At 33.4% G+C, this 72,089-nt stretch overlaps 4 protein-coding genes, 2 long non-coding RNA genes and 1 other non-coding gene across 19 annotated transcripts; 5 read left to right on the top strand and 2 right to left on the bottom strand.

Moving 5' to 3' along the window:
• Positions 1-2,975: 2,975 nt before the first annotated feature.
• Positions 2,976-8,865, top strand: LOC123896935. Of its 6 annotated transcripts, none has more exons than XR_006804696.1 (11): positions 2,976-3,292; positions 3,627-3,729; positions 4,158-4,247; positions 4,348-4,527; positions 6,210-6,266; positions 6,385-6,480; positions 6,576-6,644; positions 7,459-7,501; positions 8,088-8,174; positions 8,317-8,423; positions 8,518-8,865. It is a non-coding gene; the product is annotated as an uncharacterized LOC123896935 (long non-coding RNA). The 6 variants fall into 6 exon arrangements; XR_006804694.1 differs by having other exon boundaries at positions 3,013-3,292; positions 4,342-4,527; XR_006804699.1 differs by lacking the exon at positions 8,088-8,174 and having other exon boundaries at positions 3,013-3,292; positions 4,342-4,527.
• Positions 8,866-20,747: 11,882 nt separating this feature from the next.
• LOC123896934 lies at positions 20,748-24,956 on the top strand. Of its 2 annotated transcripts, XR_006804693.1 has the most exons (6): positions 20,748-21,069; positions 21,337-21,547; positions 22,182-22,273; positions 23,980-24,034; positions 24,430-24,513; positions 24,590-24,956. It is a non-coding gene; the product is annotated as an uncharacterized LOC123896934 (long non-coding RNA). The 2 variants fall into 2 exon arrangements; XR_006804692.1 differs by having other exon boundaries at positions 20,748-21,547.
• A 9,180-nt stretch (positions 24,957-34,136) lies between these two features.
• LOC123896932 (transcription factor TGA3-like) lies at positions 34,137-36,982 on the top strand. 6 transcript variants are annotated; one of them, XM_045947366.1, is made up of 9 exons: positions 34,137-34,278; positions 34,750-34,928; positions 35,028-35,102; positions 35,235-35,294; positions 35,408-35,485; positions 35,602-35,671; positions 35,760-36,034; positions 36,139-36,366; positions 36,584-36,982. In XM_045947366.1, the coding sequence occupies exons 2-9, from the start codon at positions 34,803-34,805 to the stop codon at positions 36,755-36,757; spliced, it is 1,086 nt and encodes a 361-aa protein (XP_045803322.1). In that variant the 5' UTR covers positions 34,137-34,278; positions 34,750-34,802; the 3' UTR covers positions 36,758-36,982. The 6 variants fall into 6 exon arrangements, with proteins under 6 accessions (XP_045803322.1, XP_045803326.1, XP_045803321.1 ...); XM_045947370.1 differs by having other exon boundaries at positions 34,141-34,278; positions 35,608-35,671; positions 35,763-36,034; XM_045947365.1 differs by having other exon boundaries at positions 34,161-34,317.
• Positions 36,983-38,054: 1,072 nt separating this feature from the next.
• Positions 38,055-42,123, top strand: LOC123896931 (protein tumorous imaginal discs, mitochondrial). Of its 2 annotated transcripts, none has more exons than XM_045947363.1 (5): positions 38,055-38,500; positions 38,876-38,950; positions 40,442-40,581; positions 41,351-41,488; positions 41,757-42,123. In XM_045947363.1, the coding sequence occupies exons 1-5, from the start codon at positions 38,242-38,244 to the stop codon at positions 41,961-41,963; spliced, it is 819 nt and encodes a 272-aa protein (XP_045803319.1). In that variant the 5' UTR covers positions 38,055-38,241; the 3' UTR covers positions 41,964-42,123. The 2 variants fall into 2 exon arrangements, with proteins under 2 accessions (XP_045803319.1, XP_045803320.1); XM_045947364.1 differs by lacking the exon at positions 41,757-42,123 and adding an exon at positions 41,597-41,740 and having other exon boundaries at positions 38,088-38,500.
• A 261-nt stretch (positions 42,124-42,384) lies between these two features.
• Positions 42,385-45,188, bottom strand: LOC123896930 (phosphopantothenate--cysteine ligase 2-like). Its single transcript, XM_045947362.1, has 10 exons — positions 45,040-45,188; positions 44,619-44,757; positions 44,408-44,531; positions 44,270-44,314; positions 44,113-44,198; positions 43,752-43,804; positions 43,558-43,617; positions 43,283-43,384; positions 42,870-42,989; positions 42,385-42,776 (listed from the first exon to the last, which is right to left on the bottom strand). The coding sequence occupies exons 2-10, from the start codon at positions 44,755-44,757 to the stop codon at positions 42,537-42,539; spliced, it is 969 nt and encodes a 322-aa protein (XP_045803318.1). The 5' UTR covers positions 45,040-45,188; the 3' UTR covers positions 42,385-42,536.
• Positions 45,189-46,468: 1,280 nt separating this feature from the next.
• On the bottom strand, positions 46,469-46,540 carry TRNAW-CCA. The gene has a single exon. It is a non-coding gene; the product is annotated as a tRNA-Trp (tRNA).
• LOC123896929 (RHOMBOID-like protein 8) lies at positions 46,523-50,030 on the top strand. The gene is made up of 6 exons (XM_045947361.1): positions 46,523-46,995; positions 47,534-47,697; positions 47,992-48,155; positions 48,250-48,521; positions 48,669-48,795; positions 49,495-50,030. Exons 1-6 carry the CDS (start codon positions 46,712-46,714, stop codon positions 49,612-49,614), a joined length of 1,131 nt encoding a protein of 376 aa, XP_045803317.1. The 5' UTR covers positions 46,523-46,711; the 3' UTR covers positions 49,615-50,030.
• The last annotated feature ends 22,059 nt before the right edge of the window (positions 50,031-72,089 follow it).

Below are 72,089 nucleotides of genomic sequence, written 5' to 3'. Positions count from 1 at the left end.
AGTAAATATTTTCTCAAAGAAATATTTTTGGGACTGAAGATTTTGTTGAAGATTTATTTTTCCAGCAAATCTTGCGAGCTGTCATTGAAGATTTAATCAAGATATTCTGAAGATCTAACTTGAAGATCAAGATTATTCAAGGCTATAAATACAAAGGCCTAGAACATTGTTTTATTCATGTAATCTAAACCGAGTCTACAAAGCGTGAGTTTTAGGGTTTAGAGTGTTTTAATTGTGAGCCTTTCTTATATCACGTTGATGCAAGCTTAGGACTAAGGTTTGTGTTGTAAGCTGTGTACTAACTCCGAAGCTTTTAAGCAAGGAGGTTAGGTAGGTTTGTAATCGATACCTTAAGCTTTTAAGCACGGGTATAGTTCGATTGTTTCTTGAAGGGTGACTTCGCCATCGTTATTGTCTGTAAATTATCACAGGTTGTGTGGTAGTGAAAGGGAGTGAGACAGGGTCTCATATCTAGGAGTTCCTAGGTAGAGTATAGCACGGGTAGTCGCTAGGTGATAAGTCGTAAACGGGTCGTTTGCTGAGGGCTTAGAACTAGGGCTATTATAGTGGATTCCTCCTGGATTGGTATCCCCCAGAGTAGGTGTGTTTACACTGAACTGGGTTAACAAACCTACTGTGTTCTTTATCATTCTGCACTTTATTATTTTGTTAGTCTGCTGCTTTATATACTTAAGACAACTGTTATAGCTTCTGTCACAGCACTTGTCCACAGCGTGCCAGGAATTTCAGATTTCTATGGCAGAATATTGACTAAAATATCTATTGATTTTCATGCATCTTTACGAGAAATTTGTAAAACAAATGGTCACTCATATAAGAATATAATATCATCTATTGTATATTCAGTTTCACCATTTTATTATTTATCCATTTTGTATTTCATATTCTTCATATATGTTAATCCATAATTTTTATGGTTAGATATCTATTATATTGATCGGCCAAATTATATCTTGAAAATTGATATAACATCTTTTACTATTAAAAGGAAGCTTGAATTGCTCTTAGGCCTTCTTTATGATAATGTGGCACCTCTAAGAGAATTTCTTACAAAAGAATATATCAATAATGAAAAATGAAAAAATTTAATTAAAAGTGACCAACTAATATTATAAGACCTACAAATTTATATTTTGGTTATGGTTTAGAGAGAGACATAAATGATACCATGACCATCAAATTCTCATGATTGTTGGAATTCTAAAATAAAATTCTCACAAGAAGATATATCAACAAACAATTATGTATTCTTATATTATTTGTCTCAGCTTTCTACTAAAAAATTCTCTGATAAACAAAAAAAAATCTTCCTTAGAAAAAAAAAATAATAATATGTAATTTTACTAAAGTTATTGTATAACTATGAATATAATTTTATATTTGATACCAAACTTTTTAGAAAAGAGAATTGATAAATACGAGAACAATAACATGTCTATTATTAGTCCATAGAAGAAAAAATAATTGAAATCAGTCATGAGATTTATTTTATGCCTAATTGCAAATAATTATAAACACCAATTAATAGTGTGACTTTTGATTATCTGCAAAAGAAACGGCACACTAAAATGAAAAGAATAAAACTCCATGTGTTATTGTGATTTTTGCATAAAGAGTTCTAATTTCTTATGCTATAAATTAACCTTTGCATAGTTAATTTGTAAAAATATAATGCAATGATAACTAAACACTCGTTACAATTAAATCTTATGACTGTTGGAATGCTTCTCAATGTAACCATGGTCCTTATATAAACTAATATCTATTCACTTATATCACATACTTTTTGTTTAGTCATGCTCTCTCATTTTTTGGATTTAAATTATTTTGTATGTTTTCTATGTATAAATATTTTAGCAAATTATGTCTATATATATATATATATATATATATATATATATTATCAACAAGTAAGTCAATCACTATATATATTTATTTTTTTAAGTATATACATATGAATGTTATTCTATTTTCAATATCCATTTTTCACCTTTTTAAGGACTGAAGTTTAAAGATTGCTTTATGGAAAAAATATGGTCATTACAGTGTGATGATTGTGGAGCACGTCAATTTGATCGGAAGTTTTCCTTCTATTTAAACCATAGATTTGGTATGTTTTGTAAAAAAAAAATCTATGTCTCAACTACATTAGAAATAATTTGAATGTATATGACCTATGCAAAAGTTTAGAAGTTAAAGGTTATAATTTATTTTACGACATCTCTATAAGCGAACTTTAAATTGCTCTTATTTCTCATATTTTCTTATTCTTTTTTGACCAATAATACATTGAAGAGGAGTTAAATTAGCTATTTTAATATCTATCATTTAACTATATGATATTATTATATTTATAACAATTATTATTTTTCATTTATAAAAATATTTTAATTATATATTTAATCGAACCCGTGCAACGCACAGGTTTACCCCTAGTACTATTAACATGAATATTGTGAGTTTGTTCATAGATTCATTATTTCGTTTTTAGCGCTTTGAATTTGTATTACATCATTTTGAATAAATAAATGATAAATGAATATCGATTTTTAGTAAAAAAAAAATATAAATAAATACAACCTGCTGAAAGGAAGAAAAAAAGACTCATTTTTTATTTATTTCTCTTTCGACATTATGGGTCTGTTTGTTTAAGCTTTAAAAAAATGTTTATTTTTTTCGAAAAAAATCTAGAATTTTTTTAGAGAGTTTAAAAAAATCTAAAGCTATTTTTCGTTTATTTACAATCATAAAAATCTATTTTTTTAGAAAATGATTTTCAAGAAAGTTATTGAAAATAGCTTTTCATTTTGAAGTGAAAAATAAAATTTTTACAAACATGATTTTTGAAAAAATCTGAAACAAATAGAAGTAAAATAAAAATGAATTTTTTTTTTGAAAAAAATAGATTTTTTTCTTGGAAAATCTTAAACACCTATATGACGCGTACAACAAACGCATGTTATTCAATTCTTGAATGATTTGGTATGTAATTCACTATCACCATCGCTACTGCAATCTTTCATTATCCATCTTTTTAAATTTGAATTCTATTTCATTCTAATTCATAATCGATTCATTCAACCCAATTTGTTTTCTGTTTGCGACACTCTTTCGTTCTCCGTCATTCATCATAACGCTACGCTAGAAAACCTCACAACACAACACGTTCGTGTAACTCGCTCACTCGACTCGCCCCGTAATTCGTTCTCTTCGTTTTCCATTTTTTCATCATGCCGAAGGCTAAAGCTGATTCCAAACCCGCTGATAACAGGTAAATCGTTTCTATCCTTTTTTTTTTTTCTTTTCTTCTGATTTTGATTTTTAGGTTTTAGATGAACAATTTTCATCAACAATTTGTAATGAATCGTTCGATCTTGTTTTTAATTCGATTTTCATGTATGATTACTTGAACCCTAGAAATTATAACTCGTTATTTTAGGGTTTCAAGATTCTGCTGCCCTTGCATGATTGTATTTGAAATGGAAAAGAATTTGAAGATTCTTGACTAAATCTTCAATTTCTCTGCAACTGTAATTGCAAAATTTTTAGATTCTTGACTAAATCTTCACGTTATAATGATACTTTTGTGGTGAATTGCTTCACAGTTGCTTTCACTACTTGGGTTCTTGGGTTAATTTTGATGATGTGGAAGCTATTAAAGAAAAAGTTCCTTACAATGTTTTCAAAGTTGAGTCCTTTCCATGGCAGGTAAATTTTCTCTGCCCTCTTTGGAATTCCTTGATTGTTTTTCATTTGAAATTATTACACACTTCTGAGACTGTTTGGGAGAGCTGGTAAAAACAACTTATGATATGTGCATAAGTTGTTTTAAGCTTACTTCCTTAAGCTCATTCTTATGAAAACAATTTGACTTTATTTTATCTTTTGTTACAAAAGTGGCTTATACCTAAGAATTTGTACAATAAGCATGTAATTAAGTTGTTTATCCAAACAAGGCCATAAATGATTCTGAAATGCTAAAGATCCTTCTCTACCCTTGTTCCCAAGTCAAATTTTAGATGGTAATTTTAGTATTTTAAATTAAATCTTATGTTCTTGTAGCACAGTCCAGAAATAGAGAATAACTATATATTTGTGTTGTGATTCTAGATTAACATTTGCATCACTTTTTTCAGCTCATGAAGTATATGAAGATCATCATAACAGAAGGTTGCTGATAATTGTTCTGCTCTTAGGAATAGTAGTATTTTGCTACTACCACCAAGGTAAGGATATAATTAATTAACTTTCACCGTAGAATGATAAAATTGAATAATAATTAACTTTTAATATTTTATTTATCTCACACCGTTTTGGCAGGAACAGTGACCAATATTAAAAGAATGATATGCAAACTGAGGATATATTTATCAGCAGTTGAAGAAGATCATTATGCAAATGGTTCTGATTTATTAATATTCGGTTATCTCACAATTAAAGTAGCAAAAAAATAACTTCTCAGAAGAAAATAAGTTCGGAGAGGGTGGATTTGGTGCTGTGTACAAGGTAACATTTCAAAATTCATCTGCTTGTGAAATGTTTCGTACAAATAGGAACTTTGAAATGTAAATTGAAGTATGAATTGGATAGTAATGATGCAATCTTCCAGTATGAATTTCATTTTTTTTTAGATGCAAAATTGAATATGTCCCTTAATTGAGTTTATGTCCCACGATATCCCTAAAATTGATAGCTTGAATGCAATTTCAATGTGAATACTTCATAACTTTACATGTAATTGGGGAAGAAGACCTTTTGTGCCTTAGATGCAAAATAAAGTATATGTCCCTATTAAGTTTATGTCCTACGATGTCCCTAAAATTGATAGTCTGAATGCAATTTCAATCTGAATGCTTCATAACTTCACATGTAAGTGGAGAAGACCCTTGGTGCCTTGGTGACAAAATTGAATATATGTCCCTTAATTGAGTTTATGTCCCACGATGTCCCTAAAATTGATAGTCTGAATGCAATTTCAATGTGAATGCTTCATAACTTCACATGTAATTAGAGAAGAGGACCCTTGGTGCCTTAGATGCAAAATTGAATATATGTCCCTTAATTGAGTTTATGTCCCACGATGTCCCTAAAATTGATAGTGTGAATGCAATTTCAATGTGAATGCTTCATAACTTCACATGTAATTGGAGAAGAAGACCCTTGATGTCTTAGATGCAAAATTAAATATATGTCCCTATTCAGTTTATGTCCCAAGATGTCTCTAAAATTGATAGTCTGAATGCAATTTCAATGTGAATGCTTCATAACTTTACATGTAATTGGGGAAGAAGACCTTGGGTGCCTTAAATGCAAAATTGAGTATATGTCTCTATTAAGTTTATGTCCCATGATGTCCCTAAAATTAATAGTCTGAATGCAATTTCAATGTGAATGCTTCATAAATTCACATGTAAGTGGAGAAGACCCTTGGTGCCTTAGATGCAAAATTGAATATATGTCCCTTAATTGAGTTTATGTCCCCCGATGTCCCTAAAATTGATAGTCTGAATGCAATTTCAATGTGAATGCTTCATAACTTCACATGTAAGTGGAGAAGACCCTTGGTGCCTTGGTTACAAAATTGAATATATGTCCCTTAATTGAGTTTATGTCCCACGATGTCCCTAAAATTGATAGTCTGAATGCAATTTCAATGTGAATGTTTCATAACTTCACATGTAATTGGAGAAGAAGACCCTTGGTGCCTTAGATGCAAAATTGAATATATGTCCCTTAATTGAGTTTATGTCCCACGATGTCCCTAAAATTGATAGTCTGAATGCAATTTCAATGTGAATGCTTCATAACTTCACATGTAATTGGAGGAAGAAGACCCTTGGTGCCTTAGATGCAAAATTGAATATATGTCCCTTAATTGAGTTTATGTCCCACAATGTCCCTAAAATTCATAGTCTGGATGCAATTTCAATGTGAATGCTTCATAACTTCACATGTAATTGGAGAAGAAGACCCTTGGTCCCTTAGATGCAAAATTGAATATATGTCCCTAATTGAGTTTAAGTCCCATGATGTCCCTAAATTGATAGTCCGAATGCAACTTCAATGTGAATGGTTCGTAACTTCTTATATAACTGGAGAAGACCCTTAGCTGCTTAAATGCAAAATTGATAGTCTTGGTTTTTTTTTCTCTGTATGTGTCAATGAATGTGTGACTTTGTTCGTTTTAGGTTGAAAATTTTGGGTCTTTCAGGACAAGGGTGTACCTTCCAACTAGTGATATTTATGTAAGTCATCCTTTTCATATTGTGATGCTTAACTGAGCTGAACCTTTCCTATGAACTAGGACATGTGGTTGATTGATTGATATGTTCACTGTTATCATCAAATCTTTTTTGGCTACAGGTCGTGATTATGAAATTAGGCTTACCGAATCGGCAGATTGGTTTGAATGCACTTTCTAGATCATTGTCACAGAGAAGTATGGCAAAAACGATACAGGTCTGGTTACTCAAATATCAGTTTTTTGGTTGCCAATATGTAGTGTTTATTCTAAATTTTAAGTGTCCGGTGTTTTGCTTCTGAATGTTTCTCAGGTCATTGGAAAGGCTCGCGTGCCAATTATTAAATTCGTTAAAGAAGAGTGCTCTTTCCTTTGATATAAGGTTTTAACGACATTCTCCTCTTTGATTTTTGATTTCTAGTTTTTTGTTTCACACTTTTCCTTGACTGTAATTTGCTTATTGCGTATGCCACTTAATGATGTTAATGTCATCATAATGTTTTAGCTTACTGGTAATTTATTTATATAACTGTATATGATATTAGATGTTGTTTGAAGTATTTAACTTGAACCTCTTTGCATATGTTGAATTTTTAATATTTTCTATATTTGCGCAAACTACTAGTTGAAACTACTAAAAAATCATGATGGCTTTTAATTTATTGTCTGTGTATTGTGGAGTGGGGTTATTTTGCAATACCATATGCTATATCTTTCATGGGAATTTTTTTTGACATGATATATAATATGCACCATATGAAGTCGTTTTTGTGCTTGTTCATTAATTTTTCTTCTGTGTACATACAAATTCTGCTTCACTCACTGTTTTTTGTATTTCCACTGGGAGGTCATTTGTTGTTTTTCTTCCATCATGCATTTATTTTTCTTATCAAGTAGGTAAATTGTTACAGAGCATAGACTTATAATGCAATACAACCATACTATTAATTTCACACTATTAAATTTTAACATTAGTCACTACGTATTAAGGCAAGTTGCAATTTCATTATGCTTCTTATACTATCACTAGATATGCATGGTCGTCACATGTCTCGATGTCTGATTGTGGTGTTCTTGCTCAAATTTATGTGCATAAAAACCAGTTTAACCTATTTCAGTGTTATGTTTTCTTTTCTTTTTCAAAAACTCAATATCACTAATCCATCGCGGAATTATATGCTTCTTTTCTTCTTCAGTTTTGATATAGACAATGGACCTAAAGCTGCCTAGTATATTCAGGTTTGCTTTTGTTATTTCCACTACTTAGTCTCAAGATTCATTTTTCTATAATTTGATCAATTTATAAATTCTAATACATACTATTAATTTATAAAGTTTTGTTTAAATTCTCCTGTAAATAAATAATGGAAGAAAATGATTCTATGAAATTCTTAGATATGTGGTTGGCGTTATACCGTGAACTGTGTTATATTGATCAAGGTGCTAAGAAGTTGATATTTCTTTAATTTAAGGGAACCTATTAAGAAACCTAAAAGAGAAAGTTTTATGTTGAAAAAATAACTATTTAGAATTTTTAGAAGTTGACTTCACAATTTCCAATGCAACAACTTGGAAGCATATAATGTGATGCCCCTAGTGTGGGCAACACATTCCTTTTAGAAGTTGCACATTTTTCAAATTATTCACAATACCTTTGAAAAGAGAAGCCCTCAAAATACAAACATTTTTAAAACTCTACCTGCACTGAGAAATATGTCTTTTTCCCATTTTCTAGAAGGAATAAAAATTATATTCTCGTGGGGATTCAATGTTGGACTTAACATTATGTATATTCTTCTTCTCGGTTGAACCAATGAATTTGCAGGAAGCAGTGGCTAAGTGGCCTCAACTGCGGCCGTGGTGTTTGATTTTGAAAGTATTTTTACAACAAAGAATTTATTTTTTTAATGAGGTATGAGTTTTTCTTAGGAATCTTGTATCTCTTGCACTTATCTCGGTTCTTGATTTTCTAATGGAAGATTCTTGTAAGTATGCTCTCCTAACTATATATTTGTGTGGTGATTCTAGATTAACATTTGCATCACTTTTTTCAGCTCATAAAGTATATGAAGATCATCATAACAGAAGGTTGCTGATAATTGTTCTGCTTAGACTACTGCACTTCTCTTAGGAATAGTAGTATTTTGCTACTACCACCAAGGTAAGGATATAATTAATTAACTTTCACCGTAGAATGATAAAATTGAATAATAATTAACTTTTAATATTTTATTTATCTCACACTGTTTTGGCAGGAACAGTGACCAATATTAAAAGAATGATATACAAACTTAGGATATATTTATCAGCAGGTGAAGAAGATCATTATGCAAATGGTTCTGATTTATTAATATTCGGTTATCTCACAATTAAAGTAGCAAAAAATAACTTCTCAGAAGAAAATAAGTTAGGAGAGGGTGGATTTGGTGCTGTGTACAAGGTAACATTTCGAAATTCATCTGCTTGTGAAATGTTTCGTGCAAATAGGAACTTTGAAATGTAAATTGAAGTATGAATTGGATAATAATGATGCAATCTTCCAGTATGAATTTCATTTTTTTTAGATGCAAAATTGAATATGTCCCTTAATTGAGTTTATGTCCCACAATGTCCCTAAAATTAATAGTCTGAATGCAATTTCAATGTGAATGCTTCGTAACTTCACATGAAAGTGGAGAAGTCCCTCGGTGCCTTGGTTACAAAATTGAATATATGTCCCACGATGTCCCTAAAATTGATAGTCTGAATGTCATTTCAATGCGAATGCTTCATAACTTCACATGTAATTAGAGAAGAAGACCATTGGTGCCTTAGATGCAAAATTGAATATATGACCCTTAATTGAGTTTATGTCCCACAATGTCCCTAAAATTGATAGACTGAATGTAATTTCAATGTGAATGTTTCATAACTTCACATGTAATTAGAGAAGAAGACCATTGGTGCCTTAGATGAAAAATTGAATATATGTCTCTTAATTGAGTTTATGTCCCACGATGTCCCTAAAATTAATAGTCTGAAGGCAATTTCAATGTGAATGCTTCGTAACTTCACATGTAAGTGGAGAAGACCCTTGGTGCCTTGGTTACAAAATTGAATATATGTCCCTTAATAGAGTTGATGTCCCACGATGTCCTTAAAATTGATAGTCTGAATGCAATTTCAATGTGAATGTTTCATAACTTCACATGTAATTAGAGAAGAGACCATTGGTGCCTTAGATGCAAAATTGAATATATGTCTCTTAATTGAGTTTATGTCCCACGATGTCCCTAAAATTATTAGTCTGAATGCAATTTCAATGTGAATGCTACGTAACTTCACATGTAAGTGGAGAAGACCCTCGGTGCCTTGGTTACAAAATTGAATATATGTCCCTTAATTGAGTTTATGTCCCACGATGTCCCTAAAATTGATAGTCTGAATGCAATTTCAATGTGAATGCTTCATAACTTCACATTTAATTGGAGTAGATGACCCTTGGTGCCTTAGATGCAAAATTGAATATATGTCCCTATTGAGTTTATGTCCCACGGTGTCCCTAAAATTGATAGTCTAAATGCAATTTCAATGTGAATGCTTCGTAACTTTACATGTAATTGGGGAAGAAGACCTTTGGTGTCTTAGATGCAAAATTGAATATATGTCCCTATTGAGTTTATGTCCCATGATGTCCCTAAAATTAATAGTCTGAATGCAATTTCAATGTGAATGCTTCGTAACTTCACATGTAAGTGGAGAAGACCCTCGGTGCCTTGGTTACAAAATTGAATATATGTCCCTTAATTGAGTTTATGTCCCACGATGTCCCTAAAATTGATAGTCTGAATGCAATTTCAATGTGAATGCTTCATAACTTCGCATGTAATTGGAGAAGAAGACCCTTGGTGCCTTAGATGCAAAATTGAATATATGTCCCTATTGTGTTTATGTCCCACGGTGTCCCTAAAATTGATAGTCTAAATGCAATTTCAATGTGAATGCTTCGTAACTTTACATGTAATTGGGGAAGAAGACCTTTGGTGTCTTAGATGCAAAATTGAATATATGTCCCTATTGAGTTTATGTCCCATGATGTCCCTAAAATTAATAGTCTGAATGCAATTTCAATGTGAATGCTTCGTAACTTCACATGTAAGTGGAGAAGACCCTCGGTGCCTTGGTTACAAAATTGAATATATGTCCCTTAATTGAGTTTATGTCCCACGTTGTCCCTAAAATTGATAGTCTGAATGCAATTTCAATGTGAATGCTTCATAACTTCACATTTAATTGGAGTAGATGACCCTTGGTGCCTTAGATGCAAAATTGAATATATGTCCCTATTGAGTTTATGTTCCGCGATGTCCCTAAAATTGATAGTCTGAATGCAATTTCAATGTGAATGCTTCCTAACTTTACATGTAATTGGGGAAGAACACCTTTGGTGCCTTAGATGCAAAATTGATTATATGGCCCTATTTAGTTTATGTCCCACGATGTCCCTAAAATTAATAATCTGAATGCAATTTCAATGTGATTACTTCATAACTTCACATGTAAGTGGAGATGACCCTTGGTGCCTTGGTTACAAAATTGAATATATGTCCCTTAATAGAGTTGATGTCCCACGATGTCCCTAAAATTGATAGTCTGAATGCAATTTCAATGTGAATGCTTCGTAACTTCACATGTAAGTGGAGAAGACCCTTGGTGCCTTTGATGAAAAATTAAATATATGTCCCTTAATTGAGTTTATGTCCCACGATGTCCCTAAAATTGATGGTCTGAATGCAATTTCAATGTGAATGCTTCACAACTTCACATTTAATTGGAGTAGTTGACCCTTGGTGCCTTAGATGCAAAATTGAATATATGTCCCTATTGAGTTTATGTTCCACGATGTCCCTAAAATTGATAGTCTTAATTCAATTTCAATGTGAATGCTTCATAACTTTACATGTAATTGGGGAAGAAGATCTTTGAAGAAGATCTTTGGTGCCTTAGATGCAAAATTGAGTATATGGCCCTATTAAGTTTATGTCTAATTGAAGAAGAAGACCCTTGGTGCCTTAGATGCAAAATTGAATATATGCCCCTTAATTGAGTTTCTGTCCCACGATGTCCCTAAAATTGATAGTCTGAATGCAATTTCAATTTGAATGCTTCATAACATCTAATTTAATTGGAGTTGATGACCCTTGGTGCCTTAGATGCAAAATTGAATATGTCCTTATTGAGTCTATGTCCCACGATGTCCCTAAAATTGATAATCTGTATGCAATTTCAATGTGAATGCTTCATAACTTTACATGTAATTGGGGAAGAAGACCTTTGGTACCTTAGATGCAAAATTAAGTATATGGCCTATTAAGTTTATGTCCCACGATGTCCCAAAAAATAATAGTCTGAATGCAATTTCAATGTGAATGCTTCATAACTTCACTTGTAAGTGTAGAAGACCCTTGGTGCCTTAGGTGAAGAAGATCATTATGCAAATGGTTCTGATTTGTTAATATTCGGTTATCTCACAATTAAAGTAGCAAAAAATAACTTCTCAGAAGAAAATAAGTTAGGAGAGGGTGGATTTGGTGCTGTATACAAGGTAACATATCGAAATTCATCTGCTTGTGAAATGTTTCGTGCAAATAGGAACTTTGAAATGTAAATTGAAGTATGAATTGGATAGTAATGATGCAATCTTCCAGTATGAATTTCATTTTTTTTTAGATGAAAAATTGAATATGTCCCTTAATTGAGTTTATGTCCCACAATGTCCCTAAAATTAATAGTCTGAATGCAATTTCAATGTGAATGCTTCGTAACTTCACATGTAAGTGGAGAAGACCCTCGGTGCCTTGGTTACAAAATTGAATATATTTCCCTTAATTGAGTTTATGCCCCACGATGTCCCTAAAATTGATAGTCTGAATGCAATTTCAATGTGAATGCTTCATAACTTCACATGTAATTGGAGATGAAGATCATCGGTGCCTTAGATGCAAAATTGAATATATGTCCCTTAATTGAGTTTATGTCTCACAATGTCCCTAAAATTGATTGTCTGAATGCAATTTCAATGTGAATGCTTCATAACTTTACATGTAAGTGGAGAAGACCCTAGACGCCTTAGATGCAAAATTGAATATATGTCCCTTAATTGAGTTTATGTCCCATGATGTCCCTAAAATTGATAGTCTGATTGTAATTTCAATTTGAATGCTTCATAACTTCACATGTAAGTGGAGAGGACCCTTGGTGCCTTAGATGCAAAATTGAATATATGTCCGTTAATTGAGTTTATGTCCCACGATGTCCCTAAAATTAATAGTCTGAATGCAATTTCAATGTGAATGCTTCGTAAATTCACATGTAAGTGGAGAAGACCCTCGGTGCCTTGGTTACAAAATTGAATATGTCCAACGATGTCCCTAAAATTGATTGTCTTAATGCAATTTCAATGTTAATGCTTCAAACTTCACATGTAATTGAAGAAGAAGACCCTTGGTGCCTTAGATGCAAAATTGAATATATGTCCTTATTGAGTTTATGTCCCACGATGTCCCTAAAATTGATAGTCTGAATTCAATTTCAATTTGAATGCTTCGTAACTTTACATGTAATTGGGGAAGAAGACCTTTGGTGTCTTAGATGCAAAATTGAGTATATGTCCCTATTAAATTTATATCCCATGATGTCGCTAAAATTGATAGTCTGAATACAATTTTAATGTGAATGCTTCATAACTTTACATGTAAGTGGAGAAGACCCTTGATGCCTTGGTTACAAAATTGAATATATGTCCCTTAATTGAGTTTATGTCCCACGATGTCCCTAAAATTGATAGTCTGAATGCAATTTCAATGTGAATGCTTCGTAACTTCACATGTAAGTGGAGAAGACCCTCGGTGCCTTGGTTACAAAATTGAATATATGTCCCTTAATTGAGTTTATGTCCCACGATGTCCCTAAAATTGATAGTCTGAATGCAATTTCAATGTGAATGCTTCATAACATCGCATGTAATTGGAGAAGAAGACCCTTGGTGCCTTAGATGCAAAATTGAATATATGTTCCTATTGAGTTTATGTCCCACGGTGTCCCCAAAATTGATAGTCTAAATGCAATTTCAATGTGAATGCTTCGTAACTTTACATGTAATTGGGGAAGAAGACCTTTGGTGTCTTAGATGCAAAATTGAGTCTATTTCCTATTAAGTTTATGTCCCACGATGTCCCATTGGTGAAGAAGACCCTTGGTGCCTTAGATGCAAATTTGAGTCTATTTCCTATTAAGTTTATGTCCCACGATGTCCCTAAAATTAATAGTCTGAATGCAATATCAATGTGAATGTTTCATAACTTCACATGTAAGTGGAGAAGACCCTTGGTGCCTTTGATGAAAAATTAAATATATGTCCCTTAATTGAGTTTATGTCCCACGATGTCCCTAAAATTGATGGTCTGAATGCAATTTCAATGTGAATGCTTCACAACTTCACATTTAATTGGAGTAGTTGACCCTTGGTGCCTTAGATGCAAAATTGAATATATGTCCCTATTGAGTTTATGTTCCACGATGTCCCTAAAATTGATAGTCTTAATTCAATTTCAATGTGAATGCTTCATAACTTTACATGTAATTGGGGAAGAAGATCTTTGAAGAAGATCTTTAGTGCCTTAGATGCAAAATTGAGTATATGGCCCTATTAAGTTTATGTCTAATTGAAGAAGAAGACCCTTGGTGCCTTAGATGCAAAATTGAATATATGCCCCTTAATTGAGTTTCTGTCCCACGATGTCCCTAAAATTGATAGTCTGAATGCAATTTCAATTTGAATGCTTCATAACATCTAATTTAATTGGAGTTGATGACCCTTGGTGCCTTAGATGCAAAATTGAATATGTCCTTATTGAGTCTATGTCCCACGATGTTCCTAAAATTGATAATCTGTATGCAATTTCAATGTGAATGCTTCATAACTTTACATGTAATTGGGGAAGAAGACCTTTGGTACCTTAGATGCAAAATTAAGTATATGGCCTATTAAGTTTATGTCCCACGATGTCCCAAAAAATAATAGTCTGAATGCAATTTCAATGTGAATGCTTCATAACTTCACTTGTAAGTGTAGAAGACCCTTGGTGCCTTAGGTGAAGAAGATCATTATGCAAATGGTTCTGATTTGTTAATATTCGGTTATCTCACAATTAAAGTAGCAAAAAATAACTTCTCAGAAGAAAATAAGTTAGGAGAGGGTGGATTTGGTGCTGTATACAAGGTAACATTTCGAAATTCATCTGCTTGTGAAATGTTTCGTGCAAATAGGAACTTTGAAATGTAAATTGAAGTATGAATTGGATAGTAATGATGCAATCTTCCAGTATGAATTTCATTTTTTTTTAGATGAAAAATTGAATATGTCCCTTAATTGAGTTTATGTCCCACAATGTCCCTAAAATTAATAGTCTGAATGCAATTTCAATGTGAATGCTTCGTAACTTCACATGTAAGTGGAGAAGACCCTCGGTGCCTTGGTTACAAAATTGAATATATTTCCCTTAATTGAGTTTATGCCCCACGATGTCCCTAAAATTGATAGTCTGAATGCAATTTCAATGTGAATGCTTCATAACTTCACATGTAATTAGAGATGAAGATCATCGGTGCCTTAGATGCAAAATTGAATATATGTCCCTTAATTGAGTTTATGTCTCACAATGTCCCTAAAATTGATAGTCTGAATGCAATTTCAATGTGAATGCTTCATAACTTCACATGTAATTAGAGAAGAAAATAGTCTGAATGCAATTTCAATGTGAATGCTTCGTAACTTAACATGTAAGTGGAGAAGACCCTCGGTGCCTTGGTTACAAAATTGAATATATGTCCCTTAATTGAGTTTATGTCCAACGATGTCCCTAAAATTGATTGTCTTAATGCAATTTCAATGTTAATGCTTCAAACTTCACATGTAATTGAAGAAGAAGACCCTTGGTGCCTTAGATGCAAAATTGAATATATGTCCCTATTGAGTTTGTCCCACGATGTCCCTAAAATTGATAGTCTGAATTCAATTTCAATTTGAATGCTTCGTAACTTTTCATGTAATTGGGGAAGAAGACCTTTGGTGTCTTAGATGCAAAATTGAGTATATGTCCCTATTAAATTTATATCCCATGATGTCGCTAAAATTGATAGTCTGAATACAATTTTAATGTGAATGCTTCATAACTTTACATGTAAGTGGAGAAGACCCTTGATGCCTTGGTTACAAAATTGAATATATGTCCCTTAATTGAGTTTATGTCCCACGATGTCCCTAAAATTGATAGTCTGAATGCAATTTCAATGTGAATGCTTCGTAACTTCACATGTAAGTGGAGAAGACCCTCGGTGCCTTGGTTACAAAATTGAATATATGTCCCTTAATTGAGTTTATGTCCCACGATGTCCCTAAAATTGATAGTCTGAATGCAATTTCAATGTGAATGCTTCATAACTTCGCATGTAATTGGAGAAGAAGACCCTTGGTGCCTTAGATGCAATATTGAATATATGTTCCTATTGAGTTTATGTCCCACGGTGTCCCCAAAATTGATAGTCTAAATGCAATTTCAATGTGAATGCTTCGTAACTTTACATGTAATTGGGGAAGAAGACCTTTGGTGTCTTAGATGCAAAATTGAGTCTATTTCCTATTAAGTTTATGTCCCACGATGTCCCATTGGGGAAGAAGACCCTTGGTGCCTTAGATGCAAAATTGAGTCTATTTCCTATTAAGTTTATATCCCACGATGTCCCTAAAATTAATAGTCTGAATGCAATATCAATGTGAATGTTTCATAACTTCACATGTAAGTGGAGAAGACCCTTGGTGCCTTTGATGAAAAATTAAATATATGTCCCTTAATTGAGTTTATGTCCCACGATGTCCCTAAAATTGATGGTCTGAATGCAATTTCAATGTGAATGCTTCACAACTTCACATTTAATTGGAGTAGTTGACCCTTGGTGCCTTAGATGCAAAATTGAATATATGTCCCTATTGTGTTTATGTTCCACGATGTCCCTAAAATTGATAGTCTTAATTCAATTTCAATGTGAATGCTTCATAACTTTACATGTAATTGGGGAAGAAGATCTTTGGTGCCTTAGATGCAAAATTGAGTATATGGCCCTATTAAGTTTATGTCTAATTGAAGAAGAAGACCCTTGGTGCCTTAGATGCAAAATTGAATATATGCCCCTTAATTGAGTTTCTATCCCACGATGTCCCTAAAATTGATAGTCTGAATGCAATTTCAATTTGAATGCTTCATAACATCTAATTTAATTGGAGTTGATGACCCTTGGTGCCTTAGATGCAAAATTGAATATGTCCTTATTGAGTCTATGTCCCACGATGTCCCTAAAATTGATAATCTGTATGCAATTTCAATGTGAATGCTTCATAACTTTACATGTAATTGGGGAAGAAGACCTTTGGTACCTTAGATGCAAAATTAAGTATATGGCCTATTAAGTTTATGTCCCACGATGTCCCAAAAAATAATAGTCTGAATGCAATTTCAATGTGAATGCTTCATAACTTCACTTGTAAGTGTAGAAGACCCTTGGTGCCTTAGGTGAAGAAGATCATTATGCAAATGGTTCTGATTTGTTAATATTCGGTTATCTCACAATTAAAGTAGCAAAAAATAACTTCTCAGAAGAAAATAAGTTAGGAGAGGGTGGATTTGGTGCTGTATACAAGGTAACATTTCGAAATTCATCTGCTTGTGAAATGTTTTGTGCAAATAGGAACTTTGAAATGTAAATTGAAGTATGAATTGGATAGTAATGATGCAATCTTCCAGTATGAATTTCATTTTTTTTTAGATGAAAAATTGAATATGTCCCTTAATTGAGTTTATGTCCCACAATGTCCCTAAAATTAATAGTCTGAATGCAATTTCAATGTGAATGCTTCGTAACTTCACATGTAAGTGGAGAAGACCCTCGGTGCCTTGGTTACAAAATTGAATATATTTCCCATAATTGAGTTTATGCCCCACGATGTCCCTAAAATTGATAGTCTGAATGCAATTTCAATGTGAATGCTTCATAACTTCACATGTAATTAGAGATGAAGATCATCGGTGCCTTAGATGCAAAATTGAATATATGTCCCTTAATTGAGTTTATGTCTCACAATGTCCCTAAAATTGATAGTCTGAATGCAATTTCAATGTGAATGCTTCATAACTTCACATGTAATTAGAGAAGAAAATAGTCTGAATGCAATTTCAATGTGAATGCTTCGTAACTTAACATGTAAGTGGAGAAGACCCTCGGTGCCTTGGTTACAAAATTGAATATATGTCCCTTAATTGAGTTTATGTCCCACGATGTCCCTAAAATTGATAGTCTGAATGCAATTTCAATGTGAATGCTTCATAACTTCACATGTAATTGGAGAAGACCCTTGGTGCCTTAGATGCAAAATTGAATATATGTCCCTATTAAGTTTATGTCCCACGATGTCCCAAAAATTAATAGTCTGAATGCAATTTCAATGTGAATGGTTCATAACTTCACATGTAAGTGGAGAAGACCCTTGGTGCCTTAGATGCAAGATTAAATATATGTCCCTTAATTGAGTTTATGTCCCACGATGTCCCTAAAATTGATAGTCTGAATGCAATTTCAATGTGAATGTTTCATAACTTTACATGTAAGTGGAGAAAACCCTTGGTGCCTTAGATGCAAAATTGAATATATGTCCCTTAATTGAGTTTATGTCCCACGATGTCCCTAAAATTAATAGTCTGAATGCAATTTCGATGTAAATGCTTCGTAACTTCACATGTAAGTGGAGAAGACCCTCGTTGCCTTGGTTACAAAATTGAATATATGTCCCTTAATTGAGTTTATGTACCACGATGTCCCTAAAATTGATAGTCTTAATGCAATTTCAATGTTAATGCTTCATAACTTCACATATAATTGGAGAAGAAGACCTTTGGTGCCTTAGATGCAAAATTGAATATATGTCCCTATTGAGTTTATGTCCCACAATGTCCCTAAAATTGATAGTCTGAATGCAATTTCAATTTGAATGCTTCGTAACTTTACATGTAATTGGGGAAGAAGACCTTTGGTGTCTTAGATGCAAAATTGACTATATGTCCCTATTAAGTTTATGTCCCACGATGTCCCTAAAATTAATAATCTAAATGCATTTTCAATGTGAATGCTTCATAACTTCACATGTAAGTGGAGAAGACCCTTGGTGCCTTGGTTACAAAATTGAATATATGTCCCTTAATAGAGTTGATGTCCCACGATGTCCTTTTTTTTTTTTTTTGATGTCCTTAAAATTGATAGTCTGAGTGCAATTTCAATATGAATGCTTCATAACTTCACATGTAATTGGAGAAGAAGACCCTTGGTGCCTTAGATGCAAAATTGAATATATGTCCCTTAATTGAGTTTATGTCCCACGATGTCCCTAAAATTGATAGTTAGAATGCAATTTCAATGTGAATGTTTCATAACTTCACATGTAATTGGAGAAGACCCTTGGTGCCTTAGATGCAAAATTGAATATATGTCCCTAGTAAGTTTATGTCCCACGATGTCCCAAAAATTAATAGTCTGAATGCAATTTCAATGTGAATGCTTCATAACTTCTTAGTAAGTGGAGAAGACCCTTGGCGCCGTAGATGCAAAATTGAATATATTTCCCTTAATTGAGTTTATGTCCCACGATTTCCCTAAAATTAATAGTCTGAATGCAATTTCAATGTGAATGCTTCGTAACTTCACATGTAAGTGGAGAAGACCCTCGGTGCCTTGATTACAAAATTGAATATATGTCCCTTAAATGTGTTTATGTCCCACGATGTCCCTAAAATTGATACTCTGAATGCAATTTCAATGTGAATGCGTCATAACTTCATATGTAATTGGAGAAGAAGACCCTTGGTGCCTTAGATGCAAAATTGAATATATGTCCCCATTGAGTCTATGTCCCACGATGTCCCTAAAATTGATAGTCTGAATGCAATTTCAATGTGAATGCTTCATAACTTTACATGTAATTGGGGAAGAAGACCTTTGGTGCCTTAGATGCATAATTGAGTATATGTCCCTATTAAGTTTATGTCCCACGATGTCCCTAAAATTAATAGTCTGAATGCAATATCAATGTGAATGTTTCATAACTTCACATGTAATTGGAGAAGACCCTTGGTGCCTTGGATGAAAAATTAAATATATGTCCCTTAATTGAGTTTATGTTCCACGATGTCCCTAAAATTGATAGTCTGAATGCAATTTCAATGTGAATGCTTCATAACATCACATTTAATTGGAGTTGATGACTCTTGGTGCCTTAGATGCAAAATTGAATATATGTCCTATTGAATCTATGTCCCACGATGTCCCTAAAAGTGATAGTCTGAATGCAATTTCAATGTGAATGCTTCATATCTTTACATGTAATTGGGGACGAAGACCTTTGGTGCCTTAGATGCAAAATTGAGTATATGGCCCTATTAAGTTTATGTCCCACGATGTCCCAAAAATTAATAATCTGAATACAATTTCAATGTAAATGCTTCATAACTTCACTTGTAAGTGGAGAAGACCCTTGGTGCATTAGGTGAATAAGATCTTTATGCAAATAGTTCTGATTTATTAATATTCGGTTATCTCACAATTAAAGTTGCAAAAAATAACTTCTCAAAAGAAAATAAGTTAGGAGAGGGTGGATTTGGTGTTGTGTACAAGGTAACATTTCGAAATTCATCTGCTTGTGAAATGTTTCGTGCAAATAGGAATTTGAAATGTAAATTGAAGTATGAATTGGATAATAATGATGCAATCTTTCAGTATGAATTTCATTTTTTTTTTTTAGATGCAAAATTGAATATGTCCCTTAATTGAGTTTATGTCCCACAATGTCCCTAAAATTAATAGTCTGAATGCAATTTCAATGTGAATGCTTCGTAACTTCACATGTAAGTGGAGAAGACCCTCGGTGCCTTGGTTACAAAATTGAATATATGTCCCTTAATTGAGTTTATATCCCACGATGTCCCTAAAATTGATAGTCTGAATGCAATTTCAATTGAATGCAATTTCAATGTGAATGCTTCATAACTTCACATGTAATTAGAGAAGAAAACCATTGGTGCCTTAGATGCAAAATTGAATATATGTCCCTTAATTGAGTTTATGTCCCACGATGTCCCTAAAATTAATAGTCTGAATGCAATTTCAATGTGAATGCTTTGTAACTTTACATGTAATTGGGGAAGAAGACCTTTGGTGTCTTAGATGCAAAATTGAGTATATGTCCCTATTAAGTTTATTTCCCGCGATGTCCCTAAAATTAATAATCTGAATGCAATTTCAATGTGAATGCTTCATAACTTCACATGTAAGTGGAGAAGACCCTTGATGCCTTGGTTACAAAATTTAATATATGTCCCTTAATAGAGTTTATGTCCCACGATGTCCTTAGTCTGAATGCAATTTCAATGTGAATGCTTCATAACTTCACATGTAATTGGAGAAGAAGACCCTTGGTGCCTTAGATGCAAAATTGAAGAAGAAGTTTAATGGTGATTGGTGAAATGGTACTGGTTTCATAAGTAGTTAAATCATCTCAATATTCTTTTTGAAGATAAGCCATTTTTTAAATATGTTTGAAACACTTGCTTCTTCACTTCTAATGTTGTGATAGAATTTGTAACTGATGCTGTTAATGTTTAAGGCATGAACCACCTATGATGGCTTGTGTTTGAGGTCTAAGCTTAAATAGGATCTAAGCTTAAAAGGTAATTGTTCTAACTCGGTTTCATGCTCTGTTTGGTTTTATTAATGTCATACACTTTTGCATGAATTTTTCATACACCAACTGGTTTGAGTCGGTGTTTGATGTTAGATCTTGACTCACATTACTAGATTCGCGAGATCTCGCTTCTCAACTCCATTGGCTATACCTAATATATATAGGTTCATGTCTATATTAACTAACATAAATGACTGTTGTTTATTGGTGTGGTGGCTATTGTCATTATTATTGTTAGTATTATGGTTTTCAGGGTACCCTCACAGATGGAAAAGAGGTTGCCATCAAACGAAACTCAAAGATGTCTGATCAAGGATTGGATGAGTTTAAAAATGAAGTTTTTATGATTGCAAAACTTCAGCATCGTAATCTTGTGAAGCTTCTTGGTTGTTGTATTAAAGGAGAGGAAAAAACGTTGATCTATCAATACATGCACAACAGGAGCTTGGACTACTTCATCTTTGGTTTGTCTCTTTGATGTTTAACTTAACATTCTTTACATTATATAATTAACTGCTAAAGTCTTTTGATTAAGTAAGTGGCAATCTAAACATGTAAGTAAAATTAATCAGATGAAACTAGAAGCAAGCTCTTAGGATGGTCTCAACTCTCAACATTCCTACATTATTGCTGGGATTGCTAGATTTATTTACTTTTATTCTGCTTGTTTTTATCTAGCGTTTTCAATATTTGTTTGGCCAACAGTTCAGTTGCGTTAAAGACATTTTGCGAAGATGAAGTTGATGAGAATAGAAAGCGAGATTTTTATTTAGGGGAAAAAGACTGAACTTAGTTAATATTGTGTGCAGTGCAGTTCAGTTCTTAATGGTTCGGTTTAGTTATTTGCAGTTCAGTTCCCGTTAATGTACTATGTTTAAAATATAGGTTCGGTTAGTGAACTCTTAAATTGGTTCAGTTAATTTTGGTTCGGTTCAGTTCGCCAGTTATTTTGAACACTCCTAATTGTGTGGATTAATGATTAGAAGTTAAGACATCCAAAGACCCATTTGTAATATTTAATCAGTGTATCAGATTATGTAGATGTACCTTATTACATATGATAAACAAGAGAATTGAGACACATCCAACTTGAATCAGGGAAAATGAAAACTTGGTGAAGGGACATGTGCAGAGATGTACTGATTGGACAGAACCTGCAGGCTGCAGCTACAAAGTCAACAATAATGCTGGTATGTATTTCTTCTCTTTCTTTCTGGTATGTATTTCAATGTGCATAGTAACAATATGGCTCTAGATTACGTGAGTTAGTAATGAATAGGAGGAGTCTAGGACGTGAAATGAAAATTAATGGGAAAACAAAATTATCGAAAATTATTGGACTGCTTGGAATCGTTGTGGGAGGTTTGAAGCTACAAATTGTAGCTTTGCAATTTTATGTTAAATTGCCATTGGAATGTGAATAAATGACCAATCGCGCTCCCAAACACTCACTTAGCCTTATAACCCCAACTATGACATTGTTCCATGATTTTTGTAAGGGATAGGATGTCTTGATGACCCTAAAGTAAACTGCATTAAGAGCTTTTGCAATTATAAATATGCACAAAGTAATAAATAAAATTTTAAATATGCATGGTGACCCAATATATTTGAGATGTGGTTTGCATCATGCATAATGAGGTTTGTGTGACTTGATTTTCTATTTGAAAGTTGTAGATTAGTATCATAGCCAACATTTCATGAGTTAATTAAGGTCTGATGTGTGAATGACCAACATGTTATTGAGACTACATGCTTTGTTTGTGTGTATCAAAGATTTGATGTGCCCTATGTGCATAATTGGTGTATGCCTCCATAAGTATGATTATCAATGGTTGTTTTATGAAATGTTTAGGAAAGGTTTTGTTATAATATGCTTTGAAAGTTTGAATACTTGCATAAAAATTGATCAACTACATAAGAATTAGAAGTAGGGCAAGTGATCCAGTAAAAAAATTGGAGGCATGTAAGATTTTCAGATTTTAGAAGTAGGTTATAAGGATTATCACTTCTGATTTTAATTGATTTATGTTCTGGTAAGTCTAAATAGGTCATTTGAAAAATGACAAGTGATTTATTTAAGAAAACCACAGATGATGCAAGATGGCTTAAAAATTTAAGACTTCAACCATCATATTTTTTCTCTTCCTATATACAAATATTCTGCATAAGTGTGCAGATATCATGCTTAAATATGAGTTTTATGAATCTTGGTACACGACAGATCGATTGGAAATTGTGTGACAATACTACTACTTAAAATGTAGACTAAGAGCTATTGAAATATCAAACTTTTAAATTTGAGTTAGAATAAGTTAATTTTTTGGTTATACGATCTGTAAATATTAGAATAAGTTGTACACACAATCTGATGTAGTTATTGTAAAAAATTGATTAGGCTGAAAACTAATTTATTAAGGGACCAAAGTGAGGTATACAACTCATATTACCCCTTGAAATAAAAAAAGAAAGTTTAAGAGGATTAGGAGGCCTAAGTTAAGATTTTGATCAAATTAGAATGATATATTAATTGCAATCTTTTTTCCCCTCATAGTCCTAAGTCGTGTATATAGTTTATAGATCAAGTAAAAAGTAAAAACAAAAAATAAATACAAACATAATGGAATTATGAGAAACTAGGTATATGGGATGCTCAATGAAGTATTTTGGTGTTATGGTTCTTCCTACTTGATAACTAGCTTTTTAGGGAGGGTTTCCCAAGTGCTTGGATACTTATCAGTTGAGTGGAAAGAATACCAGTTTATAGAGTTTCATGCTTTGTACATTGGATACTGGTTTATTAGAGTTTCAGAAAGAACTTTACCATAGAGATCTTCTCCAGCATGTATATGTTACGGTCTATCGGTTGATATGATTTTGTTTTAATGTTGTGTAGGAGGAATTGCCGAATGATCTCGCAAGAGTGGATATGCTGTTTCAGGATGCAGTGGGTATGCTCTACCTTTTTTTATTGAATCCCCCAAGTATAATTCTAAGAAGTTCTTAGATTGTCACTATTGGAGAAGAAAAGGAAAATGTCATAATGTCATTTCTTTCAATTAATGTTTTATACTTTTATTTTTACATTCATCTTGGTAGGAAATAACGTAAGGGTGTATTAATCAGTTGTACTTTTACTTCATGCGTTGAGTATGATGGATTAGGAATTAGACAGCTTCTAAAATGGTGTTCTCTGGAAAATATATTTGGATGGGAAGAAATTGACTAGTAGAACTTTATCCTTGTTTGTCTTTTTTTTCTTTCTGCGACTTTTTATTTTCTTATGATTATGTTGCTTCGGTATAAATTGTCAACAAACGTACGTTTCCATCTTTTTATAATGCAGATCAATTAGTGAAGAAGAGATTTCCTTTCTCATATTGTCTGGGAAATATATAGCCATTGCTTTAGTTGATCACAATAAATTGAGGTAGAGATTTCTTCTAATTCCTTCTGTACTTTAGTTATGAGCAATTCTATCTATCACTGAAAAGGTTCTGTTGCAGTCATGCTTGGCAAGATTTTCATGTCCCTGGCGTCTTGAGCAGTAATTCTGACTACACAGGTGATATATTTGCTTTAACTTATTTGCATATGCTTCATATGCATTCCTATGTTGCAATTATGCTGTATAAGTATATCAAGCATTCTTTTGATTTATTTAGTTAACTTATGCAGTGTGCATGTACTGAATGACTTTATATAATGAGTTTAGAGAAATATATCAATAAACTATTATATTTCTTCTTTGACTCACCAAAAAAAAAGAAGAGTGTTTCTTCTTTGAGTGTCTTGATTAAGTCGACTTGGATTATTCTGATTCCGGTGTAACTTTTAAATACCAAGAACCTAAGACCGGAAAGGGTATACATCAATTAGTATTATTCATTCCAACATTTTGAAATTTATCCATTGATGAAGTCAATTACTGAGTATGAATATTCTTTTGACATGTCCAGGTATCATCTTTTCCCTCTTTCCACTAACTGTCTGATATCTTGTATTATTTTAAAAAGACTTGAGCGTTAATGTTTTACCCTTTTGTTATTAAAATCACTTTAGAAAGACCAATATTTGATGAGAATTTCCGATATGTTCTTGTGTGACTGAACACACACAAGACAACATTTATATACAAAAAAAAAATAAATACAATTTTCAGAAAGAGAATAAGCTAGCTCAATTTTCCTAAAGAAACAATGAATCCAATGATGCATGAAACTTGAAAGTGGGAAAATAGTTGAGATATTCAATTTCTAACAACCCCCCTTGTTGAAGTTATGGGGCTTTAGATGAAGAGAGGAGTGCAAGAATAAAAACAAAAATAAGGCTATAATTGATGATTTGATGATATTTTTAGTCTTTCTCCTCTCTTTATCTAAAACCTAAAACTTCAACATGGTATCAGAGTCTATCGTGGATCTGTTTGGCTACCCACATATGTCTTGTTATGTAAGCATCACTATCCAGATATTCAACCTTGAACCTGAGAGGGCTGGTCTGATAAGAGTATCACATTAGATAGTGATATCAAATTTAACATTGGTTCTAAGTGGGGTGCAACCCGCACCCTATGAGCAAAGCTTTTGGGATTTGAGTTATTGCCCCTCAAGCTAGATCAAAGAGATCAAAAGCATCCGAGTTTCACCTCATATAATAAACTCTTCGTCCCCAATGAGCTTTAAGCAAACTTCCCGTTGATCACTTGAGTTAATATTGGTTGTGTAAATTTTCCCACGCAATTTTCTCATGAATCAAATAACAATCAATCTCTAAGTGTTTGGTTCATTCCCATTATTGTAGTTTAGAATACATGTAATATAGATAGATAGATAGATGAAGATGCATATAGCAACTTTCTTCACCCCCTAGAGAACCCCCGAGAAATTTTAAACTACTTGTCATCCGCTACTTAAGTATCGGACAAACCTGCTACAGACAAATAGAAAAAAAAAAAAAGAATTACATCACGTTAATATTTCAACAAGAATATGAATTTGAATCCGTTACCAAGGAAGGCTGTTAATGTGGGAACTCGCTTGTCGACGCAAACGAAGGTAAAATTGGAAACTAACAGGGCGATAAGCCTCTATTTTTTAGGGATAAACCGAGGTTTAAGAGTCGGTACTTTAAGTTGGTTTGTTCTGTTTAACTCCCTTAAAAATTAGGGCTAGGAAGAGGACGAGGTAGGTTGCACCACAAGCATTTTAAAAACAACTTTTTTCTTTTTTTTTTTCCTCTAAGAGATAAAAAATGGAGGAAATAGTTAAATTTCACGGATGACCCTAATCGAACTTTTTTTCTCTTTTAATTTTTTAGACAAAAAAGAAAAGAAAGGGTTGAGCTAAACTTCACTTGTGTTGCTTCCTTTCCCAAACCAATTTAATTTGAGACTTGTTTAATGTTGTTGGATTTTTGTTTTATTTTGAGACTTAAGTTGGAAAATGACATTGACATTGCTATGGGATATGGCGAATTGTAATAGTTTACGGATAGCAATTTAGCTCCATATTGACTTATTAACCATTACTATTTACTACATCATTTGAGTTTGGTAATCTTTTTTTTTTGGGAGACAAAGGGGCTAAAGCCCCCAAAAAAAAAAGAAACTACAACGCTACTAGTCGGGGGAAGGAAATACCCCTATTATCATCGTCCAGCACTTGCATCAAGTTAGTAGGCGGTTGGTTGTAGATCAAGGTTCCATGATTATGAACACACCCCATATTAGCGAGCATATCTGCACATCTGTTTGCCTCTCGGTAGATATATGACAAATTTTAACACTCCAATCTAAGCTCAAGAGACTACGAATTTTCTTAATGATACTCCAACCAAAGACATTTCCATGACCATGCTTATTAATGATGCTTACTATAATTTCTGAGTCCATTTGCACTTTCAACTTGTCAAACCCCATGCTTCTCGCCATAGATAAACCTTCCAACAATCCTCAAAGTTCAGCTACATACACAGTTGTTGATCCTAAAGATTTAGAAAAACCTCGAATCCAATGACCATCTTCACCATGAAATAACGCTCCACAACCGGCACTTGTATTATGACTCTTAAAAGCGCCATCCGTATTAAGACAAATCCAACCATGCTCCGGAAAAATAATATTGTAAATCGTGTAATAAATCTATTTGCAATTTTTTTTTAAAAAATGTTATTTGGCGGACCATCCCACCAACTCGTTAGTAAACGGAGTAGACTTAATTTTTGAGTTCAGACCTCTAAGTTGGCCACCCCATTTTTAGACGGATTTAAATGGAGTGGGCCTAAACAGGGCAGACCACGGCTTTGCCACTAAGATAGAAAAACAAACTTTTTTTAAACAGAAATATACATTTTTTTTTCTGTTGATAAGTTCGAAAGTATACTTCTCAAGTAATTTTGAGAGGGAGCGAGAAAAGAAGTCCCGTATTAAAATTCTAATACTTTTTTTTTGACGTTTATTAAAATTCTAATACTTGAATATTGAATAAGAGTAAAAAACAGCATTTCACACACATGAAAATCAACCTTTCGCCAATGGTCATATTTTTTAATAGTTGTGCTTATTCATTTATAATCATATTACAATCATGAAACTATACATCTTAATAAAATCCACAAAGATATACAAATGGAAACCACTTATGTTCATGAAAAATGCAACCCAATGCAGCCTAGAGGGAGCCTAGCTAGCGCCTAAAGTCCGAGCAAGCTTAGCATAGTGCTTGGATGCAATGGCTGATTCCAGCAGTGCCCAAACGAAAGGGTGGAGCCTAGCCTAGTGCCCCTATGATGATGTCTAGTGCCTTGCACAACTCTTTCACTCGTTAATTCATATAGTTGATCTCGGGTCCTTCAATATGTCTCAAATGATTTCATTGTTTTGAAAATCATTTACAAAAGACTAGAAAGTTGTGGTACAAAATATTTATCTCGTATACTCATCGTGATTTTTGAAAATCGTTGTGGAGGACTACAAAAATTAATTCACTTAAGATAATTGAGACTCATTTAAAGGACCAGTTCAATCAACAAATACTTTTTCACATATATCAATAAAAAATTTACCAAGAAACTCAAATATCTACCATTTCTGTGTTTATGTCACACTAAGTTGATGTTTCTTTTTTTTACATCAAAACCTTAATGTGATGTTTAGTAGGTGACAACAAACCAAGTTGTTTATTCCTTGGCAAAGGCAACTTTATTCACAAATCACAGCTAGTCGTTGTATTATTTTATGAATAATGCTAGCAACACACTCTTTAACAAACACACTCCAACACACTCTTTTTTATTGGTTGAAATTCACATGGGTCCCATAAAAAAATGTGGACCCATATAACTTTTATGGGACCCATATAAATTTTAACCAATAGAAGAGAGTGTGTTAGAGTGTGTTTATTATTGGAGTGTGTTGCTAGCACTCCTCAAAATATCAAATTTCATCTTATATTGGAGATACACACACCATGGTACGGTAAGTGTGGAGAGTAAGAAAAGTTCTGAAAAATGACCTTAACTTATTTTATGTTATCCATCCACAAATCTGAATTAGATCTTTCAATTTGCACAATCACTTATATTATTCAATACAAAAGATTCGGTTGTCACTATAACCTAGTTTTGTAAAATACTTGGTACCATAACATGGATTTTGTCATATATATGCAGGCTCTTAATGATCAATTATTGGGTTAAAAAATAGTGTATTCCTGCGATATTAATTAGCAATTTTGGTTTACTTTTATTCCCTTATAATACTTTTTTTATTATCCTTTGAAATGTTAAAATTCCGTTCTTTTAGATCCTTATTGAAATTCAGGTTTAATATTCTATCCTTTTATCCTCTATAATGTTAGCAAATTTAGATTTATTTCTTTCACTTAACATGTCACGTAATCATTTATGCGAAATATTCAATGATGAACTAAAAAGATAGAATATTGACATTATAGATATATAATAATAAAAAATTACAAAAAAATAAACAAAACTTCGCTAAGGTCTTTCCGCTCTGTCGATCGATGGTAGTATAAGAGATTTGATCTGTAACCCCGATATTTTTTACATAAGGGGTTCTTGCTTTCTGGCCATAGTTAGCATGTATCTCCCAGAGTATGAAGTAAACATTATTTAACCTTTAATTATTTAAGCCCTTATTTATAGTTTTAGCTCCATCATGAAGAAATTATTGTGTTCCTAAATAAATTAATCATGCAACCCTGTCCCACAAAGTCTGGTCGCCTTCTCACGAACTCATATAGTGGAGGAATTCTTTTCATTTTTTAACCAAAAATAGCTTAGCGTGTGACTATAACTTGGAGGACTATAATATATACATATACACAAATTTGAAACAAGATGATGATAAAATTAAGGCTTTACAACATGCATGCAGTATCACTTTGGAAGAAGTTGCTACTTTCCCTTTTCAAATCTTTTGCTATCTCTTAAAGAGTTTTTGATGCAAATCCTTCCTTTTCTCGTGTCATCCGTTTAGGCATAATGCATGGATTCTTATATACTGCATATGTACCACTATGATTTGTCTAAGTTTATAGATACAACATCTCACTCTTTCTCTCACTCACTCACACCACATACATACACGTTAGGAAGCAAAGACTCGATTATGTCTTCACAAAAAACCATTATGTTGATAATTTTAAACCATATCATATGTTACGTTATTTAAAATATGACATGTTACTATTTTTAATTTAAAAATCAGAGAAAAGAATTAAAATTTGAGAATTTTAAAATGGAGACCAATTCTATGTGAACGGGTAGTGATAAAAATGGACAAAACTACAATTAAAATGTTATAGGGACTAACACATAAATTTTTATATGCTTTAAAGACTAAGTTACATTGTTGGGTTATACAATTATATTTATACTCATGAAGTTCTTGGTCAATAACACTCACTTAGTAATTAATTTAAAGACCTAATACATCAGTACAATTTTTGAATGTACCGTGAAATTTTTCAAATAATTAATATATGCTAATATGTGCAAATGTGCTATATTGACACGTTGAACAGTGTTCATTGTACGTAAATGCATGAATTAAGAGATGAATTTAAAATTTTTCAAAAATATATTATCTCAATTAGAAATTACCATCTTATAATTACATGGCAAAGTGGCATATCCGTACTCCACTCAAGTTGAGATAACTCAGCTAAAGCTACCCAACTTTTTCTTTAAGGATAATGAAGTATTTTTTTTTTTTTTTTTTACGGTTTTAAGGATAATGAAGCCTGGCTCCTTTAAAAAATTGTTATTGTGGTAACTAAGCATGCAGGACTTTTTGTAGCAAGATTAAAAGATATATATACCTAGTCAAAAAATGTAAATATTCCACATGAACTACACTTGATAATATAATTTATTGGTTAAAGTTGAAAACTTAATGTAACCTCTATTCTTAGATGATGGAAAAAACGGGGAAAAAAAGTAAGAAATTAAATTAAAGAAGATAACTACCTATAGCTACTTTATTCAAAAATATCATTTTATCTTTTCTTTATAAAAGCAATATGAGTGAGTATACGTGGATGTGTCGTTTTATGAAGTGTATATACCTTTCCCTATGAGGTTGGAAGAGACATATTGATGGAATCTATGAGTTTATAATATGTTGGCATGAACATGATCAACTAGACCATACTATATATGACTTCATTTTTGTAAAAGTTGAGATGCCAGGTATTTGTATGATCACTAAAGTGAAACAATTGAGTAATTTTGGTAAATAAAACTTTTCTTTTCAGCAACAAACAAGATAAGGTTAACCAATTTACTTTCATCACGTTCTTTGATCATACATCTTGATAGAATTCTTAACTATGTAGCATTATGTAGCATTGTAAAGTGATGTAAATAGTCCTCGCATAATGGATATGTAAGATCGTCGGTCCAACTATTTGAAAGTCTGGTTTAAAAAGTTTTAAATGATCAAATATCTAAAATATTATATTCATTTGTAAAGTGATGTAAATTGCATAATGAATATGTAAGGTCGGTTCCAACTATTTGCGGGTATGATTTGAAAAATTTTAAATGAAGTAACATATAAAATATTCATGTTCTGATAAAAAACAATAAAACATTTTTTTAACTATTTTAAAAAAAAATCTCCATTTTAAGACAAAAACAAAAAGTCCATTTTTTTTCTGTAAATTTGTCAATTAATCTTTATATTGTATATTTTTTGCTGTTTGATTGATTTTCCATCTTCTTGTGGTGTTCGTGTGCTTTTCTACTTTTGCGGTATTTGTTTGGTTCAGATTAACAGAACAACTTTGATCAACTATTGATTCAATCAATGACAAAGTCATCAACGATGAAGATCCGAAGACAAGTATTTCGGTTACTTTTATTCTGTCACATTATTTGTAGGCTTGAGTATATCGTTTTATGCTATTAACTTGAATGTTGTGAGTTTGTTTGCAGATTCATCATTTTTTTTTTAGCGATATTGTGTATCTATCAATTTGAATAAATGAATATTTGTTTTAGTAAAAACAATTATTATGTTAATTTTCTCCAGTAAAAAAAAGTATTATTATGCTGATTTTCTATTTTTTTTTAAAAAGTATTCAACTTCATAGAGTATATAACAACAAAAAATTCAAAAAAAGTTAGATGTAAAATTTACAAACTCAAAATCATACAACGAATAAGGTGTGTGGGTCAAGGACAAAGACAGCCAAAACTAATAGTCCAAATAAATTAACTTTCTAAGTCTTATAATTTTTTGATTTTGACATTTCAAATTTTAATTGTCCGATTTTAATCTCCTAAATTTTATAATTGCTCAATTTTGCATCAAGTTTACCTTTTTTTCTTAGTCATCTGTTGACTTTTAACTAAAAATTGCTTATGTAGAATTTTAAAATTAAAAAAATTGTTAAAATAAATAAAAATGTTCATAAAGTAAAAATAATCTTTTTTTGAAAAAGTGTTTTAAAAATAAATGAATGAAAATTTGTTTTTTTAAATATTTTATAAAAATAAAAATTTTTAAAAATATTTCCTCAAAATATACTACATTTTTTATAACAAAATTATTTCATAAACTACATAATTTTTTTAATTTTATAAACTCTTTTTGAAAAAACAATTTTTTATTTTTAAATTATTTTTATTTATTTTAAAAATATTTTTGATTTTAAAATGGCACATAAATAATTTTTATTCAAAAAAGTCAATGGGGAAATGCAAAAGAGGATAAATTTGGGAGGCCGAAATCGAGGAAGTGTGAAACTTAGGAGGTTAAAATCGAAAATTAAAACTTAAAGTATCAAAATCAAGCAATTGTCAAAGTTACAAGGACAAAACTCCATTTAAGCCTAATAATAATATATCTAACAATCTAAGCGTAAGCAAAACCAATCAAGTTAAAACAACAAGAAAAGGGAAACAAAAACGCACACAAAAATTGTTCATCCAGTTCAACTCAAAATTAAGAGCTATCTAGACGAGAAAGCAGATCTTCGGCCCACAGTCCACTATTGATGAGTTCTTATAAGAGATACAAAAAAACGTTATGAGAAATAAGAAATTAACTTCAAGAGTTCTCACAAAAACAAATATTTATTCCTACTCATTTTACTTAATCTTTCAATCACAAAGATGAACAATAAACCTCCCTATCCAAAATATTTGTGATGTGTTTTCCAATATTAAATATCACCTAAAAAAGGACACGATATTTGTGTGTGAGAATCCTAAATTTTTCCCCTTTCTGTCTCTAAGTTTTCTCATTAGAATAAAGCTCTCCCTACAAAAATGGCTGAAAAAACTTGAATATGACACATATAAAATTGTTTGCATTAACACCCAAATTTTTTTATTATTAAACAAAAAAGACTTTTGTTGCATTAACACAAATATAAAGTTGTTTGTACAAAAAAAAATCTTTAAAAGTGTAACGCTAAATTAAAAAAACAAAACAAAATTGACCAGCATTTTATAATTTAAATACTAAATTATTATCTTGCAAATTAATTTAAAACACTAAATTGTCACACTCATTACTTTTAAAGAGCAAAATATATTCTAAAATAATGAAAACTTACCATACACGTAAGTCCCCGGGGCAAGACAAAGAATGAATCACAATCACCTCAAGTAAATATGAACATGTGATCGATGTGGCCATGTACTTTTTTCTATGTAACCTTTTCATTTTGTATTTTTTTTATTCCTCCAATTCTAAGCGAAAATGAGTTTTGATAATTTGAAGTTTAGCTGAAAAATAAATAGAAAAAGATCAAACATGTTTCGTGAGCTTATCTCAGTTGCATGACATTGTGTTATATATACAAAAGTTGAAATTCCCGAGCAATGTATCCTAAACATAATTCATCAAGCGGCTAATGCTACGGTGGACCACCTTCACAAGTGATTCACCGTGGACAAGTAATCTACCGAATATGAATTTTACGAAATTCATTGTTAGATTGAAAATTTATATCGTATAGATCATCCATAAATTTTTTAAATTTTTTTGAAAATCATTTGATATGTTATTGAGACCCATCAAGATTTACGTTATTTAATAAACCGTTAATCTTGATGTGTCTCAATAACATATCAAATGATTTTCAATTTTTCTAAATTTTTCTATGGATGATCTATATGATGTAAACTTTCAATCCAACGGTGGATTTTATAAAATTCGTATTCGTTATAATGTTATTCATGTCTGGTCCACCATGGATCACTCGATAAAGTGGTCCATATTAGAATTTACCTTACTCAAGCGGTTGAATTCAATAATTTGATTACCTTTTCATTTTCTTAATGCATATAATTTATTATTTTAAATTAAAATAAAAAGCTTTCGCACTCACTGTTTCTTAAGAAGTGGGAACATAACAAAGTTAGCAAGTTGTCTCTTCAAATATATATTTTTATAAACCAAAGAAGAAGAAGAAAGGAAAAAGTTGTATCACTGATTAGTTATATCTAATGTCACTATTATATATTTCACTTGTCATCTTTAGTCCCAATGTTGCTTTTATAATTTGTTTGCATGCGATAAAATAATAATGACACATTAATTCAAGCCCAACTAAGTTAGCTAGTGTGTTTGTCAACTATATATATATATATATATATATATATATTCAATTCTCAGCATCAATCAGAAGGGTCTTTCATGAACTAACCAAAATTTCAGGTTACAAATTCTTTCAAAGTTAGCTAGCTATCTTTATAGGTTGGTTTTCTATTCTTCAATCTCTAGTATAGTACTATATAATTATAGTCTAATGATTCTGTTATACGTAAAATTTTACTTAGATAGTGTTAATAAACTACTGTCAACATGTTCTAATTTTATTTATTTTTTAATTATTTATTCATTATAGTTATGATTAGTGTTACTTTGTTTGCTGGAGAATCTGGCAAGGTTTATTTTTCTCTTTATTTGTTTTAGGGAGAGGGGGGGTGTTGGTTTTTTGGATGGGGGTGTATTTATAAGTTTTTGAGTATTGGAATGAATCATAGCAATTAGCAAATGACTGAAATTACTGAATTAGGAGACAGCTGTTTTGAGAGTTTTAGAATTTTTTATAGTGATTAGTTTAATTAACATGTTACCATAAGATGGTATCAAATTAATGTTTTATGTTTTGAATATTATGATTAGGTAGAAAAATCCACTTTTATCAATTGGATTTAGTGAGAGATTAAAGAAAATTAATGGATATATACGAGCCACTCCAGCAAGTTAGCATGTGGGGTGACAGCTTTAAAGTTGAAGGTGGTTTGAATTCAATTGCTTCACCAATGTTACTGGTCAACACTACTACTAGCATGGAGAACAAGGTGAGTAACAATATTAATAAAATTGATTAATATGTTGTTTAGTTTAATTTGTATGTTTATATAGTTTAGCCTCATTTTATATGAATGTGTATTTTGCAGTCTGAATATATTCCTCATGAACCAAGTGAGCCTTCTGAAGTCAATCAAGAGACTACAAATAAAGATGTTAGTAAGGTAATGAAATTTCATCATGACATAAGAAATTGTGACATTTTGAGTTTTGTCCAAGATATTGTGACAAAGATGTAACATAAAACATGAATGATTTTGAGTTGTTTTTATTTGTCTCTGACATTATATGTGTAGGTGCTACGACGCCTCGCTCAAAATCGAGAGGCTGCTCGGAAAAGTCGATTGCGCAAAAAGGTAATATAAATTTGGTAACCACTAGCAAGTATTAGTCATTTTATCTGTTCTAACTAACTAGCATTTACCTAATACATACATGAATATAAAACCTATACTTTAATGTTATGTAGGCTTATGTTCAACAATTAGAAACAAGTAGATTGAAGCTTATGCAATTGGAGCTAGAGATTGGAAGAGCAAGAAAACAGGTAAACCAAACCTAAAATTTAATTTATCATCTTTACTTTTACTTCTGATTTATATTGTATTATGTTATGCCGCTTAATTTGTCGCTTTTAAGCATATACTAAAATTTCAACTCTAGTTGCAGGGTATGTGCACTGGCAATGCATTAGATACCACTTTTATGGGATCACCAGAAACAATAAATCCAGGTTTGTGATTCTTGATGTCAATTTCAAGCTTCCCTAATATTTTTTATTCTTGTTACATTTTTGTGAGTGATCTTTGTGTTATGTAAAGTAGGGATTGTTGCGTTTGAAATTGAATATGGAAATTGGGTTGACGAGAATCATAGGCGAAACGAAGAGCTCAGAAACGTATTTCAAGCTAACGCGTCCGAAGTGCAGCTCGGTCAAGTTGTTCAGAATGTATTGAGCCATTACACGGATCTTTTCAGATTGAAAGCTGAAGCTGCAAAATCCGATGTCCTCTATTTAATCTCTGGTGTGTGGAAACCGTCCGTAGAGCGCCTTTTCTTATGGATCGGAGGAGCCCGCCCCTCACAGCTTCTAAATGTACACATCTTATCCTAATAGCGACTTAGATTAGAAAAGTTGATAATGTGGAAACCTCAATGAATCACTAACCATTATTCGCCTTTTTTTCTTTCGCTATACAGCTCATTGTGCCGCAACTTGACCCTTTGACCGAACAACAACTTGCCAGCATTAAAAAACTTCACCTATCATCTCAGCAAGCCGAAGATGCTCTTTCACAAGGACTAGAGAAACTTCAGCAGAGTTTGGTTCAAGACATGGCAGTTGATCCTTTCAGTGCAACAAATCATGGATTTCAAATGGCTATTGCTATAACAAAATTTGAGGCACTAGAAAGTTTTGTAAGTCAGGTAATTTAACACCAGGAAATTTGATTTAACTAGGAATAGCCAAATGATTATCGCAAATGTTTAAATATATTTTTAGTCCCTACAAATTTACTATTTTCACTAAAATTTCTATCTACCCTTTTTGATACTAGATTTATGAAAATGCAAATGTAACCGTATGCAAAGTTGTAACAAAGTTAATATTATAACTAAAATAAAACGATATGTTTGTCCACAGGCAGATCACCTTAGGCGGGAAACTCTGATATACATGTCACGAATCCTGTCTACACACCAAGCTGCTAGGGGTTTGATTGCTCTTGGGGAATACTTTCATCGTCTTCGTACTCTTGGATCTCGTTGGACTTCTCGTCCATGTGACTCCGTGATATCGCCTAGGATTACTCCTTAGAGGAAGAGGTTCAACAACATAATCTGCTATGTGGTTTACAGAACAGTTGTTGGAATTTTGGTTGAATATATATGATATGTGTATAAACAAAACTTAATGCTGTGTACGTAGCAACTAGCAATAGGTTAAATTATGTGATTTGATGCTATTTAGTTTAGAGTATGGTTGTACATATTATATATTGAATGGAAAAGGAGTTCATCTATGTTTTAGTATCTTTTGAAACACAAAAATGCTAAGGATCCATTATTTAGCATTTTAACTTCAAAACTTGAATTTTATTGTGATTGAAGAGGGACATAAATCATCTCAATTCAATGGGACTGGTCGTGTATACACTGATACACAAATGATCAATTTTAAGTTCTCACCACCACAATGTTGTTTCATGGCCATCATCATTCAAAAGATGGTTTGTTATATTATATCCATTTGTCGCTTTCTCTCTTGCAACACCACCGTGCAACAACTCTATTGTGTTTCCGACAACCTCTCCTCTATTTTCATGAAATGTATTCTATTTCTAACTAAAATGTTTCAGTACTCTAATATCCCAACTATACCAAAGGCGACAGACCTCAAGGCTTGATCATTTGGAGCGCTTTGTCATATTATCCGACCACCTTAACTTTGATTTCCTTTCATTTTGTACTAATACACACAATTCAATAAGGGATCCAGATCCTTTGCAGTACTATTGTAAAAATATCACGCAATAATTATTCGAGACAGGGCTAAAGTCCATGCTCGCCAATATGCATGATCAAGATCAAAAGGACCTAACACGCCCAATCCATAAGTCCATGACTCCACGGATCACAATGGGCAGAATCTTTTTCCTTTTTAATGTCTTCAGAGTCGATCAAGGATTTAATGACCTTGATTCATTCTAATCATTGATGAGACATTCTGCAACATTCTTCTCATCAATGACTAGAGGCTTCCCGACGGGCCTATGTATACTTCTATCCAAGAAGGACTCACATGTGCAATTCCTACCCTAAACCATCACTTCACGTTCACATAAAGCGTCAGAGTGTTTGCAGATACTCCCAGCAACTTCAACCTTAACGGTTCGCTGCTCGATGTCGACTATTAATTCTGATCATGCCAGATCAATAATAATCAATCACAATAAAAAACTACTTACCCCATAGAACTTTTTCTCAATTAAATTGGGTAGAAAAGCCAACCCCTAAAAAAGCTAAATGTATGTTTATGTTAGCTATTTTAGAAGACACTTAATGGGCATAACGGTCATATTATACACGAAAAGAAGCCAAACTGTCCACAAGTTTCCCGGGAAAAAAAAAAAAAGAATTTTCTCGGCTATCATTCATCGAAAAATGAAAAAAGAAAATCAGAATTTCCTTTTCGAGAAAAATTAGTAAAATAGAAAAATCAAAAGATTCTGTAAGATTCATGGCTGTTCGTTATAACTGAACACCGAAAACCTCTTTAGCTTCGAAAATCAAAGGAAAAATATGAGCAATCTTAGAACCTTATGCAAACCCCAAACAGTGTTCTCGTTTATCAATTGCAGACATCAATTTCGATTCAGAGCTTCGTTTTCGAACCCTAATTGTAAACCCAATTTGCAATTGCAATCGCCTTGGTTGTATTCTACATGGCTAGTTTCTTCGGATTTGAGCAGACCTATGCCTCGGTTTCGATTGAATCAGAAGAGAACTGTTGCGAAAGCAACAAATTGGGATCAACCCAAGTCCCCATATGAAACTCTTGGTAATTTTCACTTTCAAGTTTGTTCCTTTTTAGTGAAAATTGCTCAAAATTGGTAAATTTTCACTTTCAATTTTGCTCCTTTATGTAAAAATTGGTCAAAATTAATTTAACAGCTAAAAATTGGTAATTTTCATTTTCAAGAATAATTTCTCAGAAATTTGCTGGTATAATTCTAATTCATCAATTAATGGTTCAAAGATTAATTATTTCAATGATGGGTAATGATGAAAATAAGAAATGAATGTGTTTGGGTTTGTTTTCACTGTTAAAAGCATGCTTTTGTGATGTTGGTCTTTTTTGTAGTAAGTAATTTTTTGTGGATACTTTGCTTTGTTTTGAATGTTTGTTCTTCAATTGTGTATGGTGAAACAACAGAATTGGAAGGAGATGCTGATGATGAACAGATAAAGATTTCTTATAGACGTTTGGCCAAATTTTATCATCCAGATGGTATGTATCTGTATCTTAATTTTAGTGTATTATTATGGAGTTATGATCTGTGTTTCTCAATTTCTGATTGTGATGGTGTTGGAACATGATGAAGAATTGGAGGAAACTTGGTATTGAAGTAAACACATTTGTTAGAACCATGTATAGTGTGAATTGAAAAAAAGGCTCTTTGAGTCCCACATTGGAAAAATCACACTACTTGGTAGTGTTTATATACCACAAGTTGGCAACCAAGGGTGTGCCCTTGGGGTACCCACTTTTGTAAGAAAGGGAGACCACACACAATGTCGAATATCACACGCGCCGCCGTCCGGCCGGCTCGGTTCGGTTCGGCTCGGTTTTTCCTTTGACTGAGCAGCTTCAGCTGCCCTTGGGGTACCCACTTTTGAAAGGGAGACCACACACAATGTTGAATATCACACGCGCCGCCGCCGTCCGGCCGGCTCGGTTCGGTTCGGCTCGGTTTTTCCTTTGACTGAGCAGCTTCAGCTGCCCTTGGGGTACCCACTTTTGAAAGGGAGACCACACACAATGTTGAATATCACACGCGCCGCCGCCGTCCGGCCGGCTCGGTTCGGTTCGGCTCGGTTTTTCCTTTGACTGAGCAGCTTCAGCTCCTGGGGTACCCACTTTTGTAAGAAAGGGAGACCACACACAATGTCGAATATCACACGCGCCGTCCGGCCGGCTCGGTTCGGTTCAGCTCAGTTTTTCCTTTGACTGAGCAGCTTCAGCTCCTGAAAACTCTCTGATTCCAGCTCCCTACTTGCCTATAAATACCACTTCATTTCTTCAGTTGTTACTCACTTCTTTTTCTCTGCATTCTGAGAAAACTGCTTCTTTCCTTCTCTCATTTTTCTTCTTCGAAATTATTTTTGTTGTTTCAAAATCTGAACGGTTATAAACCGTAGAATTTATATCCTGGGGACTTCGCGGTTGATATACTACAGTGCACTTCTTCGAGTAGTTCCGCGAAACGTCTTAAAGAAAGCGACCTAGTACGTGACTCAGCAATAATAGTTTCGTTGCCATTTTTTGAAAAATTCGTTTTCTGTTTTTTAAAACTCAGTAAACCGTTTTACAACAGATGGTCTCATTCTATATTTGAATTTGATTCTGTATTAATCATATCTAGCAGAAATATAGTGTTTTATTCATTTAAGATGAAGCTAAGTAACGCCAACTACTTAGCAGTTACCATTTTGTTTTGAATGTTAGTCTGCTCGAACATGTAAGATCTTTTGTTATTCTACAGAAGTGTGTTCCTTCAAAGCAGTTTTGACTTGCAAGTGTATCTCCAACTGCGTTTGTTTGGAAAGAACAATTTCCACGGTGGTACTGTACTGTGCAGTTATTGTGCGTTCAGTACATCTTACCGCGTTTCCAAACATATTGTTAGTTGTGATATGGTTCTTATGTGCTAGTGTTTTTAAATAAAGATGAATGTAAACTCTCGGTATGTAGTAATCTCTTTTTACTTTGCTCTTCAAGTGTATAATGGAAGAGGAACCCTTGAGGAAGGTGAAACGGCTGAAGCTAGGTTTATCAAGATTCAAGCTGCTTATGAATTGCTTATAGATACAGATAGGCGAAAACTATATGACATGGATAATCGGGTTAATCCTATGAAGGTAATACTTTTATTTTTGTGGTTACCAGTGGTTGACTAGGTACTTCATTATCAATTATGGGAACTCAGCATTCTATTTTGCACATTCATTTCCTGTGTTCGGAACTTTTTATATTGTTATTGGGATTTCATGTGAATCATAATATGATGTGATTAATAGTTTCTGTTTCAATTTCTTCCTCTCCTTTTTAAGCTGGTCAGTAAAACTAATGAATCATAATATGATGTGGATACAGCAAACTAAATGCTAGTAAAATACTATTAATTACTACTGATATGCCCCGCAAGTGGGCGGGGGGATTGGTCCCCTTGGATTAGTCGGTCCTAAGGGCCGGATACCGAGTTTCCGAAAGAAAAAAAATACTACTGATATGACTAATCGAATCACCTTTATTAATGATATAGGAATGAAAGTGATATTATGATTCTATACCCTTTGCATTAAAGCTAAAAGCATGAAAGACCGAGATGAACCTCAACTAATAACTACTGTTTCATCTTTTTCCCAGAGAAGTCACTTTGAATTATTATTATTATTATTATTATTATTATTATTATTATTATTATTATTATTATTATTTAAATAAACACTTTGAATTATTTTCTTTCCACTCTTATAAGTTATATCTGTGATACAGCCTAAAATGGAAATATCTTCAACCATTGCCTTGAAAACTCTTAATGGATTGAATGCGTTCTTTTTCTTCTTGTTACAACTAGAATAGATCACTTTTCTTATTTTAGATTGATGTGTTTGATGTGTCCTTCAGGCATCTCAAGCATGGATGGATTGGCTTATGAAAAAGAGAAAAGCTTTTAATCAACGGGGTGATATGGCAATTGCTGCTTGGGCTGAGCAGCAACAGCGCGATTTGAATGTTCGCGTGCGTCAACTTTCTCGTTCAAAGGTATTGGACTTTAAATGATTGTATCGACTTGGTTTTCTTCATACAAATAAAGTTTTTGTTACATTTCACTTCCATTTTTGAGTGAACTAAAAGAATGCATGGTCCTAGGCTCCCAGCTTCATACATAAACATCACAGATAGTTGTTTTTCACCAAAGAATCTGGTGTTGAAAAATGTCGCTGTCAGTATCACATATTTCATCTCTACTCAGAACCATGTTCCATTTCCCTCCCTTGCATATGACTGGAAGTATTTTATGAAATCTCAGATTGATCCAGATGAAGAAAAGAAGATTCTGGCAAGAGAAAAGAAGGCTTCAGCTGCACATTTCAGCAGTACCCTTAAAAGGCACACACTTATACTGAAGAAGAGAGATCTAATGCGAAAAAAGGCTGAAGAAGAAATGAAGAAGACTATCAGCCAGCTCTTAGCCGCAGAAGGTCTTGAGCTTGCTGATAGTGACGATGAATTATAGTGAACATGGGACTGGTTTCTACTTACTAGTAGCTAATATGTGATCCAATATGTCTCCCTCCAAGTATCTGATTATTCTTTAATTATAATAATACAAAAGATATATGTACATAATAGTTTGTTACTTCCAGACAAATTGAATGAGAATTTATCTTTGCTTATCCCCCCAGTCAGTTGTTAGAAACTAATTCCATGAGTGAGATGGATCATACACTTAAAGAAATTTGATTATTTGACAAATGTCACAGTATGTTGGTTTCTTAAAATACATGCTGAATTTTAGTTTTGTTTCTCAAACTGACATTAGTATCATAAACACTACTATTGCAGCTTGATGGAATTGTGAATTGTCATCTGAAATTATAATTGTTAACATAAAACTTAAATATATTAAGAAATTAAACAATAACTTCAACACAAATGAAGACCTGAACTATATTTCTTATTCCATCTATCATATCTTTAAACAATACTTAAAAAGAATCAGCATGGTAAATGCAACAAAAATTGTAGTGTACCAAATTTGAAACAAGGAGAAGAAAGCAAATGTCAAAGCCAAAGTCACTCCATAGACTTACCTACCAGAATCCTCAATGTAAGCAGTATGTCTCTCCGAAAGAAGTTTAATCAGGGGATCCTCTACATCATTAGCATACTCACTATTGTCTCGCAGAACGGTAATCTTTTCAGCACTAGTGACGACCACCACTTGCTCCTTGCGTGTTAAGAGTTCATTTGCAATAACTGCATGCATATTGTACTTGTCGAGAGCTGCATTCGCCTTATTTAGAAGAATGCTTGAATCTGTCTCTAGCTGTCAGGCGTCAGCCAAGGAGGATAGAATATTTTAGTTTTAAAAACAAAAAGAAATCGGTTTTTGCACCTTAGTATCAAATATCATCAATACCTTGAAAGATATGCAGAACGCCAGAGGAGCCCAGTCTTTCCTAAGCACCGACAACATTTTCGGCACTTGAACAAGTTTCACATCCAAGAGGTGAGATCCTGACTGAATTTTGTGCTCCACCTGCAAGATTAACATGAAACCTTAAGCAAGTCTTAAAAGTCACCATTCATAACCCTCATGCTTACGGAAGTAGAAGCGAGATTCGTAAACTTATGTGAGATTCTCTTTGCTTACACAAGAAACTAAGGGCAAATTCTGTAAATAAATATTCCACCTCTGATATAAGTAATACTGAAAAATTGTTCAACTGATAAATCTATTGTTCCTTAATCAATTACATAATCATTTTAATCAAGATTAAAGTCATATATATGGCATCAATACTTTCATGGAATTAAGAACTAACATATTACCATATCCTTCCAAGGAACATAATAGTCAGATACTGCAGCAGCAAGATAAAACATTGCTCGTGGACCAACACACCTCATTGATATTGCAATCATCTGCAGCATCTGCAAAACAAAAGGCAATTAGCACTATCTAATTAGAGCAAGAAAATCTATTATTTAAACTATATAGGAGATTTAAATGTCATTATCTGTTGCATCAAACAAGAGTTACAATTAACAAACATCGACTATGCATGAAACAAGACTTGCAATTCACAAACATCGACGATGCTAACCTGAAGATACTCAAATATAGTGCTGAAAGGAAGTTTTAACAAGAGACAGTCTGTCACTGCCTGCAGTGGAACGAAAGCTCAAATGAGGCTATAATTACATATGAATAAGCTAGCGTTAATGAGACAAAATGAATTTACAGAAACAAAAAAGAAGATAAATATGTACAATGCAAAATCCAATATACAGATCATACATTATGGTGATACAAATAAGCCCTTTTCACTGCTTCAGAATAAGCCCCGCGAACTGAAATTAAAAACATATTTCAGCAAAATTATACACGGCTGAAATGAAGTAAGTCACAAAATAGGCAATGCAGTAAAAATCTTTGAGGGATCATAATAAAGAGTAGTAAGGTTGATGTAGAACAATATTTGCTCACAGACACTTAATATCATCATACCATACAACAATAATAATAACAAGCATTGTCAATTATTATTAGTCTATCAAGATATGTTGTCTCTAATGTGAAAGATTGTTCATATGATTATATGTAATAGCCTATTTATCTTATTGTTGCATGAGAAGAGAACAACACAGAAACTGAAAACCTTGAATATTTAAGTCGTTGGTTGGCTCGAAGCATTCAAGTAAGGGATCATCAGGAAGGGATCTGCAAAATGGCTGGAAACTTCCCCTGTATAATTATTCATTGGTAAATCAACACATCAAACACGAGAAAGATTAATTGCAGGATCAGAAGTGTACCTACGGTGCAAAAAGATAACAGCATATCCAGCTTTCAGAAAGTACCTGCAAAATAACCATAACTCATTCTTCTCAAGAGAATATAGAAATGAATATTTACATTTTTATTTCAACAAAATCAAAACAACTGCATCATACTCGGTAGATGTGGCCCCTCGATGACCGGAACTGAAATTATCAACATATCGAACGCACCGTTGCTCCAATGGAGCAGTGGTACCACCAGAAGTCACACAAACAATTCTCCTAGCTTCCCCATTTTCTGATGTTCCAAAAACCACAACGCGTCATTTACAACGGAACCATAAAGCAACATAAAATTAATATACTATAATTGAATCTAAGTTACCTAATGATGAAGAATTATGTTGAATGAAATGATTCAAATCTTGAGATATTTTATGACTGTTGTGCAAAGGTGGAGCAGAGTCAAAAAAGGCTTTGGCTTGTGCTTCAAGGGTTTTCCCCGCATTGTTTGAGGCATCCATCTAATAATTAATCATCATTAATTCATAATATGTTTATCTCTACGAAGTACGAAGCATTGTCAAAGACATACCAGACACAACATTGACACCGATAATAATTTCAGAAAATAGTAGTAATCGAGTGTAATTACACGTGAAGGTGTCGTGTCGAACACCAGACACACATTTAAGAGAAACTAAACAGTTTTGAAATTACGTACAGAAAGTAATGTGAAATCAAATTAGTAAGTGCATTATCAGAAAAATAAAAGATATAAGGGAGAGAATTGTTAGAATAATCACCAGGCATAGAAAGATGAATTTGGCGATCAAGGGTGTAAATGGAATTGAATGTGTCACTCAACCTCACTCGCTGTTGTTTGCATCTTATTCTTAATTTCTTATGGCATTCGAGGTCTTTTCACTTTATTCCCAACATTTGTTAACAACACTTTATTACCAAAATTGATGTGTGGCAAGATGATACTCCCTCTGTTCATTGTTATAAGAAAAAAAAACCATTTTATTGATTTATTCTAAAAAGTAATTTTTTTTGTTTATAATAGTGACCGGAAGGAATAATATTTTAAGTATTCACGGTAGGTTGGAATATGGTTGAGTATGTAACATGTGGATTGTGTGAAGGAAAGAAACAACACAGTAACAAATTTTTATTGTATAGGAACATTGATTTTAAATCGGACGGCTGCATGTGCTGGTTGGTTGGCTAAATATGGTGCTCAGTCAGATGTTAATATTAAGTTATGGACTTCTCCGCCTCCGCAAATAGCGCATGTGCTGGTTGCGGATGCAACGGGTGTCTTGAGGCAGCGTCCTCGTTAGTTTATGTTGTTGCCTTTTTATTTTCCCCTTTATCAAAAAAAAAATCGGACGGCTGCGACAACACACTTAACCAACTGTTTGATAGAGGATAAGTAATTGCTTTGAATAATTGAGTTTTATTCTCTACCGTCTTATAATGTATTTGTCAGAACAAAAAAAAAATTGTAACGATGAACCGAAATTCTAACTCACATACTTTGACATAGTAATGAATCTTGACCGTCAATCTGCAAATCAATACTTCTAAATTGGTGAGTTCAAATCTCTGCAATGAGTTCCACTCATCATTTTAAATCAAACAGTTCAGATCAATTATTGCATGAATCCAAATCCTTCTATAACATGCTTTATTGATGTATGATGGTTTGAACTCACGTTTATTCTTTATTTATCCATAAATTGCATGAGCTTTTGAGAATAGCCTGCATCGAAAAGAAGGGATACATACAAACCATTTTAATTAATGTGTGCAAGTGTATTTTTTACTATTAGATCAGTAAGTTTCGCCGTATCTTATTTATTCAATGGTAAGATCTATTAATATTTGAGATATAAATAATAAGATTTGAATTAATATTTGAGCTATTCAATGGATACAAACACTTTTATTCTTTCTATGAAACTCTTTTTTTGTGATACTTATGAAACTTTTGAATTAGTTTATTAACGAATAAAAGAATTTCAATTTTCAAACAAGTAATATTAAAAATATTATACAGTCTTTGAAGAAAAAAATTACAAATTAAATAATTTGGAATTATTGATGAAATCAATGATAATAGTAAAATCATATTCCCTTGTAAAACGAATAAGGGCCGGTTTCAAGCTGTATGAGCGGGCCTGTTTAAGCCCAGTCCGTTAAACCCAAAGCAAAAGAAAAACAAAAAATTGAACCTGACGTGAATCGAACACGCAACCTTCTGATCTGGAGTCAGACGCGCTACCATTGCGCCACAGATCCAATTGATGATAAACAAGCTTCTTAATTAAACTAATTATCAACTTTATCATCATAGAAAACGAGTCCTATATAAAGAACATTTTCCCGCCAAACTCAACAAACCGAATTTTCAATTCTCTCTCTTTATCTCTATCTTGGAGATAGAATCTTGAATTTTCGAGGGAAATCGCAATGGAAGAAGCTTCCGAATACATCGACATTAACCTTTCTCCGGTGAAGCTTCCACTCGATCTTCCTCAAGATCCGCCGCTCAAATCTAACCGCCGTCTCCGCCGACGAGGTGACACTTGGGTGATATCTGTGTTGGTACTAATCCACATTGGTTTTTTCATAGCGACGATGCTCGTCAATGATTGCTTCACCAATTCTCACGGTGATTGTACTTTTCCATCTCTCGGAAGGTTCTCGTTTCAGCCTCTAGCTGAAAATCCATTGTTAGGTCCTTCCATGTCCAAGTGAGTAGTTTTCACGTTATGCTATGCTCTGTTCTTTGAATTTGAATCTCTAATTTAGGTTTTAAAGTGATTAATTGAAGTGAAAGTTGAACTGTGTTTAATGTGTAATTTAGGTTTTAAATCGATTAATAGAAGTGAAATTGAACAATGTTTAATGTCTAATTTAGGATTTAAAGCGATTAATTGAAGTGAAATTGAACTGTATATAATGTGTAATTTAGGTTTCAAAGTGATTAATTGAAGTGAAATTGAACTATGTTTAATGTCTAATTTAGGTTTTAAATCGATCAATTGAAGTGAAATTGAACTTAGGTTTCAAAGCGATTAATTGAATTGAAGTGAAACTGAACTATGTTTAATGTCTAATTTAGGTTTTAAATCGATTAATTGAAGTGAAATTGAACTGTATCTAATGTATATAATTTAGGTTTTGAAGCTATTAATTAAAGTGAAATTGAACTGCATTTCATGTTTAATTTTGGTTTGAAAGTAATTTCTATAATGCAACGATTGATGGATAGTGGTGTTGTTAGTGTAGGTTGGATGAAATGGGAGCTCTAAGAAAGAACTTTTTGGCAGAACATCATCAAACATGGCGTCTTTTCACATTTCCATTTTTGCACGCTGGACTCTTCCATCTTGTTATCAATCTATGCAGTGTCATCTATGTTGGGATTCACCTTGAGCAGGAGTTTGGGCCATGTAGTTTTTTATCTTTCTTTTGGGTTTTTATTTCATGTATTCCTATCTGCGAAGCATCAACACAAATACATGATCCGACACTGACACATCGACACTAGTAATAATTTTAGAAAGTAAAGTGGTTAAATGTAACCACATATGTCGATATGTGTCAGTGTTAGATATGGCTTTAATTAGAAGTGTCGGTGCTATACACAGGTTCAATGTTGATTGAAGTGATGCAAGTTAAAAAAAAAATTATATTGAAATGCTTTAATGTTGTTCAAATTTATGAGTTTTGTTTTTAATTTGCAGTAAGGATTGGTATAATCTATATACTATCTGCTTTTGTGGGTGCTTTAGTGGCTTCTCTTTTTCTTCAAAACATCCCTGCTGTTGGTGCTTCTGGTGCTTTATTTGGATTACTAGGAACATTGCTTTCAGAACTTGTTTGGAACTGGAAATTTCATAACAATAAGGTGCTTAATTCTTCTTAGTTATTCACCTCATTTCCTGTTTCTCATTGTTCTGAATGATTGATTTTTGATCAATTTTTGCCCTGGTTGAATGCAGATTACAGAAATAGCTTCATTAGTCTTTGTCTTTGTGTGCAACTTCTTGCTTGGTTTTCTGCCGTATGTAGACAATTTTTCAAACATTGGAGGTTTTATATCAGGATTCCTTCTTGGAACTGTTCTATTATTCTCCCCACAGTTCCAACAAGTAGCTCCAAGTAAAGGAGATCAAATTGATTACAGTCTCAAAAGTTACATCAAGTTGAAGTTCAAGCAAAAGCCAGACAGACCAGTTACTAGGATTGTTTCTCTTATCCTCTTCACCCTGCTGTATGTTGTTTTAGTTTTAGTTTTAGTTTTATTTTTACATTCTCTTGTTTTATTCTATTTAATTTAAGGGGTTAGCTGTCTTCTATCGTCTGTGCTTTCCGGCATGCGTCAAATCATTTGATGAGAAGCTTCTTTCCGTATATGCAGATTGGCTGGTTGTCTTGTTGCAGTTCATTATGGAATCAACATCAACAGTTATTGCACATGGTGTCCATATGTTGACTGTATCCCTTTCACAAGCTGGCACTGCAAAGACAGAGAAACCTTTTGTGAGGTATACAGCTTACTTTTGGCATTTCTCAAGTTTTAAAGAGCTAACAAAATTTATTTTTTACACCTTTTGTGAGTACTGAGTTATTTTTTACAACTTCAAATTCACAATAATAAATGGAACTCCAACTCCAAGATAAAAATGGATTGTTTTGCTAACTTTTTACTCTGAAGAGAAGTCAATTGTTAATTTTTTACAAGTTTGTTAATATTAACTGCAAGGTGATCAATTAGATTGAAAATGAAATTAAATAAATTAAACCAAATGGGAATGTCAACATAGTAACAGATATGTGCTCACTGGAACTTTTTCTTAACTGTTAGCTGCTTTGGCTACAAGCTAATTTTCAATGTCCTTTCCACACTGTTTCTTTTTTGGCAATTAACTAGCTAATTACAAGCATCCAAACTAACCATTAATATCAGAGTGTTTACAAATACCAGCAGTAGTCTCTAAATACTCTGTCAAATTAGAAGTAGTAAAAATTACAGTTTACATTAGGTTGAATAGTCTGTGTTAAGTTTTAAATTAAATTTGCTTTTATAGTGTTTGACAAACACATGCTTATGCTGGTTATGTGCAAAAACATTCCAACAAAACTCAATTCAACTCAAACTCATTTAAATCAAATCAATTTTACAAAATCATGTAAAAAGTGTTTGACTAACACATGCTTATGCTTGTTATGTGCTACAACTGCAGACAATGGTGAGTAATGCTCACTTGACGATGACATGTTTGGGGACTGGCAACTTTAAGGTCTTTCATTACACCAACATATCTCGAGCAAGGATTAATGATTTGTGCAATTTAATATGTTGATGAGACAGATTGTTTGGATAATTCCTTTTGTCCAAATTACCAGGTAACACTAGATAGGTAAATCAGGTGGTATCTTACCAAATTGTCATTCATATTTTGAATATAAAGAAATAGGAGCTTAATCAGAAACTTAGGGGAACTGATCAGACACAATTGGATACAAGAGTTTGAGGAGTTGGTCTTTGTATGTAAATACCATTTTTGTGTAACATTTCAAGTTCCTGTAGTGCAATAAATCCATTTCACGCTGGTAAAAAACTGAAGTTGTGAGAAAAAGTGATTTCTTTACTGAATTGTTTTTTTATAAATGTTTCAGAACATAGGTTCCACTTCAAGAGCTGGGCTTTCCTGACTTTTCGTATTGTCATTTTCATCCATTTTAAAAATGTAAAGAGTGACAGCTATGTGACACTTGGAACCACTTTTGAGTTCTCTGTTAATAAGCCTGCATAATTTGTAGTAACTGTATAAATACATGTGGCTGTGGCTGTAGCTGCAACTATAATAAACTTAGTGAGTTGTTAGTTAGTTAGTATACACCCAGCGCCGCCGCTTTTACAATTAAGAGCCACGATGCTGTAAAAAAGTGCAAAAATTCCATTAGCGTGGGCCCGGAATTTGTATAGGGTTCAAAGCTATAGCCTATAGCACATTAAAGTGCTAAAACCTTCTGATCAAGTTGTAGATCCGTTAAATAAATAAATGGAGTAGATTTGTACCTCATACTCATTGCCAAACCAACCAGGCCAAGTCAGGCAGAAGATGAGTGAAAAAGAGCATGCTGCTTTTATTCTGTTTTGATACCCTATCTCATTATTAGAGAAATGATGTTTAGACAATAAAAATTTGTAATCAATACAATTAAATTATTTTTTAAGAATTATTTACAATTCAAACGAGACATTTAAAATGAGACGGAAGGTTATGAGTGATAATATTTGAGTGATAATATTTCATCAGAAGAATCGTGAGGCATTAAACAAAACTATATCACTTAATCTTCTTTGTTTTAGTAGTTCTGTTTTAAATATAAAGAGGCTCTATTTGTTAAAAAATAACAGTTTGTTGATAAAATAATTTATAGTGGATAAACTTATAATTTATAGCAAATAAATGATTTGATTGCGGTAAAATTAACCGTCAAACTAGTTTATAAATACAGTATGAAATAACTAAAAATTATGTTTAATTAATATTTTTTTTAAATAAAATGACAAAGAAAAAATTGGAGAGAAAATGTTACCAAACTTTTTTTTTAATATGAACTTATTATACGCGCATAAATTTAAAATTTGACATCGTTAAATAGAGAGTGTCACTTTTTATTTAAAAATGAAGACAAGAAGTTTTGGGTGAAAATTCAAGTCTTTTTCAATGGTTCGTGGTACTGTCGGCTAAGAAAACATACACACTCTGGACCAATGTACCTTTAACTAAAACCATAAATTCCTCCTAAAATACTTGACCTGTACTATATATGGTGGAATACTTGTAGTCTTGTATTATACATAATACATTAATTAATAATATAAGACTTGTGGTAGTAGTCTTATGACCCACTTCTTTCATCTTTGCTCCTCTCCATCTCAACAACTAATGTCAAATTTTAAGTGGAAATTAAGTCCCCAAAATTATACACAACTTTGATGGGACTATACTAACAAACATTAATATTTTAGATTATATATCACAAGAAGCACTAGGGCCAATATTTCAGGCACGTAAAAAAAAAAAACAATAGTATTGTATTTTATATATGAATATTTGATTGTCCAGAATCCTTGGGGCCAGGCCCTACTTTATCAAGATCAGAAAGAGTGTCATCCATCAAAGTTAGTTGACAATGCTAGCTAGCTAGGTGCTAATTAACTTCAGTTTTGTCAACATGTGTGTGGTATCATCTTCTGTTCTCATCGTCGTGTCACATATGACTATGAGGTATACTAGTATATATACTTCAAATAGTTAATATTATCATAAACAAAGTTGAATTTATAAGATAAAATCACATCAAAATCACAGTCATGGACAAGGACAGCCCCAATACCCCGGCCGGCCTCCCCACATAAAAAGGACTCCCTAGGTTGCCCCATTTTTAGAGCCTAGCTAGGAGCACTACCATTTCTTGCATTACCATAAATGAGTATATTTTGACGGTTTTAAGGGAAAATCTATAGTATAATAAGTAAGGGGAGTGGGATGAGAAGGACGGAGCAAGGGACCAAAAGAAAAGATAACCATAGTGGGAGGGAATCTTGAAGTGGGTGAGTGTTGCCAACCCTAATGCTTTAATTACATTTTTAGCTTTTAAGTATCTTAATTGTGTGATTTTTACTCCATTTTTTTTTGGGTGGTATTTTTTCATTATGATTAAATAAATAGTCTCCTCACAATTTTTCCTCAAAATTTATCTTTAAATAAAAAAAAATTCTCAATTTCTTTTCTTGAGATAAACACGTTCAAATTACATCGAAAAATTTTAGAGGACTCAAAAGAATATTTTGGTAGACCAAATTTGAAAAATTGTGATTTTTTTTTGTACATGAAAATTTGTGATAATTAAATCAATTTGTGATATTAACAATGAAATGGTCCAAGTGATAAAGATTTTGGTCCCCTTAAACATGTGGTCAGCGGTTCGATTCCTGCCTCATGCGTATGGAGAAAATAAGTTCAATTTGTGATATTCAAAAGAGCAATTTAATCGAATTTAAAATAACTCAGTTGGGTTGGTCTGATAGTATTGACTTGTGACATGAGAATGTGCTCCTCCTTAAGGTCTCAGCTCTCAGGTTCGATTCTCTTTGCCAATTTAGCTTCTTAAAAAAAATCAAAATCGAATTTAAAATTAAAAGCTTATTTTGAGCACTTCTACATCAACGATAGTTAGTCAAACATGGCAATAGGTTATATCATATTGTAGACCCTAACCTAAAGCATACAATAAAAATTTGATCATTGGGTCCTTTCTTCTTGTATAATAATAACAAACCCTTTTACTTCGTTTCTTAACAAGACCTAATTCGTTGACCCGTATTGAGTCCATAGTCCATACCCTTTTGCAACTATAGTTTTCCCATGCGTTCTCAAGCATAGAGGCAAAATAAGTCCCACATACACAAATGGACCCATAGATCATATCAACTAGTAATCTAGTATATATGCTAGTTGATTAATGGAGGGGAAATGATGGAAATTTACGTATCTTCTTAGGAAACCATGAGATGAGATGTGTAATGTAGATGATAGTAGACGTGCTTGTGTGCACAATTATATTGATCTTTAATCATCTCTATTCTTTTTTTTTTTGGGTACAAATAATTGTCTCTATTCTCCCATTGTGTCATTAAAAGATAGGTATTGAAGTAATCATACAATTAAAATTGTTGGAAGAAAGAAATAGAGTCATAATCATGATATATCATAATAAAAAATACAGTTATGTTATTATGTACCAAATAAAAAATACAGTAAAGATATTTAAACATAAATTTTTAGACACATATTATACATATTTAGCTTGCGGATTGTACCACTTCTATCTCAGGCACATCTTCTGAGTCGTCGGACCAATCAGAGCAAACATAAACCTTTACATGTTGTCCTGCAAAGACCGTGTAACCATTCTCCTTACTTTGCTTATCATTATACTGTTTGTTGTCAGTTTCGGGCTCTTAGTGTTGTACAGGATCTTTAGCCTTATCATTTTGAATATTCATCATGAATTCATTCTCCTTTGCGATAAGGATCTCACGGGAGGTTGTTGTTGTCATGTTCGAAATTGGACTTTGCATTGGTACTATAGAAATTGATTTTGCAGATGTAATCTTATCGGTTTCTATTGTAGCAGCTAAAGCTATTTCAATCGCCGTATCCGGGATCGATCCGGATCCTCTGCTGCGTTATCCCTGCTGCAACCCATGCTGCAACGTGTCTACCGTTGGATTGAATTGACTTGTGTAATGTAAATGTATACAATGATATATACTGCCTGTCTGTCTGCCTCGCTTCATTGCTTCTTTCAACCACACCTTTTTTTCCCACTTTAGATTGTGTTTTTTTTTTTACATACTTTAGGCTGTGCTATGCTGAATATTTTATTTTTAACAAAATATTCGATAATTTTAAATTTTAACAAGTCAAACAAAAATTTGCTTAACAATAAGATAAACAATAAAATATTTTTATTTTAGTTCCACAAGTCCTAGCTCAACCGACAAAAATACCAAAATTGTTAGGCCGGACGTCGTGACCCAGGTTCGAACCCAGAATCTCACAAATGTGAGTTTAATTTCATCTAAGACCAAAAAAAAATTATTTTATTTACGACGGAATCTAGTGGCTTAGATATTTTAGGCCAAATGTATTTTGAGGTATTTTAATTTTCGCATTTGTAACATATATGTCTTTAAATTTTTCAAATAACAAATATGTCTTTAAGTTTCTAATTTGTTGCACAATTGCCCTTCCGATTATCCGACATTTATAAAAAGAATCGATTTTTTTAGTTAAAAAACTTAAATGACTTATTTATTACCTAAAAAATTTAAATGATCTAACTGTATACAAACACAAAACTTAAAGGACTTACAAATGCATTTGATCTATATTTTAATGACTCTACAATAGACACCACAGTTAGTGCATGTTTGAATTGACTTATTTTTAAGCTTATGTGAAATAATTTATACAAATAAATAAGTTTTTATGTATTATTATAAATTTTTTAAGGTAGTTTACGAGAAAACAACTTATAAATATACAATTTTTGTTAGTGAAAATATACAAATTAACATAAAAATTTATTTATTTGTATAAGTTATATTTTCATAAGCTTAAAAATAATTCAAATGAAAACAAACTGTTAGTCCAATCAACACTACCAATTTAGCAAGCTAAAAAAAAAACTCCAACAATTTAACTAATGTAACAAAGGTAACAATGTTATTATTAAAATAATTTTTTTAAAAAAAAAAAACTAATGTCTAATGTAACAATGTATTTTTTTCTTATTTGGAAAAAAAAACTAATGTAAACATCGTTGCTAATGTTAGAGAAAAAAAATACTTTCTTCTTTTATAAAAATAAAGAAAAGAAGAAAAAAGTAATTCAATAAATACTGTGACCCCGTTAATAAATGTGGGATTAGAACCTTTGTAATCTGATGTTTAGTTGTAATCTAAAGGATTATCAATATTTTAATCGCATGGCTAATACATTGCAGCAGAGGTGGCAGCAGATAGAATTGCAGCAGATGATCCAAATTGATCCGGGATAGGCATAGAAGTTGCTTATCTCGAATTTTTTATCAAATGTATTTAATGCAAATATGGTGCATTTTAGTAGTGCATATTTAATAATGATAAATGAAAAACATTATAAATGGAATGTATCCACAAAAGTCCAAGAATGAACACATTTATTAAGTTAATAAAGGACATCATTCACCTAATGGACCTACTCAAAGTTTATATATCTTTATTAACTAAGAAGGCAAGAAAGAAATTGTAATGTGATTGTTATTGTTTTAAAAGTCTTGCCTTCGACTTAATACGTTTCGAATATGAACATGAGTATTCGAAGTGATGATGTTTTATGGACTTAAGTGTTTTTCATTTAGGTTTGTGATTGGATTTCGATTAAAGTAGGAGCAGTTACATGTTCAAGTTAAGAGAGAACGTGGGAAGACACGCGTTGGAAGCTAGCATAGGCACGTTATAGGCCGTTATCATTTTTTGTATGTCTATAAATAATAGTTTCCTTAGTCGAGATCAGGGTCACAATTCACATACATAAAATCTCACAAAACTCAAAGTATCCATGCGTTCGAGAGAAAATGGTGCAGTGAAGAAAATGTATTAACTTGTGAACCATTTACTTTTCTCGTAAAAACTTTTACAATTCAATGCAAATTTAACTTTCTGCAAAGTTTATTCTTCCATTGCAATTTATCTTTCAAGCATTTAAATGGTTCTCTCGTTCGAGTGAACTTCTTGTCCATTTTACGTTTTCAAACCTTGCATTTTACATTTTCTTCGCAAACTTTTACTTTTCAAAACCCTTTAAAATTATTTGCATTTAAATTTTTTCTGCATTTAATATTTTCAAACGTAATAAATGTTTATTTCAATGATGAACATTCAAATTTTCTTATAATTAATGCACAAAACATGTCCTAGGATTTACTAGTTGATCCTGCAAGTTATTAATTTAAACTAGCGTTTGTTTACCAAAAATCAGTATAAACACTTCCTCACGGATCAATTCTAACTTTTTATGATCATCATTCTCAATTATAATTGGACTATTAGAATTACTGTTAGTTTTTGGCAAGTTCAGTGGTAATCAATTGACGTTGTTCTGATGCGCCGATTCTCTATTGGTAGCTTTAACAACATTTTTTTTAAGGAGAATGTTAACATGTGCATATATGACACATGTTAAGGTAGTAAAAATAGAAATTATGTCTCAGAATTTGTGCATTTTAACTTTTCAAGCATTAAATATCTTGTATCATTAAATGTTAAATTTCTATATTAAGATACTTTATCATGTGCCTTATATGCACATGTTAACAAGACCCTTTTTCTAATAGTCTTGTGCCCCATCTCTCTGTCAAGAGCTTGCTTGCCACAATCTTTAGTTGTTTCAACTGTCGGAGGGTGCAACCATTTGCAATTTAAAACGTGAAGCCCAATAGTTTTACAATGGAAACAAAACTCCGGTAATCTTTCATTAACCACTGCTAATTTAAAAGCAAAATCATCTCTTTCAACCGTAACCTCGTCAAAAATGCGGTTAGATAAATCCATATCCACTAGAATTCGTGCATAATGACCAAAAGTCTTATTAGGTTGATTACACTTACAACATATTTAAATTTTTTTTTATTTTATTATCATGATATATAAGTACAAAAATTTTACAGTCATTTAACGATTACTAATCTCCATCAAATAACTGTTAGAACTTGAAAGGAGAATGAGGGAAATCAACAATGAGAGAATGATGGAAATTGAGAGAGTAAAGGGAGAATTGTTATTGATCAAGATCGTGTGTTTGTTACAATAACTGATGTGCTTATATACACATACTACACAAGTAACAAACTAATAACTGTCTTACAACGCAAGTAGCTAACAAAAACAGAGGGATAGATGCTCCAGCATCTGGTACAACATCTTATGCAACTGATTGAATTGTCCTTCAATACTCCCCTTCAATTCAATCTCTCTATGCTAAACACATTAAGCATTTTCCTCATGTCTTTGAACTTGTCAATCTTCAATGGCTTGGTAAGCACATCTGCTATCTGCTTCTCTGTATTGCAGTAGCTAAGCTTGATCCTCCCTTTAGTGACTTGGTCTCTCAAAAAATGAAACTTAGTTTCAATATGCTTGCTTCTCCCATGAGCTATGGGATTCTTGGCCAGATTTATGGCTGATTTGTTGTCAACCATAAGCTCTACTCCATCTTCAATATCTATTTTCATTTCCTGCAGCAGAGATTGCAGCCATATACCTTGACATGCTGCATTGCAGGCTGATATGTACTCAGCTTCACAAGTTGACAGTGCTACTACATTTTGCTTTTTAGAGCTCCATGAAATAGGGCAATCAAACAGTGTGAATACATATCCCATAGTGCTTTTCCTTTCTACTTTGTCACCTGACCAATCAGAGTCACTATATCCAATCAATTTGCCTTTCTTTCCATCTGAATTTGGATATAGAACACCATACTCCATTGTGCCCTGCAAGTATCTCAGTATCCTCTTCACTGCTTGCATATGAGATAGTTTAGGTGTTTACATGAACCTACTGACTATCCCTACACTGTGACAAATATCAGGCCTTGAATTGCAGGCATATCTCAAGCTTCCAACCATCTGCTTATACAATGTGCTATTGACATTGCTGCCTTCATCATCATTACTCAGGCTTGAAGCAGTTTCCATTGGTGTATTGGCCGGGTTGCAATTCATCATGTTGAATCTTTTCAATATGTCTGAGATATATTTTCTCTGGTGAATCAACATTCCCTCTTTAGTTTTAGTGAATTCCAGTCCAAGGAAGTATTTTAGGCCTCCCAGATTAGTCATTTCAAATTCTGAGCTCAGCTAACTTGTTAACCTTTCAATTTCTCTTTTGTCACTGCCTGTTATCAGTAAATCATCCACATATAAGCATACTATGCAGAGTTTACTCTGAGTTGAGCCTTTCACATAAATTCCATGTTCAACTGTGCACTTTGAATATCCAATTTTGTTCAGAAATTCATCTATCCTCATGTTCCAAGCTCTAGGTGCCTGTCTCAGGCCATATAGTGCTTTATTCAGCCTCAATTCATGATCCTCCTTTCCCTTAACTGTGAAGCCTTGAGGTTGTTCAACATATACTTCCTCCTCAAGTTTGCCATTGAGAAATGCAGACTTGACATCAAGTTGAACAAACTCCCATCTGAAGTGATTAGCTATTGCTACCACCAATCTTACAGTTTCAATTCTTGCTACTGGTGCAAAAATTTCTGAGAAATCAATGCCTTGCTTCTGAAGGAACCCTTTAGCTACCAATCTTGCTTTATACTTTGCTATAGTTCCATTAGGTAAATGTTTTAGCTTATAAATCCATTTGACAGCAATTGGTTTCTTACCAGGAGGCAATTGAGTGATACTCCATGTTGCATTTTTCTCAATTGAAGCAATTTCTTCTGTCATTGCTTGTCTCCATTCTTCATGCTTTGAGGCTTCAGCATATGTCAAGGGTTCAGTGTCAACAAATAGTGCCAGATGTACAATGTCACCATCTGGAGTGACCATATCATCACTGACCCTTTCATAGTCTTGCAGAGTTCTATTTGGAACAATTGGTCTTTCTGACCTCCTTAGTACCACTGGTGCATTGTTTGAAGCTGGAGGTGGTGGCACAGTTGCTTCTTCAGGTGCTTGCTTATCAAGCAGCTCAAATGGTACATAGTCTCCATTATCTGATGTAGTATTGTTCCAATCCCAGCATTTATCTTCTTCAAATGTTACATCCCTGCTAGCAGTGACCTTTTTTGTAATGGGATTGTACAGTTTGTAAGCACCTACAGTGTGATATCCTATTAGTATCATTGCTTCACTCTTGTCATCAAGTTTCCTCCTCCTTTGATCTGGTATGTGTCTGTAGCACAAGCAGCCAAATACCCTTAGATGCTTCACTGATGGTGTGTGTCCTGACCAAATTGCTTCTGGTACCTTATTCATTTGCTTTGTTGGACATCTGTTCAGAACATAGCAGGCTGTAACTACAGCTTCACCCCAAAAACTGTGAGGTAGATTCTTTTCTCTTAACATACATCTGGTCATGTTCATGATAGTTCTATTCCTCCTTTCAGCTATTCCATTGTGTTGAGGAGTGTATGGAGCTATTACTTCATGCTGAATTCCATTTTCTGAACAAAATGTTTTGAAATCATTTGAGGTGTATTCACCACCACCATCACTTCTCAGAATTTTAATCTTCTTTTCTGATTGCTTTTCAACTAACAGTTTGAATGACTTAAAATTCTGAAGCACTTCATCTTTGCTCTTCATTAGGTGAATCCACATCATTCTGCTGAATTCATCAATGAATGATACAAAGTACATGTTTCCTCCTAAAGATAGTGTGTCAAATGGACCACATACATCTGTATATACTACATCAAGTACCTGCTTGGCTCTCATTGCAATCTCCTTGACAAAAGACTTTCTTGCTTGCTTGCCTAACAAGCAATGTTGACATATATCTCTAGGGATCTTAATTGCAGGTAGTCCATTGACCAGTTCATTGTTTTGCAGATAACTCAAGCTTTTAAAGTTCAGATGACCATACCTCAGATGCCATAACCAAGCTTGGTCATTGATCTTTATTGTAGCCAGACATTGGGATGGATTTGCAGTTAATGTAACTTGGAATGTTCTATTTTGAGATAGAGGGGCTCTCAGAATAGTGTTGTTCTGAGAATCATATACTTCCATGATGTTATTCTCCATATGCATAATGAATCCCTTCTCTAGTAGCTGTCCCATACTTAGTAAATTTGTTTTCATGTCTGGTACATATAGAACACCAGTGATGATGGCTTGATTTCCTTTCTTGCCTTTGATCAACACATCACCCACTCCTTCAGCTGGAATTGTTCTATTGTCTGCAAACCTTATTTTAGTTTTTGATGAACTGTTGAAGTTGATTAGCCAATCTCTATGGCTTGTCATGTGATTGCTGCAACCTGTGTCAAGATACCAATGTTCTTGATCATCTTCAGCATCTGTGATGGTTGCCATATACAGTGTTGGATCAGCCTCTGAGTCACTATCTTCCTGAGCAATATGTGCTTCAGCCTTATTCTTTCCTCCATACCTTGGAACCTTCTTGCCTCTGCAGTCTTTTGCAAAATGACCATATTTCTGACAATTGTAGCATTGAATCTTTTTCAAATTCACTTTTCCCTTCTTTTCTTGATTTGAACCATTACTCTGATGTGATGATTCTCCTTGATCACTGTTCTTCTTTGAATTATCTTGGTGATTGCTTTCTTTATGAGCCTTATCTTTCCCTTTCCATTTACCATTGCCTTTCTTGATTGCATGAGCTTGCAGTGCCTGATCTGCAGCTCTATCTTTCTGTCTTTCACTCAGTCTTTGATCATGTGATTCCAAAGAACATTGCAGTTCATCCAATGTCATAGTGCTTATATCTTTGGATTCCATGATTGCAACAGTAATGTAATCAAACTTTGGAGCTAGGGTTCGTATTACCTTTTCAACAATAGCTGCATCACCCAATGTTTCTCCACAGCTTCTTATCTGATTTGAAATATTGGTGATTCTAGTGAAGTACGCTGTGATTGTTTCAGTATCTTCCATCTGAAGCAATTCAAATTTTCTCTTCCATGTCTGCAATCGAACTTTCTTCAATTTCTCATTCCCTTCATGACATTTAGCAAGAATGTCCCAACACTCTTTTGCAGATCCTGCATTCTCAATCTTCTGAAAGTTTATCACATCAACACATTGATGGATAAAGAACATAGCCTTGAAGTCTTTCTTCTTGGAATTTCTGTGTGCAGTTCTTTGATTCTCATTTGCATCTGCTGGTAGTGGAGTCACACCAGTTTCCACCACATCTTGCACTTCTTGAAAGCCAAAGATGACTTTCATCTGCTTGTTCCATCTATCCCAGTTGGAACCATCAAGAATCGGAAGTTTTCCTCCAAAACTGTTGCTCAGAGTTTCCAATTGGCTTGACATCTTCAAGCTTCTGCTGCACAGTGATCTTTCTTGAATCTTTAATGCCAAGAACCTTGAGGCTCTAGATACCAGTTGTTAGAACTTGAAAGGAGAATGAGGGAAATCAACAATGAGAGAATGATGGAAATTGAGAGAGTAAAGGGAGAATTGTTATTGATCAAGATCGTGTGTTTGTTACAATAACTGATGTGCTTATATACACATACTACACAAGTAACAAACTAATAACTGTCTTACAACGCAAGTAGCTAACAAAAACAGAGGGATAGATGCTCCAGCATCTGGTACAGCATCTTATGCAACTGATTGAATTGTCCTTCAATAATAACTTATTGAATACATAAGGTGTGTTATCACCTTTAGGCCGAATTTTCTTCATATGCAGTCTACATTTTACTTTCTGCATTTACACACAGCTAAAAAATATTTAGCAACACATTTTTGTTGTTCAAAACTTCTTTTCTCTTTTAAAAATTGGTAAAGTTATTATTTTCAATATCTCCTGAATAAAACTTATTGAATACACATAAGGTGAGTTATCACCTTTAGGCCGAATTTTCTTCATATGCAGTCCATATTTTACTTTATGCATTTACACAAAGCTAAAAAATATTTAGCAACACATTTTTGTTGTCCGAAACTTCTTTTCTCTTTTAAAAATTGATAAAGTTATTATTTTCAATATCTCCTGAATATATAGTGAAAGCAAAACTAATTTAAAAAATACATTTTGACCGATTTAAAAATTAAAAAGCAGAGTAATGTACCTATATGGTCATGCCTACTCATCAGCTAGCCTTACTATATACTATATATATCCTGTTATTTTCTCTTTAAAGTTTTCCAGCTGAGTGTAAAGTTACTCTTATGTATGTATCATTTTCGATTCTTAGGACCACCCAACCCAGTTGTGTCCATCTAAGAAGAGCATTATGAGGAAAATGAAATACTAGATTTGGACAGCAAGATCCATCCATCCATTTATAGTGTTTTTATACTTTCGCTCAATTAATGGGCTCACATATAAGTATGCTAATCCTGTATTTTGGTTAGGAAGCTAAAAAAACAGAAGAAAAAGCAAACTAAAAATTATATTATTTAGATTTAATTATAATTTTGGTCATTTATTTTTGTTCACTTGCAAAATTGTGAGACATACTATTGTGCCTTTTGTCTTTTTTTTTTTGTTCCGATGGTGTTTGTTGACTTGCTAGTGCAATTGTCGCTGCAGTTCAGAGTGTTGGGTCATGAGGAGGATATGTTGAGATATATCAAGTGTGAGTTAAAGTTTTATATTAGTTGAAAGAGTTGAGATTTAGCAACATATAACTAAGAGGACCATAAATCCAAATATCCCTTAAACTTTTCGGTGAAAGTGTGGTGTCAAAATCATTTGTGTGGTTGATCTTAGCTCAATATGTTGATCCAACCTAATGAAACTCCTTCTCATGGCCCAACACAGAGTGCATCTTGTGGTCCGACATCGATCTTTATACTTCCCTCTGTTCCTTTTTAAGACTATGAAAGTATATCACAATTTAATTTTTGGTGTGAACTAAATATTCTAGTGTAAATATTGAGACTAATCTTTTAAATTTTGTGAGACTCAAATAAACAACAAAATTTTATTAAAAGTGTTAACGTTGCTTCGACGAACTATATCGCAATTTTTATTGTTGCATAATGCAATGGAACACTTGCGCAAATTAAGGCTCACTGGCCCCTCCTCTACCATAGTTATTTTAAGAAATTAAAATAACTACCCGTATTTGCATTTAGTTATTTTGATTGATGAGGAGTGCTAGCAACACACTTTTTAACAAACACACTCTAACACACTATCTTCTATTGGTTAAAATTTATATGGGTCCCATAAAAGTTATATGGGTCCACATTTTGTTATGGAACCCATGTGAATTTCAACCAATAAAAAAGAGTGTGTTGGAGTGTGTTTATTAAAGAGTGTGTTTATTAAAGAGTGTGTTGCTAGTCTTATTCTTTGGTTCATTGATTCCCACATGGGTCATAAGAGTTTCTTTCATATCTGATTGTGAAAAAAGGACTTTTACCATAGATAAACAAACAAGGCCTTGCCCACCACAAGATCCTACTACCACTTTTTTCTAAGCAACGTTTAGAATTGCGTAACTTGTTTCTGTCTACCACGCAAGAATAGAAAGGTTTCTTTAATTTACGGTTTTGTTTGAATGTGGCAGCCTTAAATACTTGAGTTATATACATTTTCTGTTTATAGGTGGTACTACTATACTACTATTGTTTGTTTTTTTCTTCATTTTAGTCGGGGAGGGTAAATTAAATACTACCAGTTGAATTGAATTAAAGCCCCACATCATTAATTCAATTCATTCTAAGTAGACTATGATTTTTAATAATTAAAATAGTTTCTTGACCAAAATAAATAATTAAAACAACTAATGCTTGTTAGAAGCTCTGAAAATTATCATATCTGTTCTAAGAGTCCACCTTCTACTTATTCTCAATGAAAGTTCTCTTTTGGAATATCAGAGGGATTGAGAAGGTAACATGTGCATTCAAGTTGGCACATCATGGTCATCAGAGACTTGAGTTCTAATGGTGGAAGCCACGCCCCAAATCTCTTCCCGTGACCAAGAGATTTCAATGATAAGTGATTACAAGATGAAAAAATCAACACCCAAAACCTAGAGATGAACCAAGAGTAACTCTCTTAACCCTAGCCGCCGTTTTGGTGAAAGAAACCCTCAAAACTTGCTGTCAAAAAAACATAAAACGTGACTCTTTAAATACCCTGCAGCAATTTTCGCCTGAGGCACCACTGTTTTCGCCTGGGGCGAAACATTTCGCCTGAGGCACCAGTTTTTTCGCCTGGGGCGACAAGAAAACAGAGAGCCCCCTTTTCCTGCTTCAAATTTCGCTCGGGGCACGGGTTTTTTCGCCCGGGGCGAAAAAACAACAGATTAGTGTTTTTTCCACGTTTTCAAGGCAATTCCCAACAATCTCCACCTTGCCTTTAAAACGATGGTGATGTCAACTTCCCATCAACCACCGTGCTACTCTCTCCACTTGTTTACACCACACCCTCTTCGGCCCCCGGAGTCTACCTCTCCGTACTCCCGAAAAATGCTTGCCTCCAATTGCCCTTGGATTTTTAGGACAATACACAAGCTAAACCATACCCTCTTCAAACCCCGAATTGTAGCTTTCCGTACTCTTGAAGACATGCTTGCCTCCAACCAACCTTGGAATTTTGAGGTGGTTTCACAAGCTGCAACCTCAAACTCTCCTTGTGTCCAACTACCTCCAGCAGTCTAACAAGTTACCAAGCTTGATCACCGTTGCTTCCACACAAGGTCTTCATAGCCATACCACTTTGGTGTACCTCCACCTCAAACCGAGATTCCTCCACCAAAGCCTTAAACCGATATATCCACTATGTCTTCCACCTTGTAACGTAAAACTTTTCAACTACTCCGAAACACACATCAAGACATTGTTAGTCTCCAACACTTCCCGGTTTAGTTCCACCACCTAGTAAACTTCATTTCACTAGTACAACTAAAACCAACCAATGTCACTAACAACTAACCGAAGTTTCACAACTTATCCACACCATGAGAATCACAACTAGTAACAAAGTTCAAGAACAATACCTCGCATTGTGTGAAAGAAATTCAACCATACCTTGAACCTTATAAGCTTTCCCGTCTTCAAGATGAACAAACTCCACCTTCAACTAGCTCTAGGGCTTCAAAGTACTCCTTCCTCAAAACACATGTGATCGGAGTATCCAAAGTCAATGACTTCAACTCCATTGATTCCCAACTTCACCACACTAGCACATCCGCATTCTCACAGTAATAAAGTTGTTGCTTCAAACGTAATCCCGAGTATTATTCCACCGCCTCTCCAGGCTGATGTTGAGTATTATTACCACCGCCTCTCCAGGCTGATCAGCAAGCTATAAGTGTCAACTGGTGACTATGAGTGCTCCCGCACTCTCATAGCCTTCCTCCTCATCAATGGCAACATGAACTGACGAACTACCACTGCCCCTTCTCTGAGGACAGTCCTTCTTGAAGTGACCCAGTTCTTGACAATGGAAGCATTTGAACTTGCCACTACTATCACCCTTTGGCCTAGACTTGGACCCATATTTCTTCCCATTTCCTCTATCGTCGTTCTCACTTCTATCCCTCATCACATTTAACCCTTCCACGCTATCATCAACCCTCAAGTCTCTCAACTTTGTCAACTCCTTGGTCCTCAAAGCCGATTGAACTCCATACAATGTGATAGTACCTTCTTTGCCATAAAGCAACGCATCCTTGAGATTTTCAAGTAACTTGGTAAAGCACACAACAAATGAAAGGCCTTGTCCTCGTCTTCCAAATTCACGTCAATGTTCGCCAAGTCGTTAATGATCTTGTTGAACTCCGAAAGTTGCTCCACCACAGGCTTGTTCTCCACCATTCGAAAGAAACACAACCGTTCTTTCAAACACTGCTTATGTGCCAAAGACTTCGTCATATACATTGCATCTAGCTTGGTCCACATAGCCGCCACAGTTTTTTCTTTAGCTACTTCCCTCAAAACATTATCCGCGAGGCATAAGATAATGACACTCAAAGCCTTATCATTCATCTCGCTCTTTTCTGCGTTCGAGAGAGTATTTGGCATATTCGATATGCCCAACAATGCTTCAACACACTTTTAATGTGTTAATATTGCCCGTACCTTCACCTTCCATAAACCGAAGTCATTTTTACCGGTGAACTTCTCAATCTCCCACTTAGAACCCATGATACTTAATTCGTTTGATCCTTTGCCCCACGGTGGGCGCCAATTGTTGTGAATTCGGATTGAATCACACCAATAATCTTGATGTGTGCAGGAGCAAATCGAATAAGCAATCAAAACGTGGAAATAGCAATAATAATCACGAGCAAAAGATAAGCAATAAAACTGTAAAGAACACGAAGCAATTGTTTACCCAGTTCAGTCAAAACCGACCTAATCTGGGGGAGAGAGCCACTCTCCGTTCCACTATCAATGAAAAGCTTGATTACAATGAGATTCACTACAAAAGATTCGCAAGAATTAGACTTCAACCCTAATTCTACCCTTTTCCCAAATCTCTTTCCGTGACCAAGAGATTTCAATGATAAGTGATTACAAGATGAAAGAATCAACACCCAAAACCTAGAGATGAACCAAGAGTAACCCTCTTAACCCTAGCCACCGTTTTGGTGAAAGAAACCCTCAAAACTTGCTGTCAAAAAAACACAAAACGTGACCCTTTAAATACCCTGCAGCAATTTTCGCCCGAGGCACCACTTTTTTCGCCTGGGGCGAAACGTTTCGCCTGAGGCACCAGTTTTTTCGCCCGGGGCGACAAGAAAACAGAGAGCCCCATTTTCCTGCTTCAAATTTCGCCCGGGGCGAAAAAACAGCAGATTAGTGTTTTTTCCACGTTTTCAAGGCAATCCCCAACACCTATTTTTAGGATTACACTCTTTTGTTTTTTTTTTTTGCATATTTTCCTCTCTTTTTTTTACTCGTTTCTTCTTATTCTTTTTATTTTTTATAGATTTGGTTTGATCCCCCATTTTGTAATTTTAATCTCTTCTTTATATATATATATATATATATATATATATATATATATATATATTATGAGCACTTGACGGAAGATTATACCAATTTAGTTGGGAAGCTCTCTAGACTCTTTAATGTCTTTATTCTCTTATATGCTTCAAAAAACAAATGTTTTAAAAGAGCATAAGTTGAAATTTGTCAAAATATTGTCTTAATCCTATGTTAACTTTTTGAGCGATGTTATTTGAACAATTAAAAGTTGACAATTTTTGAAACAACTTTTTTTTTTTCAACAAAAACAATAAAATGAGATAAGGAGAGAGAGTAACAATATAATCAGTTAACAATTTTTCACTATTCAAAATTTCAAATATCATTTCTCTATTATTATTTTTTTTTACGGAAAACATATTTTTTTTTTACAATAATAAAATGATATTCATTCATTCAAATTGATAGATTACATCAAAAACAACCACATAATCAACATCGCTAAAAACGTAAATGATGAATCTGCGAACAAAACTCACAGCATCCGAGTTAATAGCATACAACGGCAAAATGCCTACAACAAATAATATGATAAAGTTAAAGTCACCGAAGTATCCATGCCTTCGGATCTGCAGCGTTGAAGCCCAAATCATTGGTTGAATCTGTAATTGGCTGAAGCCGATCTTTTCAGTAGAAATCAAATGAACACCGCACAATACGGGACAACAAAAACGTCGCACAAGACGACGAACAACACAACGCCGCACTCAGACGACGAAATCACAAAAAAGAAAACACTTTTTTTATGATTAAATGTCCACTCATTTCATACTGAAATCATTTTTTAGGCAATACTGAAATCATTTTTTTCATAACAAAATTATCACGTTGGTATTATTCCATCTCTAATGTTGGAAAAAATCGGCATAGAGAAAATAAAAGAATGCAATCACAATCAACAACTCAAGAATATAATGTGGAAACTCTAAAACCGGGGAAAAAAACCACGGCCGTTGTCAAAACCGACAACGAGAAAATAAACACTATGTGAAAATTGTTATAACACATAGACTACCACTCAACCTTCCCATGACCCCCAGTACACCCACACTCTCCAAAACAAATACCTAACTACATCTCACAACACTCTGATAAAAAAGTAAAAGATAAAAACAAAAAGTCAGATATGAGCTTAAAGTGCTACTTACTAGTGCTTTGAAACAAGGAATTTGAGGTCTCTATATATAGCATTGAGCTCCCGCACCATTCACTTTTCTAAGTAATGTGGGACTTCTCCAATATAATTTTCTTGACCTTTTTTCTTTCATTAGCAATATGGGACTTACATTGCAATCAACCCCAACATCTAACACATGTTTTGGACAATTCAGTCGATGATTTTGGTTATTTGAAAATTGAAATACCTTAGTGCTGCTTACTCAAAAGTAAGGCTGAGCATCGGTCGAGTTCGGGCTAAAATTTGTCAAATCGATAAAAATCGCAACATCTTAATTTAGACTCAATTTTGACCGTTTACATCTTCAGTTTATTCGGGTGTGGGTCAAACGGGTAATTAATCAATAAAAGATTGTTTGAGCTTGGACATATATTAACATATACAATCAGTACTTATGCCTTGAGCTTTTCAAATGTGAAGTATACACCTTGCATCTTAGAATGATGGCATATCAAAAGCACTTTGATAAATATCAGATGTAACAGAGTAAATGCATTAATGTTAATCTTAAGCAATCTACCACCTAAAATGTAAAAGATGTGTTCTTGATTTCTCTAGGAGAAATATAAAAAGCCAAAAACAAAAATAATCTATGAGCTTTAGTCATATCCTCTCTGTTGAGAGTTACCTGGATCAGTATAAAATCAACTAAACTTTTCATCAATACAACTTAGATTAAATTAGGGTTTTCATTATATATCATTTCTATGAGAGTTAGAATCCTAGACCATAACTTTATATCACATTGATACAAATTACTCAAAAGACTATGTAACCCTGCTAGTTAGTGGCAACAACTTGTATTCATACAAAAATACCTTATCTAAGCAAAAGTCTTCCTATGCTAGAAAGGAAATGCCCTTCTAGGGCTAGAAGGCTATGGCATATCTTCTGGTTATTGGGCAGGAAATCTTAGTATGTGATAGGTGGAGTCTTTTTGTATGAAAGCAAGGAAATCTTGAGGTCAAAACCTTAAGTATTGCAATCGATTATTATAGTGAGGAAGTCTCTCTTAGTTTAGGGAGCAAAATCGCTTTGGAAATGATGGATTAGACTAGTTGATCAGTTGGTAGTGAACAAACAGTATAAAAATTATTGTGTTGTTCCTCTCCCTCTATGCCCTCTCTATTTTAATTTTGTTTAAGTTCTTTATGATTTATGATTTAACATCTACTCTGTGTGTGTTAACCAAAAGTTAAATGATTTGATAAAGAACATTCCTTTAATTGTTTAAAAAAAATTAAAATGAAAAACACAATTTAAACTCTCATTTTTTGTGTTTCATCACTAACTAAAATTCGCAAAGTTACAGTGTCTTATATAGGTCCGGCCCTGAGGCAGGGCAAGCATGTTGACTGCCCAAGGCCTCAATATTGTTTAGGAGCATCATTTATATATTTGGTTAATTAATAAACACAAATTTAATTTGGTGCAATGATAGCGTGCGATGTTACATTTTAAATACAAAATTACTCTTTTTTATTTATAAATTAAGAGCGTTTAGACATCACATCAAGGTATGGATAGACATCTCAACATTGTTGGTATCCCTATCCTTCCCCATCCTTCACCTATAGCTCATATTATTATTAAAAATAAGAAAAGAAAATATATACAAAAACTGGGGGACATAGACCTAACCCAGTGCGTCCACGCCAAAGCGCATAGGACAATAAAATATACAAACTTCTACTTAATCCTAAAAGACAAAACAGAAGTCCTAGAAAATCGAGGCGAATGAACCGACCGTCAACACGAAAACGGTCCACCGGCCCACTACTCCCTGCAGCAAGTGATGATGCTTTTTCAAGCGATACCGTCTGAAATCAATGAATGATACGAATATTAAAATATCAACCTCCGACGAAAGAAATTTTGTTGAACATTCAAAGAAACCCATAATCATTTGAAAACCAGATCGAGGGATGGAAGATCAATGGAACTAAGCACCACGAACACGAGAATTGCCAAAAATCACCATCGAATCCTTGAGTGCGACGAGCGACAGTACTGCCAACACGGCGCATCCACGCACCTAGCCCTTTTGAACATTATCAGACCGAGACAGATTTTGATGATTCTGGATCGTGAATGGTTTCCAACAAAACAACATCCAGAGATGAACTACCCAACTTGAATTTAAATTTAATGGCAAGAAAAACCATCAAACAAACCTTTATAATAATTGTGGGTTGCACTTGGTCCTTCACTACAAGAAAATATTCATTTACTGACGAAAATTACTGGCGGTTTTGGCCCTCAGTAGCTTACTGGCGGCCTAAGCCCCCAATAATTAAACAAAACCACCACAAACTAATCAAATAATATTTAAATAAAAAAATTTGAATTTATTGGCGGTCCTGGCCGTCAGTAATTCTCTTTTTAATTACCGGCGGTCCAGGTCGCCACTACCTAAGCAAGAATATAAAAATAAAAAATAAAAAAATAAAAAACTGACGCCTTCAGACCTTACTGGCCGCCACAAAATCTTGGGAATATAAAAAAGTAGCCGTTGGAGGACTTAGTGGCGGTTTTGACCGCCGGTAATGTTCTTGAAACTTGCCCAGACATTAATGGCGGCCTGGGCCACCGCAAAGTTGTTGGAATTTGAAAAAAAAAATGACCGTTGGGGCTTAGTGGCGGCTTTGACCGCCAATAAGCTCCAAGTCCAGATTTTTACGAATTTCATCCCCCTCTATATATATCTTCCTTCACTTCACAACTCTCATTTCCTACAATCCTTTCTCTATCTAAAATTTCTCCAACATCTCTGTAAAAATTCTTAACTCTTTATCATTTCAACTTTTATCATTTCACTCTCTAAAAATTCTCCAACTTTTTATCATTTCACTCTTGTTTTTCTTCATTTTGGTAAGTATTTCTCTAATATTCATGCAAGTTTAATATTTGATGTTTATATAGATATGATAAATTGTGTTTATGCTAATAGTTAGTTTTTAAATTTTATTGTAGCAAGTGTTATTTTGTCTGGCGATTTGTACATAGGAGTATAATGTAGACAAATTATCGGGTATTTTGTTTGTGTTGTATGACAATTATCGTATTTCGTCGTTTATTATCGAATTTTTAATTTATGTTGTTATTTTTGGGTCAACAAATTAATTTATGTTTAATTATTAATATTTTAAATAATTCTGTCTTATTTTTATATTAAATAAAAAAAGTTTTTTTAAAATAAATATAAACAAAATTATTAAAAATATTAAATTTTATATTTAAATAAATTAAAATGTTTTTTTAAAGCAATTAATATTTAAAAAAAATGTTTTTTTAAAACAAAATAATTAATTATTAAATTTTATATTTAAATAAATTAATATTTAAAAAAACGGTTTTTTTAAAACAAAATAATTAATTAAAAACATTTTTTTTAAAAAAATTCGAAAAGGCTGTAGTGGCGGTCCAAACCGTCGCTAAATGGTCAAAATCTGGGCAAAATTAGTGGCGGTCCTGACCGCCAGTAGCTCTGTCGCAACCTGCAAAAGGAACTGTCCTTTCTGACACTAAATTTTGTGGTGGTCAAGGCCGCCAGTAACGTCTTTGGTCTTTGAATTGACCGTTGTTACTTTGTGGCGGTCTGGGCCGCCAGTGAGTCTCGTCAATTCAGTTTTCGACGGCTTTGGCCGCCAGTAGTGTTACTGTCGCCTTAATTACTGGCGTATCGTGGCCGCCAGTAATCCGCCACTAATTTGGCTGTTTCTGGCGGTTTTTGGCTATTTCTGGCGGTTTTTGGCCGCCAATAATTGGCGTTTTTCTTGTAGTGCTTGCTTTAACAAAGCAAGCGCTATGTGCTTCTAACACTCCAGAACGTGAGAACGCAGATCTTCCAATTGTTAGCAGACGGGATCTCATGGGAATTGATGTCCAATCTGAATAGACAAAGAATTCCTCTCCGACGACGGTTTTGGAGTGAAAGTAAGCGCGACCGGTTGGAGAGACGGTTGAACGACGGCGGCGGTGGTCGTTTAGAGAAGCAGGTGAAGGAAGAGTGGTGACAGCGACTAGGGTTACAAAATTACTCTTTTAAAAATTGTGTTTTTTTAATAAAAAAAACATATTTATTTTACAAAATTTATTTTACTTTCAAAAGCCTCGTTATTCAATTTGTCCATGACCTCAAAATATATTGAGACGGTCTTGTCTAATACGTAGTACTATACAAATTTATGTAAAAATTATATATTTAAAAAATGTTAAATATGTATATTTAAAAATGTAGTTTTATTATATTTTTGTTAGAAAAGTGTGTTTAAATAATATTTGTGATATATATATATATATATATATATATATATATATATATATATATATATATATATATATATATATATATATGAAACACAATGGGCACACGAT

Source organism: Trifolium pratense, linkage group LG7, assembly GCF_020283565.1.
Source record: "Trifolium pratense cultivar HEN17-A07 linkage group LG7, ARS_RC_1.1, whole genome shotgun sequence".
NCBI lineage: Eukaryota > Viridiplantae > Streptophyta > Magnoliopsida > Fabales > Fabaceae > Trifolium > Trifolium pratense.
Note: the sequence above shows the minus strand (reverse complement) of the source record. Positions and strands in the feature narration are given on the sequence as shown.

Excerpts from the sequence above, each read along its gene's own strand:
- LOC123896929 (XM_045947361.1), top strand. The coding sequence starts at position 46,712 with ATGGAAGAAGCTTCCGAATACATCGACATTAACCTTTCTCCGGTGAAG. Across the intron at positions 46,996-47,533 it reads TTAGGTCCTTCCATGTCCAA|GTTGGATGAAATGGGAGCTC; the intron begins GTGAGTAGTTTT and ends TTGTTAGTGTAG. Across the intron at positions 48,796-49,494 it reads ACAGAGAAACCTTTTGTGAG|ACAATGGTGAGTAATGCTCA; the intron begins GTATACAGCTTA and ends CTACAACTGCAG.
- LOC123896931 (XM_045947363.1), top strand. The coding sequence starts at position 38,242 with ATGAGCAATCTTAGAACCTTATGCAAACCCCAAACAGTGTTCTCGTTT. Across the intron at positions 38,501-38,875 it reads GTCCCCATATGAAACTCTTG|AATTGGAAGGAGATGCTGAT; the intron begins GTAATTTTCACT and ends GTGAAACAACAG. Across the intron at positions 40,582-41,350 it reads ATCGGGTTAATCCTATGAAG|GCATCTCAAGCATGGATGGA; the intron begins GTAATACTTTTA and ends TGTGTCCTTCAG.
- LOC123896932 (XM_045947366.1), top strand. The coding sequence starts at position 34,803 with ATGGATATATACGAGCCACTCCAGCAAGTTAGCATGTGGGGTGACAGC. Across the intron at positions 34,929-35,027 it reads CTACTAGCATGGAGAACAAG|TCTGAATATATTCCTCATGA; the intron begins GTGAGTAACAAT and ends TGTATTTTGCAG. Across the intron at positions 36,367-36,583 it reads TAGAAAGTTTTGTAAGTCAG|GCAGATCACCTTAGGCGGGA; the intron begins GTAATTTAACAC and ends GTTTGTCCACAG.
- LOC123896930 (XM_045947362.1), bottom strand. The coding sequence starts at position 44,757 with ATGGATGCCTCAAACAATGCGGGGAAAACCCTTGAAGCACAAGCCAAA. Across the intron at positions 44,532-44,618 it reads ACATAATTCTTCATCATTAG|AAAATGGGGAAGCTAGGAGA; the intron begins GTAACTTAGATT and ends TTGGAACATCAG. Across the intron at positions 43,618-43,751 it reads CTTATTTGTATCACCATAAT|GCAGTGACAGACTGTCTCTT; the intron begins GTATGATCTGTA and ends GTTCCACTGCAG.